This window comes from Rattus norvegicus, chromosome 15, assembly GCF_021556685.1.
Source record: "Rattus norvegicus strain SHRSP/BbbUtx chromosome 15, alternate assembly SHRSP_T2T, whole genome shotgun sequence".
NCBI lineage: Eukaryota > Metazoa > Chordata > Mammalia > Rodentia > Muridae > Rattus > Rattus norvegicus.
In genome coordinates, this window is record NC_141548.1 from 73,147,639 (window position 1) to 73,219,727 (window position 72,089).

General features: G+C 36.7%; 1 pseudogene; it reads left to right on the top strand.

The window, feature by feature from the left end:
• Positions 1–18,157: 18,157 nt before the first annotated feature.
• On the top strand, positions 18,158–36,082 carry Nono-ps9 (non-POU domain containing, octamer-binding, pseudogene 9; annotated as a pseudogene).
• The last annotated feature ends 36,007 nt before the right edge of the window (positions 36,083–72,089 follow it).

The following is a 72,089-nucleotide window of genomic DNA, read 5'->3' on the forward strand; positions in this document are numbered from 1 at the left end:
CTTGTTTATGGTATTCTTCCTGTGTAAGGTAAAGTTCCAGTTCTTGGATACTGCTACTGCCACTGTGTAGAATAATTTTTAAAATTGCAAGTTAGGAGTCAGGTAATCAAACAGTCCATGTTAGATATTAGTCTAGTTAATAATACTAAGGTGTTTTCAAAGTTAAAAAGATAGTAAAAAGTTAGAAACAACCAATGCTTGCCTATTCAGATACACTATGCAAGATCACTCTATTTTCCCATGTTACTTCAAGAAAAGCTTCTTTCTCATATAATAATAAGTTACATGCAACAATAACAGTTATAAAAACTATCAGGTAAGGTTTCTATTCCTAATATCAAACTACTAGCAAGATCAATAGATAAATGGTAGATAGGTAGATAGTAGATAGATGGATAGATAGATAGATAGATAGATAGATAGATAGATAGATAGATAGATGGATTGAGGGAGGGAGGGAGAGAAAGAGAGAGATAGATAGGTAGATAGAAAGATAGATATGTAAATACTCTTCAAAAACCTCAGATCTATATGATATGGCATTTAAAGATGTTTTATTGATAAAAGTTATATAAAAAATTGATTTGATACAGAACTCTGAACTCACCAAGATAAGATAGATAATAGAACACTTTCTCTCAGGTTGCCACATACATGTGGACTGGTTATTGGGAATATAAATGTTACAGATAGTTTTTATAATTGTTGTTATTACATATAGTTTATTATTGTAAGGGCAAGAGCCTTTTCTTGGACTAAATGGGGAAATGTAGTGTTCTCTTGTGCAATGTGTGAAAGCATCACCTGTTAATAAAATGATGTTGGCCTATTAGCTCTGGCAGAAGAAGGGTGCTGGAATTTCTGGTACAGAGGGAAGATTTCTTGGATAGAGTCAGACTCAGGAAGGTTTCACCCTGAACTCTGAGGAAAACAGTTACATGAGCCTTAGGAGAAGTAATTAAATACACAGCAGAGCTTGGTTAAGGGGAATAATTGAGTTATGATCTAGAAAAAAATGGCCCAGGCATTTATTCATACATAAGAAGTCTTGGAGTAGTTATTTCTGAAAATTGTGTATGGGTGAAAAACCATATGTTTATATCTGAAATTAATTAATTCATTTTCATCCTTAATTTTTTCATTAACAATGTCTTCCTATATAAGCTTAGCTATTGTTCATGATCTTGAATAGTCGTTATTTATTGGGATATAAGACCTCTCAGAGATTCATCGAAAGTTCATGTTAGATGTTAATTATGTCTTTGACACGATTGTCTGTTATATGGGTACAGTTTTACTTTGGGCCATGTGTACTTACATTCGTCTTCCTCCCTCTCAATTTTTCCATACCTTTTCCTAATGATTTATTCCCATCTTGGAGGTAGTCATTTTCCTAAAGAACCTGGTAGGGAAGAAAATGATATTTATAAGTTTTTATCTGGAGATAAATACTGCTAGCCTTAGTTCCTTATATCCCTCTTTTCTTCTTAATGGACATAGTCAGGAAATATGCCCTGCATAATTACACATGCACAAATATATGCACACACATATACATAAAAATTACTTTGCGTATATAGTTATAAATTTATAAAATGGCATTTATATATATATAAACTTAAAAATGTATCTATAATATCTGTAAAATTCACAACTACATATCTTACTTGAAGAACTACACTGTTTTATCTCAACTGTTTTATTGCTTTCTTTGTAGGTGATAAAACTATTTTTGTATCAGTTTGTCTGATTAAGTCATTGTCCATATAACATTCTTACTCTTATTATTACTGTTTATGCTATAGGCCAAAAGCCACCCTCAACCTATTCAAATTACCATAAATTTGATGATAATTAAAATCAAAAATAGTGAGAATAATTTCTGTATTATTAACCCATATTTCAAAATATGTTCACTTCCTTGTGCAGACTGAAAATCTGAAAGTTGTAATTCACAATTTTGGATGTTTTTATTCTTCATAGGATTTAATCACCATGAAAATGACACTGAATATTAAAAATGAAAAGGAGAAAGATAGTGTTAATTCTTAACACTTTATTTCTTCAGGAACTTATTATCATTCAATCTGTTTCCTATGTTTATTCCCTTTTGAAATAGGGTCTAACTTTAAGTTCTGTAAGGCAGTCAAAGTCATTGACAATAGTTCATATTGTTATAGGATTTTCTTTTATTCCCATGACCAACAAAACTGAACAGGATGTTCTCCATACCTAGCCCTGGGGTAATAGCATAGAGTAAAATTAAAGAATAAAACATATCTAAGACAGCTTAAAATTAAAAGTAAGTATAACTTATAAGTTGGTAGTTTTTCAGCCAAGTCGGATTATAAAGAATGAAAGATATGTTCAGGAAAGCATACCAAGAGTGTGACTGAATAAATGTTTGATAAAAGGATTAGTATGGATAGAAGGAAGTTACATTGAGTTCATGAAAGCAGTAACTTTAAAAACATTTCAGAGCTATATCAGGCTCAAAAATCACAGAATCAGAATGCTAGAGAAAGGAGAAACAGTGATTTCCAAGATGGTACATAAAGTTTCTTCAGTTTTCAGCTCTAGGATGTAGTCTGTCTTTCTTTTCTTTCTTTCTTTCTTTCTTTCTTTCTTTCTTTCTTTCTTTCTTTCTCTTCCTTCCTTTCCTTCTTTTTCTTTTTTTCTTTCTCTCTTAATTTAATTTTATATTTTTTTACTTATTCGCTTTACATCCTGCTCACTGCCCCCCTCTTGACCACCCCCTCCCATAATCCCCATTCTCTTTTCTCCTCTGAGCAATTGGGGTGGGGCGGGTATTATCCCACACTGCCATTTAAGCATCTTTGCAAGGCTAGGTGTGTCCTCTCCCACCGAGGCCAGACAAGGCAGCCCAGTTGGAAGAACATATCCCACGTACACACAACAGTTTTTGGAATACTCACTGCTCCATTTGTTCAGGACCCACATGAAAACCAAGCTGCACATCTGCTACACATCTGTGTGATGTGGCTGAGGTCCAGCCTGTGTATGCTCTTTGGTTAGTGTAAGACTCTGAGAGCCCAAAGGGTCCAAGTCAGTCGACTCTGTTGTTCTTCCTGTGAAGTTTATATTCCCTTTGGTGTCCACAATCCTTCCTCCTATTCTTCCATAAGAGTCCCCAGTCTCCATCACCATTTGGGTCTGAGTGTCTGTATGTGATAATGTTAGGTACTGGCACTTCCCTGTGTATGGGTTTCACGTTGTGTTGGTTATTGTTTGGCCATTTCCTCAGTCTCTGCTCCATCTCCTGTTTCAGTGCAGCATTTCTTGACCAACCTTGGTTGTACAACTGGGCTCTAGTGTAACAGGCTCCAAGAGGTGTAGTCAGGAGGCCTTGTATTTGTCCATGTGGTGACAACTCTATTAATAGAGTCCTAGAATTGAAAACCCGTCCAAGAATCAATTTCAGTGATGCATATTTCAAGGATGCTCTGCATAGGTCTCAGACCAAGGCAAAGCAGATAGGAAACCACAGGAAGCCTCTACTTGAGAGCTCTCCAGGAGTGTCATGGTATTGTTGGCATCTCTACTGAGTGCTCCAAGAAAGACAATGCTAAGAGTAACAAAGTGCAGGTCAGAAATGTTCACTGGCACTTGTCAAACGGGTCTATTACCAATTTGACAAACTATAGTTACCATGGAGTTCATTTAGTCTGGGCCAGGATGAGGCATAGACTACTACCTTTGAGAAATAACCCAGGTTGAAATATAATCCTTCTCAATACTGCAATAGAGCTGTGTACTTTTCTGGGAAATTCATGTAATGCCAGTCAGAGTAGCTTATTGGTAAGAAATAACATGGAGTCCACAAACACTCCCCATCTTTAAGAATGCATTTTGTTTGCCACGTTGGACTTTGGAATTTATAGCTCTCCTTTTCTTCTTTCCCTGTTTTAGAATACAAATGTAATTAAGGCTTTCCAATAATTTCCCTTAGCAAAACATCCAAAGAATAATTTCTAACAGGCTTTTCTATTAATTTTTATCTGTCTGCATTTGTCAAAATCACTTCTTTTCAACTGTTTATCTCCTTTAGCCTTTGTTCTTTCATAAATATGCTACATACGCTGAAATTCAAACAATTCCAGGTGTCTTTCATGTCATATGAAATATACATGTTAAACACTTCCGTTTATTTTTCTGTTATGAATATGAATTTGAAGCAGGTGTCTGTTTCAACTAAGAATTTAGGTTTACATTTTTTCTCAAGAATACAATGTTAGCATCTTCTATAGAAAACAGCTCTTGCACTCTGATAATAGCTCAGTTTTGTTTAACCCGTTACCAAAGAAGAAATTAATTTCTATTCTAGGAAAAGGATAGTGATATAGAAAAATCTAAAATTTCAAAATCTGAAGTAATATTAATGATCCTAAAAGACAATCATGAAACATGCTCATTGAAAAATAACTCAATTTCTTAAATATGTCTTTACAGATAGGTTAAATATTTTGATTCATAGATATTGTTGTGCTCACACTTGAAAAAGAGAAACAATATAAACCTTGCAATTACTGAGCTTTTTATTTAAGTTTTTTGCTCCTAAAATAATAGTAATAAATGTGTAATAAAATCAATTTCCCAGGAACTGGATGAGAAAAGGTTACTTTGAAGGGCAGAATTACAGCTGAGAGTGATTGTTCATTTGCTTACTGACCTGGAGAATAACTGGCACTTTCTGTAATTTCCTTTAGTAGAAGGTGTAGTAAGTGGCTGCTTCTGCCAACAAGTTTGCCTCCTGGCCAGTCAACAGGGGAATTACTTCAGTCTATTTTATAGAAGTAATTTACCCCTGGAATTAGTTAATAATGGCAATGGCTTTGTAAAGTTCAAGTCCTTTCAAACAAATCCAAACTTGATTGATCAAGGGGAAGCAGTAAGTGCAGTCTCTCTTGACATGAGTGATGGTTTTGGTGTTACCTTACAGGAAATATTTCTGGGTAAACTGAAACACATATTCTCTATGAGCCCTAATTTTCAGTTGACTGTGGTTTTTGTTTGTTTTACTGTTTTTTTAGGCTCATGTAAATGTGTGAATTTTGCATAGTAAAATTATAATAGTAAGATTAGTGATTGGGAGCTTATTGAGGAAGAGAAAGGAATTTTTATATGTGGGATAAATTCTAAATATACTTACTGGTAATAAAGGCATTGTTAATTATACTTCTTTAGATATTACATGTTGCTTTGTGGATTTTCCAAAAGGAGATCAAGTATTAATCTCATGTGAGGTAGAAAAATGATAGGATTTAGCCATAATTCCACCCAACTCTAGCATGACAAACCCATAAGCATTTTATTCTGTTACTTACTGGAAAGCCTACCTTCCAATCATGTGTGATGATTAACAGAAGCTGCGCACCTAGAGACCCCTGGACAATTTAAAAATGGTTGGACTGGGGCTCTCTACTGTTTGTTTTACAAATGTTAGAAGGGACCATTTGAACATCACAGACATTCCCAGACCTTGTAAGTGTCTTTAGTTTCCCAAGGCATTTGAACTTCTCTTGGCACTCCAGTCTGGGATCCTTCAGTTTGTAGAAAATGACTACAGCAAAAGGAAATATGCCTTGTTTTTTTGTTTGTTCAAAAAGATATCTAAAGTGTTACTATAACGAGGCTGCAAAATTCATTCTTGTTTTCCATATGTATATGTATGTGTATAACATGTATGTATATATATTTTTATAGTTTTAAAATCTGATTTTTGTTTCCTTTCACAGAAGCAACGGAATGTTACAATTTTGTTTATGTGAGAAACTAGACAAGCCCATTCCTTCTTACTGTACTTGAATTTTGCTATCTGAAATATGTTCATACATATGCACTATTTGATTACTATCAAGAAAAATCACTGAAAAGATTATAGTTCTAATACCTGACACCATTACTGAGGCTATAGGCTACTCACAAAAAGGGACCTATCATGACTGCCCTCCAAAAGACCCAACAAGCAGCTGAAAGAGTCAGATGCAGATATTTGTACCCAACCAATGAACAGAAGCTGCTGACTCCTCTGGTTGAATTAGGGAAAAACTGGAGAAAGCTAAGGAAGAGGGCAACCCTGTAGGAGGACCAGCAGTCTCACTTAACCTGGACCCCTGAGATTATTCAGACACTGAATCACCAAGCAGGCAGCATAACCAGATGAGATGAGGCCTCTGACATATATACAGCAGAGGACTGCTGGGTCTGGGTTCAGTCAGAGAAGATGCATCTAACCCTCAAGAGACTGGAGGCCCCAGGAAGTTTAGAGGTCTGGTGGAGTGGATGAGCTGGGCACATCCTCGTGGAGACAAGGGTGGGGGGCGGGAGGAGGTATGGGATGGGGAACACTCGGAGGGTGGACTAGGAGGGGAATAAAATCTGGAGTATAAAAATAAATAAATAAATAAATAAATAAAAGAACATTGCTTACTTTTCATTTCTGTGGTATAAATGTTCCTTTAACGTGCTAAGTTCAAAATCAGATATATAATTTGGCTATAGTTCAGAATAGAATTTATATTGAAGACGGTTTCGCCTAATCACATTTATAACCTCAGATTTTATTTTAGTTGTTAAGCTACATCTTTAATTAAATTCTATTAAAATTATATTTATTGAGCATTTTTGCTTTAACTAGTACTTTTTTAGGCTCCTAAATTAGAAAGATAAAGAGATATGCGTAGCTTTCAAGGCACTCAGTATTTAGCAATCTGACAGTAGCTGGTATATACATTTATATTGTGAATATATATATATATATATATATATATATATATATGAATACGCAACTCATAATGCAATAAAATGGCCTTTCTGAAAGTTTCTACAAAATATTATAAGAGTACAAGTACTAGCCTCACTAACCTTGTTTAAGGATGACATGCAAGACATTTAAGTAAAACATTAATCTTAGGTTGTAGTACATTTTGTATTTGCATATTTTAATGCCTCTGCCTTTGTTCATTTTTCTCAAGATTTCTCTGGCTTTTCTGGGTCTTAGTAACTCTTTTATGACCAGTGAAGAATGTCACTGGTTTTTGACAGCAAATCCCTTGGATCCCTTCATTTCTTTGGGTCTATTTAGAATTACAGTGAACACTTAGCACAGAAAAGATCAAGAATCATAAAATATGAACTTAGGCATATTGAAGGGATCTTAAGTTTGTTGAACAGTATTTATTTAGACAAAAAGGAGATTTTTTTCTGGCTAAAATGTTATATTACATAGGCACTAGAAGATGGATAATAAACTGAATGCTTATTTTGATTCATTGATTTTTTTTTAGTAGAATTCTGACCAGTAATGGACATCAAATCTGTGGATATACATGCATGATTTGGTCTACAGTATTGAAAATGCCATTGAAGTATACTATGTTAAATAAGTTCAAGTACTATACATTATAATTCTAAATGACACATCATGTCTTCTACATTATATGCTACCTATTTTCTAATCCATTACACTTGAAAACTGAATGCTGTTTCCAAATTTATTTTTCTTATTTTATATTTCTCAGACATATGGTTTATGTATAGATATATATATACAAAATCATAATATATAATCAAGATCAATTATACTTGAATAGATATTCAAAAAATAATTATTTCTTTAACCATTTGTGTGTAAATTTAGGTGTAGATGTAATTATCTTCAAATGAAAGAATTTAGGGCCATTATTAACTAAGTGTTGATATGCTTTTAACTATTATTATTAACTTACGATTCTAACAGTGATAAAGTTAAGTTAATCACTAACCATGCTTAACTTTTATTACTAAGTGTATTTCTCATTAATGGTGATAAATTTTATGTCTATAGAATAAATTTTATCAAGAGTTTAGATGAATCTCAGTAGAGAAATGGAAACATGGCAGTAATATTCACGAAAATACTTTGGGAACCTTGTTAATGAAGCTTTGAGAAAATACTTTTAGCTTTTCGCATTTGAAGCCTTCTTGTTTCTGAAAATTTGTGACAGCTCTAAGTATCCATATATGCAGGTACATTTGTGTGCAAGTGCATTTGTGTACACACACTTATAAATGGAGACTAGAGGAAAATACTAGGATATCAGGCAGCCTTTGTGTTTATTTACCTGATATGTCTCTTTCTAGTCCTGAGCTGTTTACTTTTCCAGACACTTGCCAGCCAATTGCAATGATTTTATTGTCTCTGTAACACACTGGCCTAAAATGACTTATTGATGTGAGCGTTGGAATCTGGTCTGAACTCCTTTCTGCCTGCTTGCATAGCGAGGGTCTTCCTTATTAACTCATTTCTCCTGTCTTTAACTGTTTGTTAATTTCTTCTAGCTTTCCATTGATTTGCCCTTTATTGATATGATTTTGTAACTTGTGGAAGTCTTACAATGGCCATTGGCATGCATATGGACATTCATTTAAACTTATAATAAAACAAAGAGCATATTTAATAATGCAATTGGTAGATAATTTAAGTAAAATGTAAAGTATGGTTATTTTCAATATCATATGTATATAAGGGAATTGTATAAATTTAAGTGCTGCATTTTGATATCTGCCAAGACTCTGGGAACTAACACTTTATGGTTCCTCAATAATGGTTTTGACTTTGTAAAAGCATTCACACATATATGCAAGTTTATAAACAATTAAGTTAAACTTAGTTCCATGTATGTAAAATACATACCTATCACTCGTGTATACCTCTTAACACAGCAACTTTAAAAGTCATATGATGAACACATTCTTCTTGAATTATATGTATAATATACAGATGCTTACCATTTTGTTCTCAGAAATATAATAAATAGATATCTAAGCCTTATTTTTAAAGTATTTCTTGGAATTTAATTTGAGCACAATGTAATTCCATATGTATTGTAAGAGCTATAAGAAAGACATGTCCACATAATATTTAAAAGGTGTGGGTAAGGTTTAAGTAAGGAAAAGATGGAGGAGAATAAAGTGAAAAGGAGGAAAAGGAAAGGATAAACTGTGAACACATTTATGCAGTAGAAACCAGAATTGATGACTGGTATACGAATATTATATCTCTTATATTTTAATCACTCTCACATAGTATGCATGAGTGTGTTGGTTTTTCTTCTTACAATATCTTCAATTATTTCAAATTATTTTTATTCCCTTACTGATCTCATTTGATATATAAATAATTCACAAGGTGAAAATGTTCATTCTATTTTATTTCATGTAATCTATTTATTTATTTATTTATTTATTTATTTATTTATATTTATTTATTTTTGGAGCTGAGGACTGAACCCAGGGCCTCAAGCTTGCTAGGCAAGCGCTCTACCACTGAGCTAAATCCCCAGCCCCTATTTCATGTAATCTAAAAGAACTGCTACATTTTTACTTCATGCCACTCTCACTTTACAATGGTGTCATGATGTTGTTTTATCCTTTTCACAATTTTTATATAACTTATTTTAATCATACACAAAATAATAAATATACAATATATATTTGGCCTAATTACATGTTATGCTAATTTGAAATATGAGATTTTATGTGATAAGTGATTCTTCTTAATGTCCATGATCTAGTGGAATTAATTGATCTTATTGGAAATTGAATGTTACTGTACATTTTCTGCAAAAGGTTTATAAAATTTTTGCATACATTAACTTTTAGAATAAATTTTACTATTATACTGCTAATTTATTATACAAATATATGATTTACCTGAATTTATATTCTTCATATCCATACATATATAGACATAATAAGGTAACACAATGGAAAGCCATGTTCTCCAATACAGTATCCTTAGTCATCAATGATAATAATACATAATAATCTTACATAATACTTCTCAGTTCTTCACTTTATTCATTTGTGGACAATCAAGAAAGCTCACCAATAGTAGTTTTTGTTGGCAAATCTAATGACCCGTGTCCAGACTAGGGAATCAGGTATTAGAAGAAGAGTTCTGGTATAACTGGGTCTTCAAGCAGAACTATTCCAGTTTTCTGAGGAACCACCAGACTTATTTCCAGAATGTTTGTACCAGCTTACAATTCCACCAGCAGTGGAGGAGTGTTCTATTTCTCCCAAAGGATACTCCAACATATAAGAAGACACATGCTATGGGTTGGGGATTTAGCTCAGTGGTAGAGCGCTTGCCTAGCAAGCGCAAGGCCCTGGGTTCGGTCCCAAACTCCGAAAAAAAAAAAAGAAAAGAAAAAAAAAGAAGAAGACACATGCTCCACTATGTTTATAGCAGCCTTATTTATAATAGCCAGAAACTGATAACATCCTAGATGTCTCTCAACAGAAGATTGGATATAGAAAACAGAGTACATTTACACAACGGAGTACTGCTCAGCTATTTAAAAAAATGGCTTCATAAAAATCACAGGCAAGTGGATGGAACTAGAAAATATCATCCTGAGTGAGGTAATCCACAAATCAATCCACATGGTATGCACTCACTGATAAGTGGGTATTAGTCCAAAACTTCACAATGCCTAGGATACAACCCACAGACCAGATGGAGCTTAAGAAGAAGGAAGACCAGGGAATGTGTGGATGCTTCAGTCCGCATTGAGGGGAGAACAGGATGATAGCAAGAGATGGAGGGAGGGGTGACCTAGGAGAGAGAGAGAGAGGAGGGGGAGGAAATAAAGGGGCCAATATCAGGTACTGGAATGGACAGGAGAGAGGCACAGAGGGTCAGGAAATCAAATAAAAATATGTAGCAGGGTGGGATGAAGAAATGGGGCTAGCCATTGGAGAGCCCCCGATACCAGTGAAAGGAGAGGATCCAAGGACATAACGGGGAGATTTTAGCACAGAAGGGAAGATAGAACTTATAGAGGTCACCTCCAGTAGAGAGGCACAGCCCAGGGTCAAGGGATGGGGCCACACACCCATCTCAAAAGTTTTCAACTCAAAAATGTTCCTGTACAAAAGAAAAACAGGCAAAAAATGGATCAGAGACTGAAGGAAGGGCCATCCAGGGACTGCCTCACCTGTGCACTCATCCTGTCTTAAGACAACACACCCTAGACACTGTTGCCATTGACAAGAAGCAGTTACCGGCAAGAACCTCGTGTGGCTGCTCCTTGGGAAGTTCAGCCAGTAGGTGACCAATAATGATGTAGATGTTTGTAGCCGTAAATCAGACTGGGCTCAATGACCCTTGTGAGGGAGATGATAGAAAAACTGGAGAAGCTGAAGAGGACTGAAACCCCACTGGAAGAACAACATCATCTGGCTGGACCAACCAGTCCTCTCAGTGCCTAGACCACCAACCAAGGAGTATAAATGTAGGGATCCATGGCTCCAGATACATATGCAGCAGAGGATGGCCTTGCCTGATATTAATGATAGGGAAGGCCCTTGGTCCCATGAAAGTTTGATGCCCCAGTGTAGGGAAATGCTGAAGGGTGGAGAAAAAAAGTGTGAGTGTGGGAGCACCCTCATAGAGGCAAAGTAGAGGAAGGAGAGGGAGGTTGTGGGATGGGGGAGGAACTTGTTGAGGGCTAACCGGGAAGTGGAATATCATTTGAGAAGTAAATGAATAGAATGATTAATAAAAAAGGGAGATGTAAATGAATGGGATGATTAAGAGGGAGAGAGAGAGAGGGGGAGAGAGAGAGAGAGAGAGAGAGAGAGAGAGAGAGAGAGAGAACGGATTCCCCGGTTTTCCTCTGACAATTCACATAAACTCATATACAAAATAAAAACATAATAAACAGTGACTTACATGGAATGATTAGCCAATTCTATAATTTATTGTTTAACATAACACAGCCTTAAGTTTTGCCGAAAGTTCAATATCAAAGTGATTTTTAAAGAAAAGATTAAATGATAACTTTGCTCAAAAATTGCTTACCAAACCTCTACATTTATATTACATCTGAAAATGACGAAATTATATTGTATCATAGGAGCTGAAAAAACCCTCACATTTGAATTATTTTAATATGTAATTAATGATATAATATTTGTAATGGAATAACCATATATTGAATTCAGCTACCCCATTCAAATTTAAGAAGACTTTTTTGAGTCTATTGATATAGAGGTTAGGTAACTCAACAGAGAATAAGCACAAGTGTTGTTCAGGGACTGCTTTCTATACATGGTTTCCCTTTGAAACACCTTTTAAATTGAGGCAATTCTCCACATTTTTCAGAACTATCATTTTAGAAATGTCTGTAGAGAAAATAGGCTTTGAATATACAGTAAATGTCTATCCACTTGAAGTAAATAATAGGCTTGGGTTTGGACATAGAATATAGAGATAGCAAATTCCTCTGAAGCAGAGGGCATGGGCATTTACTGTCTAGTGCAATAAAGTATCCTTTCAAAGCAAAGACGTGGCATGATAAGTCATTCCATAAGATTTGACTTTCCAAATAAGCTATGTTGTCACATACTATACTATACAATTTGTCTAAAAGTGATATGTTAATATTCATCATAATTGCTATGCTGCAATACAATGATCTTAACAGGGATTGCAGAACCTCAGGTCTTTTACCTGGGTCTATAAACTTATGGCTGATTGAGTTTTTGGCTAAGAGGCATGATAAAATGTCAAATGCTTCTAATTTCCTAAGAGCTTCATTATAAAGAGATTCATGATTACTTATGCTTTTTTTGAAGAAGAAGGATAATGATTTGGGGAACAGTTCATGAGATGACTGAATAAATTTAGTAATGATTATGTAGATCAACTATCTAGATCAATTAAAATGTGTTCAGTGTTCATATAAATGAATCATATGACCAAATGACAATACATGTTCTGGGTTTTGTTGACTTTCAGTGAAGAATTGAAGTACTTCTTGGTTTCAGACTAGAAAATGGCTGAGAAATCAATGTTCTGGATGGAGTGTAAGTTGTTATTAACTCTTTTCTCAACACAGGTACTTCGTTGCCACCTGAATTTCAGCTCTTTTCTTCTTCAGTGTAATAGCTAGTCTTGTGATTTATCCTGAACGTGCACAAGTGTTTGATCTACTCTGGTCCCATCATTTTATTGTGCTGACAGAGATGTCTTATATTCATTGAACAGTAAAAGAAGAAAATTTATAATCTCTGTAGGCCAAAACACAAAAACATTCTAAGCTTTTGGGACATATGGACCAGAGCAGGTATAGGTCAAAAAGAATGGCAACGTCTGGGATATTTCAAAGCTTATATCCTTCTATACTTTATCACAACAATTTTATATTATCTCAAAAAAAAGTCTTAGCATTTTAAAAAGTGCTACTAATCCTTAAATTTTGCAGTACCAGAAAAATTTACCTAAGAACAAAACTTACAAAAAAATACTATTATTTTTATTATATTATCTCCAGTCCAGATATGGTTTAAGTATCAATCAAATTATGGTAAAAGGGAATAAATTGTAATTTTAAAATATAATCTCGATAATTTGTTTTTAATATAGTCCGTCTAAGATGATGCTCACCTGTCTTTACTAAAAATATCTAGAAATCTAAAGTATATGACCATTACAAGGGAATGCAACACAGGCATGGAAGAAAATCAACTTGTTTCAGTGAACACAATTTTATTCATGAAGTTACAGGAAAATGAAGACCATGTGCTCTATGGCTGCAGTGGGAAAGGAAGATGATGTAGTTTGGCAAGAAATACAGAATATACACAGTTGTTTATGGAGTTAATAAGAACTCAATGGTCAATTTTTCTTTGGAGTGAGGAATAATAACAGAAGTGTATGAGCACCAAACAAATACAAGGCTGTTTGAAGCCAAACATGAATGTCTGTCATCCGCTAGCTGTTCTGAGCACTTATCTACTTTTTATTATCTTTATCTTCTTTGATAACTTTTATGGAGAATATCATGTCTAGTACATTTTTCTAGCTCCAATCGATCCTCCTACATAGGTAGCACTAACTAGACTTATTAGGTTTATAAAATAGAACAAAAAGTCATTAATTTGGAAGGAGTTTGGCTTGGGTGCTACATAAGGTAAACATATTCATGCTTATAATTCTCAAAACAGAATTGTAAATATATATTAAGATATTCTGTTTTGCTTGCAGACAGAAGCATGGTGTTCTCTGAGACGCTCCATCCACCCAGTAGCTGACTCAGATACAGACACCCACAGCCAAACAGTGGATGGAGCTTGGGGACTCTTATGAAAGAATAGCAGGAATGATGTTAAGGCTAAGAGGGATAGTAACTCCACAGGAAGACCAACAGAGTTAATTAATCTAGATCCTTGGGCTTCTCAAGAGACTGAACAACCAAACAAAGAACATTGAGAGGCTGGACCTAGTGCTCCCTACTCATATGCAGCAGATGTGCAGCTTGACATCCATGTGGGTCCTGAGAAACTGGAGTGAGAGCTAGCTCAAAAGCAGTTGCCTGAAAGTGGGTGGGATATGTTCCACTAGCTGGGCTGCCTAGTCTGGTCTCATGGGGAGAGGAAACATCTAGCCTCACAGAGACTTGGAATGCTAGTTTTGGGGAGGGGATATTCAGGAATGTCCCAACCTACCCAGAATAGAAAAGGGAGGGAGGGTGAGGGGGGAAGGACTGTGGGGGTGGTGAACAGGACTGGGGCAGTGAGCAGGAGGTAAAGTGAATAAACTAAAAAAAATCAATTAAAAGAGAAAGGAAGATCAAGTGTAGATATGTATTCTTATCGTCAAGAACAACCGATGGCTATTTTTACCCTGTAATATTCACGCATATATATAAAGGATTATAAATATATATTCTTCCAATATCATCGTACATCCCAGGATGCAATTCATTGTTAATCCAAGGCATCCCTAATTTCTTTAATTAATAATGGCATCTTAAACAAAAATGTTGCTACAAAAAAATCTTCAACTGGAGGTTTGAGCATGGCACAGCAGTTATGAGCATTTGTACTCTTAGAAGTATGGCCCTTGTTTGGCCTCAATGGTATAAGAGGTCCTTGGTCTTCTAAAGGCTCAATGCCCCAGTATAGGGAAATGCTAGGGCCAGGAGGTGGGAGGAAGTTGATGTAAACAGGGGATGGGAATATATCATGGGGGGGTTTACAGAGGGCAAAACGGAAAGGGGAATAATATTTGAAATGTAGATAAATAAAATTTGCAATTAAACAATGAAAAAAATATTTGGGGAAGCTAAAGAAAGTGGTCAAAATATATTTAAGTTTAAAAGTAGTTTTAAATGACAAAAAATAAAATAAAAAGACAAGAAAATAACTTGACTGACAGACAGTTGTAAACTGCCATGTTGGTACTAGAAACTAAATCAGCTCTTCTAAGAGTACAAGTGCTCATAACTGCTGTGCCATACTCAAGTCGCCAGTTGAAGAACCAGGATCTTCTAACACCATAGTTTCTTTCAAGAAGTTTGGTGTAATTCTGATAGGTCTACCTTTAAAATGTTACTTGCCTGTTTTCCCTTACTGCTTTTAATATTCTTTCTCTGTTTTGTGCATTTGGTGTTTTAATTATTCTGTGACAAGAGGAGGTTCTTTTCTGATCCAGTTTTTTTTGGATTTCTATAGGTTTCTTGAAGTTTCATGAACATCTCTTTCTTAAGGTTAGGGAAGTTTTCTTCTATAATTTTGTCGAAGATATTTACTGGCCCTGTAAGTTGAAAGTCTTTGCTTTCTTCTGTGCCTAATTATCCTTAGGTTTATTCTTCTCATTGTGTCCTGGATGTTCTTGATGTTTTGGGTTAAGATTTTTTTGTATTTTGCATTTTCTTTGACTGTTGTGCTAATGGTTTCTATTTTATTTTCTACATCTGAAATTCTCTCTTCTATGTCTTGTATTCTGCTGGTGATGCTTGCATCTCTGACTCTTGATCTCTTCTTCTTTTGTGTTTCCTTTTTGTGTTTTGTGTTTAAGTGCTTCTGCCTATTTACCTTTGTTCTCCTGTATTTCATTAAGGGGATTATTTATCCTTCCTAAGTCCTCTACGATCATCATGAGATGTGATTTTTTTTCTTTATTAACTTGAGCATTTCTTATTCACATTTCGATTGTTATTTCCTTTCCCAGTTTCCGGGCCAACATCCCCCTAACCCCTCCCCCTCCCCTTCTATATGGATGTTCCCCTCCCCATCCTCCCCCCATTACCACCCTCCCCCAAACAATCACGTTCACTGGGTATTCAGTCTTGGCAGGACCAAGGGCTTCCACTTCCACTGGTGCTCTTACTAGGCTGTTCATTGCTACCTATGCAGTTGTAGCCCAGGGTCAATCCATGTATAATTTTTGAGTAGTGGCTTAGTCCCTAGAATCTCTGGTTGGTTGGCATTGTTGTACATATGGAGTCTCAAGCCTCTTTAAGCTCTTCCAGTCCTTTCTCTGATTCCTTCAACGGGGGTCCCGGTCTCAGTTCAGTGGTTTGCTGCTGGCATTCGCCTATGTATTTGCTGTATTCTGGCTGTGTCTCTCAGGAGAGATCTACATCCCGTTCTTGTCGGCCTGCACTTCTTTGCTTCATCCATCTTATCTAATTGGGTGGCTATATATGTATGGGCCACATATGGGGCAGGCTCTGAATGGGTGTTCCTTCTGCCTCTGTCCTAAACTTTGCCTCCCTATTCCTCCCAAGGGTATTCTTGTTCCCCTTTTAAAGAAGGAGTGAAGCATTCCCATTTTGGTCATCCTTCTTGAGTTTCATGTGTTCTGTGCATCTAGGGTAATTCAAGCATTTGGGCTAATAGCCACTTATCAATGAGTGTGATCTTAAGTGTGTCAGAAGTCCAATGCTCCTGGTTGTGTCAGATCTCACGGGAGTGGAACTTCCTCTGTGATCCTGTGATCCTAAGCCTTTGAGAGTACTTCTGATCCTGACTGTGTTAGAGCACCTGGGAGTTGGGTTTCCTCTGAGTGTTGTGGTACTTGGTGCAGAGCCATTGCCCGAAATCTGCTCAGAGCACTGACTCAGACTGGAAGAAACCTGGCTGGGCCAGAGTTCCCGCGTCCTGAATCCAGGGGGACCCAGTTACTCCAGATGTTGGGGCAGATGTTGGGGCCTCTTCCTGTGATCCTGGGTGTTTCAGAGCACCTGGGAGTAGGACTCCCTCTGGGTGCTGCAGGAGTGTGTGCCTATGGTCTGCTCAGTGCACTCAACCAGAAGTGAAGGATGGGCTGGGCAGGGATACCTGTGTCCCTGGATCCTGGGGGTCCCAGTTACTCACAATGTTGCATTTGTTGTGCCCCCTCACCTCTGATTGTGGGAGTTTTAGGACAACTGGGAGTCGGGCTTCCTCTGGGTGTTACCCTCCAAATCCTTTCACTAATCTTCCCCTTTCTTATGTAACCAACTTTTCTTTTTTTTTCTTTTTTTTTTTTTTTGGTCTTTCGTCCTTCCTTTCTCTCTTTCTTTCTTTCTTTCTTTCTTTCTTTCTTTCTTTCTTTCTTTCTTTCTTTCTTTCTTTCTATTTATTTATTTGTTTGTTTCATCCCAATCACCGTTTCTCTCACCCAAACACCACACCTCCTCCCTTTTCTCCTGAGCGGGTAGGGCCCTCCGGGTATCCCCTTATTCTGGCACATCAAGTCTGCCTGGTTAGACACATCCTTTCCCACTGCAGTCACACGAGGTAGCCCTATGTGTCTGGGGCCTCGGTCTAGTCCATGTATGCTCTTTGGTTGATAGCTCAGTCTCTGAAGGAAGGATTGAAAATATCATTCTTTAGTCTTAAATGACCTTAATGTCCATCGCTAACTTTGGCTATGAGGTCCAGCAAAAATTCCAATTTCTTAGAATATAAGAGATGTTCTCATTATATTGCATCACTGATTGTAATTTTAACCAAGACACTAGCTATATCAGTACTGGGTATATACACAATAGATTTTATATCCTATCATATAATAGTTGTACAACCATGTTTATTGCTGATATATATATATATATGTATATATATATATGCATATTGTATATGTAATTGTACACATGTATTCATACATATGTATATCATTTTAATACACACGAACATATATATACATATATATATAACATACATATATATATATATGGATATGAATGTGGGTACAAATCATGAAGCTACAGAGTGGATCCTGAGGAGTAAGAGTTTTGAGGAAAGGAGTAGAGAGGTTAACAGAATCCATATTACATGAAAGTGTTAAGAGAACAAATGGGAGCAGAAAGATTTGAGCATGGCACAGAGTGAATTACAGAGAGTGACGGAGGACAAAGTTCACTCAAAGTAATATACAAAAATGCCACAATGAAATCTATTAATTTGCATGCTAATTCAAAGACAAGGAAATGAATATTTAGATTTTAATATTAGTATACATTAAACTTCTTTCCAAAATTTATTAAAAATCAGTATCAAAGAGAACAATTTTAGTGAATGCTTATATGTGTGGAAAAATGCAGAGAAAGATTTACTTGGTATACCCAGCTCCAGTTGATAATTCTACAACATAAGAAAACATTGCAAAGAAGAGGGCAGAACAATTGTAGAGTCAGAGGACCATGAAGTCTATAGCAAGATTATGTCTTCTTGATATGATAATAATGTTATACTCCTGAAATTTCAACAATAGTGCTACCAAAAAAGACCTGAACAATCAATACCAATTGAATTTCTGAGCTAGACGGGGGAAATCTCGTGGAGACTGTTTTAGTCTTTTCTATTTCTGTGATATGACATCATGACCAAGGAAATGTAAAAAAGGAAGTGTTTATTTACAGTTCACAGTTTCAGAATAATGCAAAAGCAAAATACCCAAACCAGAAAAATAAAATAAAACAACACCCTCCACGTGTTAGTTTGTTATACACTTGTTAATTTTTCCTGAACATGGGACCTTCCCAGAGTAGCTGCTGTATCAGAGTCAATTCGCTAGAGAAATCTGATTTCCACTCTCTCAGCTGTTAGAAGTAAAAGTTCAGTTATCACCTTTACTCTAGGGGCTAACTTTTCATTCACTCATTTTTTTAATATAAAAAATAAAATATAGTAAGATGAATTGAGAACTATTATATCCAAATTGGACAGTACAAATGAACCGAAAAAAATAACTCAAGAGAACAGACACGAATCAAAGACTTATTCAATTTTACCTGCAGGAATACTATAAAAACACTAAACTAGAAACAATCATATGTATGCACAGGACCTGATGTAGACATATTATGGGCCTGTGCATGCTGCTTAATCTCTTTGAATTAATGTAAGCTTTGCTTATATTGATTTAGAGGGCCTTGTCCTCTTGGGATCCTCCATCCTCTTTTGCTTATACATTCTTTCCACTTCCTCTTCCAGGAGATTCCCTGAACGCTAAGGGGAAAAAATTGAAATAAGCATGTAATATAGTCCTGAGTGTCCCAAGGTTTCTCTCTGTCACTCTCTCTCCATAATGTCTGCAATAGATCTCAGTATTTGTTCTACTTCTTCTATAGGAAGCTTCTCTGATGATTGCTGAACAAGGGACTGAGTGTAGCAGAACATCATTAGGAAATAGGTTATCACAATATTTTGTTTGTTTATTTGTGTTTTGTTTTGTAATATTTTGTTTTAAGCTAGGTCCCAGGGCTATCTAATCTTTGGATCTTGGTCACAAAAATGTCAAATATGAATCCTATCTCCTGTAATTAGCTTTATATCAAGTCAGTTATTAGATTCTCACTCCAATAATATTTGTAAAACCATTTTCTTGGCATACCTTTCAGGCAATAAGCATTTGTAGGTCAAAGGTTTTGTGGCTGGGTTCATGCTTATGTTTCTCCTTTGGTAGCATGTAGAGTATAGGGTCAAGGCTCTTTGTGGGCTTGTCTTTTCCACATTCAATGAATTGTGCAGGTGTTTTATTCAGCAATGGGGTTTTGATGTCAGTTTGGACAAGCAACCTACAGTCTTCAGAACAGCCTGTGTTTTGTTGTGAGATTATAGCGGGGGTTATTTTTGGTTAATAATTCAATTAAATGTATCTCAATTACAGTATGGAAATCTATGTTTGGTGACAAGAAATGAGCAACTGTGACTCAGTTTTCCCATTATTTAGCAATGTAACTTACATTTCCTTCATGAATATGTATATTTTAGGATGCTTATACTGTATTATTTTACATACTACCTCTCAAATGTCCCTTCGTTTTAGTTGTCTTTATTCTATTTCACCCCATACTCTCTTCTTTCTTCATTTCTGCTTGGTGCTCTCTTTCCATCTCCCCTCCACTATCTATTCATAAATATGAATTTCCCCTTTCTAGAGAGATCTATCTGTTCCCATTCCACATGTCCCTTTTTCTACTTTCCCTGTAGTTTTGTTGATTGATGATTGCTTGTCATTGACATCAGATGTAATATCCATGAGCCATAATTGCCTTTGTGGGAATGGGATGCTCAAGATAATATTTTCTACTCCAAATCATTTGCTTAAAAATTTCATGGTGTCATTGTTGATGTTGTATTTGAAAGAATGAGTAAAGCCATGTAGTGTAAATATACCATATTTTTGCTAACCATTTTTCATGAAGGATCATCTAGTTTGTTTCCAATTTATGGCTATTATGAACAGAGCTATAATTCAAGCTGTACGGGATCCAATTCCTTCTTCTGAACAATGTGGATATCATGTACATATTGTATGCATACTAAGAAACCAGCCAGGCACATATAAATAAATAATACTTAAAAACAGTAAAATCTCAACTATTTACAGAAATATGTGCCCTCGGAAGATCATAGCTTTTCCCTTTAAGTGAATATCTTACTGGACGTTTATAGAAGCTATGTGATTAGACAAATGAGTAAGATTTTTTTCTATTTATATGTTATCTCTGTATTGAAAGTCTTTCAATTAAGCTGAAATAAAAGAAAGTAAATTAATTTTTAATTACTTCACATAAGTTTTTTTTAACTGTCCAGTATGAAGCTGTAAATAATTAACTATTGATAAGGAAGTGAAAATAGTGTTAAGACCTGTGTTAGAGAGCTTGCATTCTCCTTGTAGAAGCTTACGTAATAGCTGTGCTTTCATTATCAGCCCATGAAGCTTGGAAGGCAGAACCAACACAACTTGGGCAAAGGTTCATGAAGTTTACTGGTCTAAGTAACAAAATTGTTGTTGCTGGTCTAGGAGTCGCATGTATTTTTTAGCACAATGTGAAAAATTATGATAGGAAAAGAATGAGATACAGGTAGTATAAAATCTCAGTCTGCCCACATTATGCATTTGCAACAGTATTTATTGACTATCAAGTACAGATACTGTTTTTAAAAGAAAGTTTTTAATGAACTCTCTAATGTATAGAAGTTCATTTTTCATTATTTTTAATTTACCTTTTATTAATACTAAAAGTCAATGCATTTTCTTAAGACAGTTAAACTCTTGATTCATTTTCTGAATACAAAATATGTACTTATGAATATTTGAAGTGATATATATAACATTATAAATTCTAAAAAATAATAGTAGTAAGAAATACAGACACTAGAATGATTTGAATGTTTACTCTTGAATGTTTTAATGAGAATATTTACATATTCATTTGTACTCTTTATAAATTTTGCAGACATAACCTTTCTGTGCTTATGTTTTTAAACTTATTTTACATTATTTAATATACATTCACACAATGTAGCATCTAAACATAAATATGAATTTGATACATGTCTATGCTGTGTAATTAATGATTTCTAACCTTTTTTAGTTTTAGGAAATTAATAATATAATTTTATTTTATTATAGCAAGACACTCATTTCTTTCTGTTTCATAGTCTTAGGGAACATTTGATTAAATGTGACAACAACAGTTGTATCATCATGCATCAGGGATATAACTTGCAATCTTTCAAGGCTTTTTCCAAACTCAATAGCAATCTCATACTGGAGATTAGTCCATGGAGTATAATCTGGTGAAGCTGGTGGAAATAAATCTAAAATAAATAATTGGTTATCTACAAGTTGAAAATCTGAGCATGTATATTTTATTATTACAAATATTTCAGAATAGTGATTAAAACACAATTTTGGGATCTTCTATCCTCAATAAATCTTTTACCTTCAGTTGAATTAATTGCTTCAATGAAATGGCCACTTTTATTTGGTAGGCAAAATTGATTCATTCCTAAAGAAAATTCATAAGTCAGACCAGAGTACACTGTGAATATTTTATAAGACCTGATAGAAAAGATAAACTATGACATAATAGCAGATTTAAACAGGGTAAACAACCCTATTTGGGAAGATTGTAATGTTTATTTTATTATGCATGATATTTTTTTGTATTTTTTTTTATTATTAACTTGAGTATTTCTTATATACATTTCGAGTGTTATTCCCTTTACCAGTTTCCGGGCAAACATCCCCCTCCCCCCTCCCCTTTCTTATCGGTGTTCCCCTCCCCACCCTCCCCCCATTGTCCCCCTCCCCCCAACAGTCTAGTTCACTGGGGGTTCAGTCTTAGCAGGACCCAGGGCTTCCCCTTCCACTGGTGCTCTTACTAGGATATTCATTGCTACCTATGGGGTCAGAGTCCAGGGTCAGTCCATGTATAGTCTTTAGGTAGTGGCTTAGTCCCTGGAAGCTCTGGTTGCTTGGCATTGTTGTACATATGGGGTCTCGAGCCCCTTCAAGCTCTTCCAGTTCTTTCTCTGATTCCTTCAACGGGGGTCCTATTCTCAGTTCAGTGGTTTGCTGCTGGTATTCGCCTCTGTATTTGCTGTATTCTGGCTGTGTCTCTCAGGAGCGATCTGCATCCGGCTCCTGTCGGTCTGCACTTCTTTGCTTCATCCATCTTGTCTAATTGGATGGTTGTATATGCATGGGACACATGTGGGGCACACTCTGAATGGGTGTTCCTTCTGTGTCTGTTTTAATCTTTGCCTCTCTCTTCCCTGCCAAGGGTATTCTTGTTCCCCTTTTAAAGAAGGAGTGAACCATTCACATTTTGATCATCTGTCTTGAGTTTCATTTGTTCTAGGCATTTTGGGTAATTCAAGCATTTGGGCTAATAGCCACTTATCAGTGAGTGCATACCATGTATGTCTTTCTGTGTTTGGGTTAGCTCACTCAGGATGATATTTTCCAGTTCCAGCAATTTGCCTACGAATTTCATAAAGACGTTGTTTTTGATAGCTGAGTAATATTCCATTGTGTAGATGTACCACATTTTCTGTATCCATTCCTCTGTTGAAGGGCTTCTGGGTTCTTTCCAGCTTCTGCCTATTATAAATAAGGCTGCAATGAACATAGTGGAGCACGTGTCTTATTTATATGTTGGGGCATCTTTTGGGTATATGCCCAAGAGAGGTATAGCTGGATCCTCAGGCAGTTCAATGTCCAATTTTCTGAGGATCCTCCAGACTGATTTCCAGAATGGTTGTACCAGTTTGCAATCCCACCAACAATGGAGGAGTTTTCCTCTTTCTCCACATCCTCGCCAGCATCTGTTGTCCCCTGAGTTTTTGATCTTAGCCATTCTCACTGGTTGTGAGGTGAAATCTCAGGGTTGTTTTGATTTGCATTTCCCTTATGACTAAAGATGTTGAACATTTCTTTAGGTGTTTCTCCGCCATTCGGCATTCCTCAGCTGTGAATTCTTTGTTTAGCTCTGAGCCCCATTTTTTAATAGGGTTATTTGTTTCCCTGTGGTCTAACTTCTTGAATTCTTTGTATATTTTGGATATAAGGCCTCTATCTGTTGTAGGATTGGTAAAGATTTTTCCCAATCTGTTGGTTGCCGTTTTGTCCTAACCACAGTGTCCTTTGCCTTACAGAAGCTTTGCAGTTTTATGAGATCCCATTTGTCAATTCTTGATCTTAGAGCGTAAGCCATTGGTGTTTTGTTCAGGAAATTTTTTCCAGTGCCCATGTGTTCCACATGCTTCCCTAGTTTTTCTTCTATTAGTTTGAGTGTGTCTGCTTTGATGTGGAGGTCCTTGATCCACTTGGACTTAAGCTTTGTACAGGGTGATAAGCATGGATCGATCTGCATTCTTCTACATGTTGCCCTCCAGTTGAACCAGCACCATTTGCTGAAAATGCTATCTTTTTTCCATTGGATGGTTTTGGCTCCTTTGTCAAAAATCAAGTGACCATATGTGTGTGGGTTCATTTCTGGGTCTTCAATTCTATTCCATTGGTCTATCTGTCTGTCTCTGTACCAATACCATGCAGTTTTTATCACTATTGCTCTGTAATACTGCTTGAGTTCAGGGATAGTGATTCCCCCTGAAGTCCTTTCATTGTTGAGGATAGCTTTAGCTATCCTGGGTTTTTTGTTATTCCAAATGAATTTGCAAATTGTTCTGTCTAACTCTTTGAAGAATTGGATTGGTATTTTGATGGGGATTGCATTGAATCTGTAGATTGCTTTTGGTAAAATGGCCATTTTTACTATATTAATCCTGCCAATCCATGAGCATGGGAGATCTTTCCATCTTCTGAGGTCTTCTTCAATTTCCTTCTTCAGTGTCTTGAAGTTCTTATTGTACAGATCTTTTACTTGCTTTGTTAAAGTCACTCCGAGGTACTTTATATTATTTGGGTCTATTATGAAGGGTGTCGTTTCCCTAATTTCTTTCTCGGCTTGGTTCTCTTTTGTATGGAGGAAGGCAACTGATTTATTTGAGTTAATTTTATACCCAGCCACTTTGCTGAAGTTGTTTATCAGCTTTAGTAGTTCTCTGGTGGAACTTTTGGGATCACTTAAATATACTATCATATCATCTGCAAATAGTGATATTTTGACTTCTTCTTTTCCGATCTGTATCCCCTTGATCTCCTTTTGTTGTCTGATTGCTCTGGCTAGAACTTCAAGAACTATATTGAATAAGTAGGGAGAGAGTGGGCAGCCTTGTCTAGTCCCTGATTTTAGTGGGATTGCTTCAAGTTTCTCTCCATTTAGTTTAATGTTAGCAACTGGTTTGCTGTATATGGCTTTTACCATGTTCAGGTATGGGCATTGAATTCCTATTCTTTCCAGGACTTTTATCATGAAGGGGTGTTGAATTTTGTCAAATGCTTTCTCAGCATCTAATGAAATGATCATGTGGTTTTGTTCTTTCAGTTTGTTTATATAATGGATCACGTTGATGGTTTTCCGTATATTAAACCATCCCTGCATGCCTGGGATGAAGCCTACTTGATCATGGTGGATGATTGTTTTGATGTGCTCTTGTATTCGGTTTGCCAGAATTTTGTTGAGTATTTTTGCGTCGATATTCATAAGGGAAATTGGTCTGAAGTTCTCTTTCTTTGTTGTGTCTTTGTGTGGTTTAGGTATAAGAGTAATTGTGGCTTCATAGAAGGTATTCGGTAGTGATCCATCTGTTTCAATTTTGTGGAATAGTTTGGATAATATTGGTATGAGGTCTTCTATGAAGGTTTGATAGAATTCTGCACTAAACCCGTCTGGACCTGGGCTCTTTTTGGTTGGGAGACCTTTAATGACTGCTTCTATTTCCTTAGGAGTTATGGGGTTGTTTAACTGGTTTATCTGTTCCTGATTTAACTTCAGTACCTGGTATCTGTCTAGGAAATTGTCCATTTCCTGAAGATTTTCAAGTTTTGTTGAATATAGGTTTTTATAGTAAGATCTGATGATTTTTTGAATTTCCTCTGAATCTGTTGTTATGTCTCCCTTTTCATTTCTGATTTTGTTAATTTGGACGCACTCTCTGTGTCCTCTCGTTAGTCTGGCTAAGGGTTTATCTATCTTGTTGATTTTCTCAAAGAACCAACTTTTGGTTCTGTTAATTCTTTCTATGGTCCTTTTTGTTTCTACTTGGTTGATTTCAGCTCTGAGTTTGATTATTTCCTGCCTTCTACTCCTCCTGGGTGTATTTGCTTCTTTTTGTTCTAGAGCTTTTAGGTGTGCTGTCAAGCTGCTGACATATGCTCTTTCCTGTTTCTTTCTGCAGGCACTCAGCGCTATGAGTTTTCCTCTTAGCACAGCTTTCATTGTGTCCCATATGTTTGGGTATGTTGTACGTTCATTTTCATTAAAATCTAAAAAGTTTTTAATTTCTTTCTTTATTTCTTCCTTGACCAGGTTATCATTGAGTAGAGCATTGTTCAATTTCCAAGTATATGTGGACATTCTTCCTTGATTGTTATTGAAGACCAGTTTTAGGCCGTGGTGGTCCGATAGCACGCATGGGATTATTTCTATCTTTCTGTACCTGTTGAGGCCCATTTTTTGACCAATTATATGGTCAATTTTGGAGAAAGTACCATGAGGAGCTGAGAAGAAGGTATATCCTTTTGCTTTAGGATAGAATGTTCTATAAATATCCGTTAGGTCCATTTGGCTCATGACTTCTCTTAGTCTGTCGATATCACTGTTTAATTTCTGTTTCCATGATCTGTCCATTGATGAGAGTGGGGTGTTGAAATCTCCCACTATTATTGTGTGAGGTCCAATGTGTGTTTTGAGCTTCAGTAAGGTTTCTTTTACATATGTAGGTGCCCTTGTATTTGGGGCATAGATATTTAGGATTGAGAGTTCATCTTGGTGGATTTTTCCTTTGATGAATATGAAGTGTCCTTCCTTATCTTTTTTGATGACTTTTAGTTGAAAATTGATTTTATTTGATATTAGAATGGCTACTCCAGCTTGCTTCTTCTGACCATTTGCTTGGAAAGTTGTTTTCCAGCCTTTCACTCTGAGGTAGTGTCTGTCTTTCTCTCTGAGGTGTGTTTCCTGTAGGCAGCAGAATGCAGGGTCCTCGTTGTGTATCCAGTTTGTTAATCTATTTCTTTTTATTGGGGAGTTGAGGCCATTGATGTTGAGAGATATTAAGGAATAGTGGTTATTGCTTCCCGTTATATTCATATTTGGATGTGAGGTTATGTTTGTGTGCTTTCATTCTCTTTGTTTTGTTGCCAAGACGATTAGTTTTTTGCTTCTTCTAGGGTATAGCTTGCCTCCTTATGTTGGGCTTTACCATTTATTATCCTTTGTAGTGCTGGATTTGTAGAAAGATATTGTGTAAATTTGGTTTTGTCATGGAATATCTTGGTTTCTCCATCTATGTTAATTGAGAGTTTTGCAGGATACAGTAACCTGGGCTGGCATTTGTGTTCTCTTAGGGTCTGTATGACATCAGTCCAGGATCTTCTGGCCTTCATAGTTTCTGGCGAAAAGTCTGGTGTGATTCTGATAGGTCTGCCTTTATATGTTACTTGACCTTTTTCCCTTACTGCTTTTAATAATCTTTCTTTATTTTGTGCATTTGGTGTTTTGACTATTATGTGACGGGAGGTGTTTCTTTTCTGGTCCAATCTATTTGGAGTTCTGTAGGCATCTTGTATGCCTATGGGTATCTCTTTTTTTAGGTTAGGGAAGTTTTCTTCTATGATTTTGTTGAAGATATTTAGTGGTCCTTTGAGCTGGGAGTCTTCACTCTTCTATACCTATTATCCTTAGGTTTGATCTTCTCATTGAGTCCTGGATTTCCTGTATGTTTTGGACCAGTAGCTTTTTCCGCTTTACATTATCTTTGACAGTTGAGTCAATGATTTCTATGGAATCTTCTGCTCCTGAGATTCTCTCTTCCATCTCTTGAATTCTGTTGGTGAAGCTTGTATCTACAGCTCCTTGTCTCTTCTTTTGGTTTTCTATATTCAGGGTTGTTTCCATGTGTTCTTTCTTGATTGCTTCTATTTCCATTTTTAATTCCTTCAACTGTTTGATTGTGTTTTCCTGGAATTCTTTCAGGGATTTTTGCGATTCCTCTCTGTAGGCTTCTACTTGTTTATTAATGTTTTCCTGTGTTTCCCTAAGTGTGTTCATGTCTTTCTTGAAGTCCTCCAGCATCATGATCAAATATGATTTTGAAACTAGATCTTGCTTTTCTGGTGTGTTTGGATATTCCATGTTTGTTTTGTTGGGGAATTGGGCTCCGATGATGGCATGTAGTCTTGGTTTCTGTTCCTTGGGTTCCTGCGCTTGCCTCTCGCCATCAGATTATCTCTAGTGTTACTTTGTTCTGCTATTTCTGACAGTGGCTAGACTGTCCTATAAGCCTGTGTGTCAGGAGTGCTGTAGACCTGTTTTACTCTCTTTCAGTCAGTTATGGGGACAGAGTGTTCTGCTTTCGGGCGTGTAGTTTTTCCTCTCTACAGGTCTTCAACTGTTCCTGTGGCCCTGTGTCTTGAGTTCACCAGGCAGCTTTCTTGCAGCAGACAAGTTGGTCTTACCTGTGGTCCCGAGGCTCAAGTTTGCTCGCAGGGTGCTGCCCAAGGGCTCTCTGTGGCGGCAGCAACCAGGAAGACCTGTGCCGCCCCTTCCGGGAGCTTCAGTGCACCAGGGTTCCATATGGCCTTTGGTGTTTTCCTCTGGCGTCTGAGATGTATGTACAGAGAGCAGTCTCTTCTGGTTTCCCAGGCTTGTCTGCCTCTCTGAAGGTTCAGCTCTCCCTCCCACGGGATTTGGGTGCAGAGAACTGTTTATCCGGTCTGTTTCCCTCAGGTTCCAGAGGTGTCTCAGGCAGGGGTCCTGCTGCTCCTGGGCCCTCCCCCACAGGAGCCCAGAGGCCTTATACAGTTTCCTCTTGGGCCAGGGATGTGGGCAGGGGTGGGCAGTGTTGGTGGTCTCTTCCGCTCTGCAGCCTCAGGAGTGCCCACCTGACCAGGTGGTTGGGTCTCTTTCCCACAGGGTCTGGGAGCAGAGAGCTGCTGCAGGCCGGGATCCGCGGGCTTGGGACCTCCGGCAAACACAGGACTTGCCCGGTCCTAGATGAACTCTGCCTCTGTGTGTCCCGATCTCACCAGGCAGCTCTCTTGCAGCAGTCAAGTTGGTCTTACCTGTGGTCCCGAGGCTCAAGTTTGCTCGCGGGGTGCTGCCCAAGGGCTCTCTGCGGCGGCAGCAACCAGGAAGACCTGTGCCGCCCCTTCCGGGAGCTTCAGTGCACCAGGGTTCCAGATGGCCTTTCATGCATGATATTTTTATGCATAGTTTAATCACACTGTTATTCTAACATCAATTGGGGGTCCTTGGAAGAACTATAAGATTATTTACTAGATAAACAATGGTATTTTATTAATATTTTTAAATAAATGTCTATATATTATTTGTATAATCACATCCATTCTTTGGTTAATTTGAGAGTTAAACCCAGATATAATAGTTTTCTATAATAGTTTTACATTCCGATTGACCCCTCCCCCTCCCCTTCTATATTGGTGTTCCCCTCCCAATCCTCCACCCATTACCGCTCTCCTCCCAACCATCCAGTTCACTGGGGGTTCAGTCTTGGCAAAGGGCAAAGACAAAGGACTTCCCATTCCTCTGGTGCTCTTACTAGTGGCTTAGTCCCTGGAAGCTCTGGTTGGTTGGCATTGTTGTTCATATGGAGTCTCAAGACCCTTAAACCTCTTTCAGTCCTTTGTAAGATTCCTTCAACTGGGGTCCCGTTCTCAGTTCAGTGGTTTGCTGCTGGCATTCGCATCTGTATTTGCTGTATTCTGGCTGTGTCTCTCAGGAGAGATCTACATCCGGTGGCTGTCAGCCTGCAATTCTTTGCGTCATCCATCTTATCTAGTTTGGTGGCTGTATATGTATGGACCACATGTGGGGTAGGCGCTGAATGGGTTTTCCTTCTCTTCTAAATTTTCCCTCCCTATTCCCTCCCAAAGGTATTCTTATTCCCCTTTTAAAGAAGGAATGAAGCATTCACATTTTGGTCATCCTTCTTGAGTTTCATGTATTCTGTGCATCTAGGGTAATTTGAGCATTTGGCCTAATATCCACTTATAAATGAGTGCATACCATATGTGTTTTTCTGTGATTGGGTTACCTCACTCAGGATGACATTTTCCAGTTCCATCCATTTGCCTATGAATTTCATAAAGTCATTGTTTTTAATAGCTGAGTAATATTCCATTGTGTAGATGTACCACATTTCTGTATCCATTCCTCTGTTGAAGGGCATCTGGGTTCTTTCCAGCTTCTGGCTATTATAAATAAGGCTGCTATGAACATAGTGGAGCACGTGTCTTTTTTATATGTTGGGGCATCTTTTGGGTATATGCCCAAGAGTGGTATAGCTGGGTCCTCAGTTAGTTCAATGTCCAATTTTCTGAGGAACCTCCAGACTGACTTCCAGAATGGTTGTACCCATCTGAAATCCTACCAACAATGGAGGAGTGTTCCTCTTTCTCCGCATCCTTGCCAGCATTTGCTGTCACCTGAGTTTTGATCTTAGCCATTCTCACTGGTGTGAGGTGAAATCTCAGGGTTGTTTTGATTTGTATTTCCCTTATGATTAAAGATGTTGAACATTTCTTTAGGTGTTTCTCAGGAATTCAGTATTCCTCAGCTGTGAATTCTTTGTTTAGCTCTGAACCCCATTTTTAATAGGGTTATTTGTCTCCGTGCAGTCTAACTTGAGTTCTTTGTATATTTTGGATATAAGTCCTCTATCAGTTGTAGGATTGGTAAAGATCTTTTCCCAATCTGTTGGTTGCTGTTTTGTCCTAACAACAGTGTCTTGCCTTACACAAGCTTTGCAGTTTTATGAGATCCAATTTGTTGAATCTTGATGTTAGAGCATAAGCCTTTGGCGTTTTGTTCAGGAACTTTTCTCCAGTGCCCATGTGTTCGACATTCTTCTCCAATTTTTCTTCTATTAGTTTGAGTGTATCTGGTTTGATGTGGAGGTCCTTGGCCACTTAGACTTAAGCTTTGTACAGGGTGATAAGCATGGATCGATCTGCATTCTTCTACATGCTGACCTCCAGTTAAACCAGCACCATTTCCTGAAAATGCTATTTTTTTTTCATTGGATGGTTTTGGCTTCTTTGTAAAAAATTAAGTGACCATAGGTGTGTGGGTTGATTTCTGGGTCTTCAATTCTATTCCACTGATCTATCTGTCTGTCTCTGTACCAATACCATGCAGGTTTTATCACTGATGCTCTGTAATACTGCTTGAGTTTAGGGATAGTGATTCCCCCAGAAGTCCTTTTATTGTTGAGGATAGCTTTAGCTATCCTGGGTTTTTTGTTATTCCAGATGAATTTGCAAATTGTTCTGTCTAACTCTTTGAAGAATTGGATTGGTATTTTGATGGGGATTGCATTGAATCTGTAGAGTGCTTTTGGGTAAAATTGCCATTTTTACTATATTAATCCTGATAATCCATGAGCATGTGAGATCTTTCCATATTCTGAGATCTTCTTCAATTTCTTTCTTCAGAGGCTTGAAGTTCTTATCATACAGATCTTTCACTTGCTTGGTTAAAGTCACACCAAGGTATTTTATATTATTTGGGAGTATTATGAAGGGTGTTGTTTTTCTAATTTCTTTCTTGGTTTGTTTCTCTTCTATGTAGGGGAAGACTACTGATTTATTTGAGTTAATTTTATACCCAGCCACTTTGCTAAATGTGTTTATCAGGTTTAGTAGTTCTCTGGTGGAACTTTTAAGATCACTTAAGTATACTATCATATCATCTACCAATAGTGATATTTTGACTTCTTCTTTTCCAATCTGTATCTCTTTGAGCTCCTTTTGTTGTCTGATTGCTCTGGCTAGAACTTCAACAACTATCTTGAATAAGTAGGGAGAGAGTGGGCAGCCTCGTCTAGTTCCTCATTTTAGTGGAATCGCTTCAAGTTTCTCTCCATTTAGTTTAATATTAGCTACCAGTTTGCTGTATATGGCTTTTACTATGTTTATGTATGGGCCTTGAATTCCTATTCTTTCCAGGACTTTTATCATGAAGAGCTGTTGAATTTTGACAAATGTTTTCACCAAATGAAATCTAATGAAATGTTCATGTGGTTTTTATCTTTCAGTTTGTTTATATAGTGGATTACGTTGATGGTTTTCTGTATATTAAAACATCCCTGCATGCCTAGGATGAAGCCTACTTGATCATGATGGTTGATTGTTTTGATGTGCTCTTGGATTCAATGTGAAAGGTTTTATTGAGTATTTTTGTGTCGATATTCATAAGAGAAATTGGTCTGAAGTTTTCTTTCTTTGTTGGGTCTTTGTGTGGTTTAGGTTTAAGAGTAATTGTGGCTTCATAGAAATTCTTCAAAAAGTTGCTTTTGAATGTTATTTATTTTCACAAAATAAATTTTATACTTTAGTTGTGATATATAGGATATGCTAGATAAATCATTTGCATATATTTATTCAAATATTTAAAATTTTATGTGTTTGCATATATGTGTGTGTGTTGTGTTTATGTATAAATATGTTTGCATGAGTCTTTTGGTGTATCTGTGTGTCGATGCATATTTGTTGTCAAGAGGTTACACTGAGTGTCTTCTGTCAACTTTTAGTTATTTGTTAGTGTTTCAATGAACCACTAACCTATATATTATCAATTCTACATGGTATTACATGCTAATAAATCCATTTAATAATTTTAATATATTTTATGTTTCAGTTAATATTACTTTATTTTATATTATTAATATTAATAATATATTAAAAGATGTAAGTTTTTTACATTATATATACGTATATATATGTATATCACATAATAACATATATAAAATAAAATATCCAGAATGGTTAAAATAAACTACTGGATAGTCTAACGTTAATGAATCACAAGAAAATAACTTTAAATCCAACCTAAAGTTAATGATAGAAGCATTTAAAGAGGAAATGAATAAATCCCTTGATGCAATATAGAAAAATATATTCAAATATAAGGTAAAAATGAATTAAAGTGTTCAGGACATGAAAATGTTAATAGAATCAATAAGGAAAATACACTGTCAGTAAATCCTACACATGTAAATCTTGGAAACTACAGATGTAGCCATGACCAACAGAGTATAAAACATGCAAGAAATAATATGAGGCATAGAAGATATGACAGAAGAAATTGATACACACTTAAAAAGAAAATGTTAAATAGGAACATTTCTGACAATAAAATCCTAGAAACCCGGAACATTTTTGAAAATACCATATCAAAGAATAAAAGAGATAAAAGAAGGAGAATATTCCAAGTCCAAATCCCCCAAAAATATTTGCAACAAATTGTAGAAGAAAGCTTTTCAACATTTTGAAAGAGATATCTATAAACTTACGAGAAGCTTTCAGAACACCAAATTGAACCAGAAAAAATCATTCTACATAATAAAACACTAAATGTACAGAACAAAGATAGAATAATAGAAGCATCAAGGAATAAACAGCAAGTAAAACAGAAATAGAGAACTATTATAAGCATACATGACTTCTCGATAAGACTCTAAAATCCAGAATTGCCTGTGTTTGCAGTATTTAAGAGATCACAGATCCAAGGCCTAGTTTTATCATTAGCAAAACTTTCAAATAAGATAAAAAGAGAAGACAAGACATTCTATTACTGATCCAAAATTTCCAAAGAACCTATCCACAAGTACAGCCATTCAGAAGATATTAGAAGGAAGATACCAACCCAGGCAGATTAATTACAGACAAGAAAATACAGGAAATAGATTATTCCACACCAGCCAAATTGTAAAATGTAACACATACACACACACACACACACACACACACACACATATACACACTCTACTACTACTACTACCACTACCACCAATATAAAAATAACAGGAATTAAAAATCATTGTTCATTAATATCTTTCAATATCAATGGACACAGTTATGCAATAAAATCACAGATGGATGCAAAATTAGTATCCACTATTCTTCTTCATACAGAAAACACACCTCAGCATCAAAGACAGATATTGTCTCAGAGTAAAGGTCTTGGGGAAAATTTTCCAAACAAATGGACATAAAAAGCAAGCTGGAGTAGTTATTCTAAAGTCTAAAAAAATATAGTAAACAAAAATTAATAATCAAAAGATACGAGGAAGGACACTCATATTCATCAAAGAAAAATTCCAAGAATATCGATTTGGAATATCTATGCCCCTAATGCAAGTGTATATATACTTGTCAAATGTACTTATGATGCTTAAATCAAACATTTAACTCCATATACTATAGTAGGACTTTAACAAACCAATCTTGCCAATATAGAGGTCATCCACACAGAAACCAGATAAGGAAACTAGCATGTTATGAATCAAATGAACCTAACATATATACAGAACATTTCACCCATACACTAGAGACTATAACTTCTCAGCACCTCACAAAATCTTCTCTAAAATTGAACATGTATTCTTTTTCAAAGAAAGTCCCAAAAAGATAACAAGAATATTGAAATAATCCCATGTATGTTATCAGAACAATATGGATTAAATGGACTTCAACAAAGCCAGAGACAACAGAAAGCCTACAAACCCATGGAAACGAAACAACTCTTTATTCAATAGCCAATGGTTCCATAAAGAAATTAAAGACTTTCTAGAATTCAGTGAAAATGAAAGCTCAACATAGACAAAATTAAGGGACATAATGAGACCAATGCTGAGGAAAGTTCATATTACTAAGGACATTCATAAAGAAGTCATGAGATCTCTTACAAGCAACTTAACAACACACTTGAAATCCCTAGAACTAAAACAAGCAAACACACGCAATAATAGTTGAATGCAGAAAATAGACTTACGGGGTCACATGCTCTTTTCTTCGGACTGAGGAAATCAGGCAGCATCGCCCTTACTCTGAGCAAAGAACTGTGGGCAGAGGCAGTCTGGGTTAGGACTGGGAGGCAGATATTTTGCTGTGTTCAATTCGAAGTCAAGGGTGCAAAAATGCAGAGCAATTAAAAACTTTAACTTGGAGAAGCAGAATGATACTCCAAGGAAACACCATCAACATCACCAGCAGCAGCAACAGCAGCAGCAGCAGCAGCAGCAGCAGCAGCAGCAGCAGCAGCAGCAGCAGCAGCAGCAGCAGCAGCAACCACCCTCACCAATACCCTCACCACCACACAGCAGGCCAGCAGCCAGAATGAAGGCTTGACTATTGACCTGAAGAATTTAGGAAGCCAGGAGAGTAGACCTTTACCCAACTTAGGCATCTCTATGTGGGCAATCTTCCCCCTTACATGAATGAGGAGGACATGAGGAAACTCTTTGAGAATATGGAAAAGCAGGAAAAAATTTCATGCCTTGGAAACACTAACCCTAGCAGAAATTGCAGCAGTGGAGCTGGACAATATGCCACTCCATGGAAAGCAGCTGCGACTGTGCTTTGCTTGTCATTGTACATCCCTTATGGTTCGCAACCTTACTCAGTATATGTCCAACAAACTGCTGGAAAAACCTTTTTTGTGTTTGATCAGGTGGAGAGGGCTGTAGTCATTGTAGATCAAGGACAAATGCCCTCCGGGAAAGGCACTGTTGAGTTTTCAGGAAAGTGAGCTTCTTGGAAAGCTCTGGACAGATGAAGTAAAGGTTCCTTCTTACTAACCACATTTCCTTTGCCTGTGACTGTGGAGCCTATGGACCAATTAGATTATGAAGAAGGATTTCCGCATATATATATACATACATACATATATATATATATATACATATACATATATACAATTTCACAAGGAAAGAGAAAAGCCACCCAGAATTGCAAAGTCTGCATCCTTTGAATATGAGTATGCCATGCACTGGAAGGCACTCACTGAAATGGAGAATCAACAGCAGGACCAGAACAACATGGAGGCTCGTGCGAAGCTGGAGATGGAGATGGAGGCAGCACGACATGCGCACCAGGTTATGCTATAGAGGCAGCATTTGATGAGACATCAAGAAGAGCTTTGAAGAACGGAGGTGCTGCAGAACCAAGAGGTTCAGAAATGAAAGCAGTTAGAACTCAGGCAAGAAGAGGAATGCAGGCACCAAGAGGAAGAGATGTGGCAACAACAAGAAGAAATGATGCGACGGCAGGAAGAATTGAAGGGAACCTTCCTTGATGTGAGAGAATAAGAGATATGGAATTGCCAAATGGCTGTGGGAGGTGCTACGGGCATAAACAATAGACGCCATGCCCCCTGTTCCTGTGCCACCTATTACTCCAGCTTCTCCAGGACCTGCTGCTATGATTCCAGACGGAACCCTTGGATTGACCCCACCAACAACTGAACGTTTTGGCCAAGCTGCTACAATGGAAGCAATTAGAGTAATTGGTGGAACTCCTGCATTCAACTGTCAAGGTCTGGGAGCTGAATTTGCTCCAAATAAACGCCACCAATATTAGATAAAGCTGCATTGTCTAGTTTGTTGCAGCCCTTAAAAGAAAGGCCCTTTTTGGACTAGCCAGAATTCTACCCTGGAAAAATGTTAGGGGTTCTTCCCAATAGATAAGTCTATCCTGATTGTTCATACCAGGGAGTATGCTTGAAGGCAGATGGGAAAGAGAGGTGTGGTATTTAACAAATCAAGTTGGCGGTATAATGCATGATCAAGTCTGTCTGGTGCATTCCTGACATATGTGGGTTGTTGAGGATCTGGAGATCCATAGGAAAACGGACTCAGAGTTCCATTAATCTTGATTACTCCTCCTCCTCCTCCTCCTCCTCCTCCTCCTCCTCCCCCTCCTCCTCCTCCTTCTCTCTCTCTCTCTCTCTCTCTCTCTCTCTCTCTCTCTCTCTCTCTCTCTTTAACTTTTCATCTTTATTCCTCTCAACCCCAGAGACACTGCCATGTATACCACAACATCCTCCAATGACCCAGCCCAAGTCCTCCATTCACTCCCAGGTGAGAATTCAGACAAATGTCCACAGAGGTTACAGCATACATACAGCATATATGACCCCTTAATGTCCTAAGGAAGACATTTTCTCTTAGAGGTTTTCATTTTCGTATATCTTAAAAGAAATCTTGTGTAAACTTGCTTCCATCTTCTTTTTGGGTAAGGACTACAGTTTCTTTTGTCTGCTGTTGCTCTCCACAGCTTTTCTTGATAGGCCTAGTACAATCTTAGGAACAGGGCTTCTGTGTGTTGAAGGTCTGACAGTAGCTCTTAGTCTTGCCTATCTTAGGCAGTGATACTAACAGACAGTATGAACCAAATAGATTTAACATACATCTATAGAACATTTCATCCTAAAACAAATGAATATACTTTTTTCTCAACACCTCATGGTACCTTCTCTGAAATTGACCATATAATCAGTCACAAAAGATGCCTCAACAGATACAAGAAAATTTTAATAATCCCACACATCATATCAGATCCCCATAACTAAGACTGGTCTTCAATAACAGAAAAACAAAATCCCAGAGTAATCCCACTTATCCATGGAAGCTGAATATTCTATTCAATGAGAACTTGGTCAAGAAAAAAATAAAATATGAAATTAAAGACTTTTTAGAATTTAATGAAAATTAAGGCACAACATGCCATGCCAAAACTTAATGGACACAATGAAAGCAGTGCTAAGGGGAAAACTCATAGCTCTGAGTGCCTACAAAATAAAAACTGGAGAGAACATATACTCACAACTTCACAGAACACCTGACAGTTCTAGAACAAAACGAAGCAGGTGCACCTAAGAAGAGTATATGACAGGAAATAATCAACCTCAGAACTGAAATTCAACCAAGTAGAAACAAAAAGAACCATACAAAGAATCAATGAAATCAGGATTTGGATCTTTGAGAAAATCAGCAAGATAGATATCCCTTATCCAGATTAACCAGAGGGCACGGAGACATTATCCAAATTAAAAACATCAGACATGAAAGGGGAGACCTATAGACAGAAACTGAGGAAATTCAAAAATTATTAGATCCTACTGCAAAAGTCTAGACTCAACAACCTGGAAAATGTGGATGAAATGAACAGTATTCTAGACAGATACCAGGTACCAAAGTTAAACCAGGATCAGATAAATCATCTAAACAATTCTATAACCCCTAAAGGAATAAAAGCAGTCATTAAAAGTCAGTCAACCAAAACAGCCCAGAACCGGGATGAGTTTAGTGTGGAATTCTATCAGACCATCAAAGTAGACAGAATACTATTACTCTTCAAACTATTCCACATAATAGAAACAAAAGGAACACTACCCAATTCATTCTCTGAAGCCACAGTTATGCTTATGCCTAAACCACATGAAGATACTTTAAAGAAAGCGTTCAGACCAATTTCCCTTATGAATATTGATGCAAAAATACTCAATAAAATTCTCACAATCAAAATCCAAAAATAGATCATAATGATCGTTCAACATGATCAAGAAGTCCTCATCCCAGGGATGTAGGGATGGTTCAATATATGGAAATCCCTAGACATAATCCACTATATAAACAGACTCAAAGAAAACAAAACCCACATGATCATCTCATTAGCTGCTGAGTAAGCATTTGACAAAATTCAACACCCCTTTATAATAACGTAACAGTCTTGGAAGATCAGGAATTCAGGGCTCATAGCAAAACATAGGTTGAGACCAAGCAACTGCTAAAGCAAAGGGGAAAACAAAGGAAGACAAGACCAAAAATAAGCAGTCATTAACTCTTGAGTGGCCCGATAATATGAACTTAGGAATAACCATGAGATTTTGGGATATAGCAGTCTTTTCAGTAAGTACATTAAGTGGAATTATGAAACAGAAGCCCAATTCAAATGTCAAATTAGTCATGAAAAATAAGGAAAAAAGAATTGCTGAGTCTGTGATTTTGCAGGTCACCAAATATTTTCAACATTTTTCAGAATTAGTCAGTAGCTTGATTTTATAATGTTCCATGCTGATTATATTATGTTACATTATTTCATAGAAGAATATTTAGAGTCCTACAGAAATTAAAGAAATTCCTTCCTTCTGCAAAGCCAGGTTTCATTTTAATTATTCTTTAAAATACTTAAGTCAAATACACACACACACACACACACACACACACACACACACACACACACACACACACACACCCCGCACAAAACCAAAGTTTAAAACCAAACTTTAAAACGTAATTCAATAAAACAAAATGTAATAGAAGGCTTATATTATGGTTGTAGAGAGAAGCAAGGGTAGAAAATTAAATACATGGTGGGATAAGTATCTCAAAACGTTTCTAAAATTTCATGTGAAAATTAACTATAATAAAAGCTTCCACAGGATAGCAAACAGAAAAATTATAGCAAAGAATGAAGTGTGTGTGTGTGTGTGTGTGTGTGTGTGTGTGTGTGTGTGTGCTGCTAGTTCTACTGACTTCAAAACATTGCAGACTACTACCATTGTCGTTTGTTATGAAAAAAACTGATGAAGATACTGTATGAGTCCTGGAACTTGAAGGGGTCTTCCTGGTACTTACCTGAATTCTTCACTCATAATGTATAGTGTCACAGTGCAGGAAGGTTTATACATTTGCTTCTGCAGGAGAAATAATCATCAATCATATGAAACAGTGATCCCTATGAGCTAAAATCATGATTATTAAGCAAGATATGCCCAGGCATTGTGAGATTAACCATTTTCTTGATTGATTTGCAATGCATCTCATAAACTGAAATCAAATCATGATATCATTACTGGGTCAAGATCATTTGACTAGGTATTCCCTAGAGAAGGACCATTCTGCTGGGAAATAAATACAGTTTAAACAACTTCTAATCGTTTTTTGGTTGATTGGTTGGTGGTTGTTGTTGTTGTTACTGTAGTTGTTGTTTTGCTTTGTTTCCCAGATAGGGTTTCTCTGGGTAGCCTTGGCTGTCCTAAAATCACTTTGTAGAGAGGTTGTCCTCAAACTCAGGTATCTGCCTGTCTCCAAAGTGCTGGTATTAAAGGTGTGTGCCACCTGGCTGCCTTTCTATCATATTAATAGATCAACATGTCTCTCAACCTGCTTCAGATAAGCTTCTTTATTCAGTGTATAGTGATTAACTAAGAGATCCATTAAGACCAAAGTGAATAGAATAAATAATTATGGAATGTTCAGCCCATATTGAAACATAAATACTATAATCATTCCTTTAAAATTCAGGCGTTCTTAAGGATATGAGGGACTTGAGAGAATGAAAGACCCAGAAGTAGTAGGGGACTATAAAGAAACTATATCATATGAATAAAATAAGGCAAATGTACATGTGAATTTTAAAAAAGTTTGGACAAAATGTGGAAGATCTGTTCAAATCAGGCCAGACTAACTCCCATGATGCAGAAGAGATTTGAGCACAATGCCCCACCCCTATTCAAGCATGTAATACCACGTACTATTGATAAAATATAGGCTAGTGGTTCATTGGAACACTAATAAAAAACTAAAAGTTGACAGAAGACACTCAATATCACTTCTTGACAACAAATATGCATCAACACACAGATACACCAAAAGACTAATGCAAACATATGTATACATAAACACAACACACACATAAATGTGCACATATAAAATTTTAAGTATTTGATTAAATATATACAAATGATTTATCTAGCATATCCTATATATCCCAACTAAAGTGTAAAATTTATTCAAAAAGGAACTTTTTGAAGAATTTATTAATAAATCAAAAATCGTATCAGTCTTGTTTGATAAAAAATAGCTTAAGGAATATACAGAAACAACTTTTTTATTCTTAGATATATGCACGTTTCATTTTAAATGAGTGCAATATTTAGTTGTTGTTAGAGTGCTTTAAGAAAATTTGTCCATGCTATTGAATAGCACAAATAATTTTTTGTAACGCACTGAGCCATTCCTGATTATGTGACAGTAAGGATGTAGTTTCATTTATGCCTATGAACATATTGCCCCAACATACAATCAACAGAAATATTCTATAATTATACTTATTAATATTGTATATATTGTATATTTTATATAACTGTAGCAAAATTATCATCGTAATATGTGATTATAAAGTTTTTCTAAAAATTCCAACTTTTAATAAACCAGGATTCACTAAGAGAAATATCATAAGACAATATATTTTAAAATGGGGTTACAATGGAAGAGAAACAAAAAATAGAACACCATTTAATTTAGTTTATTTTAATTATCACTTAAAATCAATGTAGTTATTTTCCCCTTTTTACATATAATAACTGCAGGGTTGGGGATTTAGCTCAGTGGTAGAGTGCTTGCCTAGCAAGCACAAGGCCCTGGGTTCGGTCCCCAGCTCCGGGAAAAAAAAATACATATAATAACTGAAACCTTATCACATACAGATTTTATTTGTCTATAATTGTATACATAGTACTATTTTCCTAGGCAAACCAGAATGTACTACTTGAATTTGAAGAAAAAAATTTTAAATTCATTAGCTTCTTGGTAAATAATCTCCATAAATTACATTAAATTCCAATATGAGATATATATATATATATACACATACATATATATGTATAAAATTTTCAAAAGAAATTTCCATTTAACTGAATTTCAGGTATTATTTTCCTAGTTCAAAACAAAACCATCCTATTTAGGGCTAATACCCATTATATTCAAAGAACTCAGGAAGTTAGTCTCCAGACAATTTGGTAACCCTATGAAAAATGGGGTGCAGTGATGAACAAGAATTCTCAATCAAGAAATATCAAAATGGCTGTGAATCAAATAAATAAATGTATAACAACCTTAGTCATCAGGGAAATGCAAATCAAACCAACCCTGAGATTCTACCTCACAGCATATTCAATATATAAAAAGCAATCAAGAACCTAGACTCCAGAGAATCACCTAGACCTCCGGGCCTTTTTACTTGAGTGCTCTGGGTTTCTGGTGACTACCGAGACTTCTCATCCATTATGTTTTTTTTTTTCTGATAGTTTTTGTTGCCTTTGTGGTATCTGAAATTTGCTGTGTTAAATTTCCCCAGGGGGGGGTCATATTACCAGCATGTTCTTCTGTGCCTATTGCCTATATGGTTTTGAGGAAAGTGGGCAGGGCTGTGGGACCGAAAATAAAGCACAAAGTGTAGGGTGCTGTTATTGTCATTGGGTGTATTTTCAGGAGAATTTGTGAGGAAGGACTTGGGAAGAGGGGATAGTTTATCTGGTGTCCCTGATGTTGGCATGTCTCCAGGAAAGCAGCCAGAATTGTGGGGCAGGAAATGGATCACAGGGTATGTGTAACAGTTACAGCTCTAAGGTGTGCATTTGGAGTACTTTGTGGGCCAGATATAAGAGAATGGGACTATCTGGTGTCCCTGCTGCTGACAGACCTCTAGAAAAGAAGGCCAAATTCAAATTTTAATTTTAATTTTAGAGGTATAGTAAAATCATGTTTGTATCTCATCAGTGTGCAAATTTGTTTGTCTGTAATATATTTAAAATTATTAAATTATTTTGATTGATAGTTAGGATTGTTTATCAGAAAGTAATAGATTTGTATACCTGTTACCTATTTCTGTACATTTTAATGGGTGAGTGCCATTACATTACACTTTAAAGAGGAGGCCAGAAATTTTAGTGAAAACATGGGGAGATGCAGGCAAGAAAGGAAAGATAAGAACAAAATTATGTAATTATATTTTCATTATAAATATTATAAAAAACCATCAGGTGAAAAGTCTTTGCTATTGTAAAATAATTTAAGAAGAGCTGCTCTAATAATAGTAAAATCAGAAAAAAATATTTTGTACTAAACTTTCAGGAAGCAATGTTTTCCTGACTATTCCTTATATTTTTCTTTAGAAACCGTGTAGAACTTTTGATCCATATATCAGTACTGTAACACTTGTCTTAGGTTGTTTCATGCTCAGTTTGGGAAATGTGGCACAAATGTACATTCCTCTCTGGGTAAATCAGAGCATACCAATACTACCAAGATATATTATTTTTGATGATGGAATTTCAGCACTTGGTAAAGATGGTGTCCATTTAATACACAAAGCTAAACAACCAAACAAACAAAATAAAATCACTATTTAGTAGTTTTCTTTTAATACAGGTAAGGTTCATCTTGCTTTTAACTTTCTATTTTCCAGTGGTTTTCAACGTCCCTAATGAAATAGCCACTTAACAATTTAGTACAATTCTTTAGCTTGTGGTCACCACCAAATATAAAATTATCTTTGTTCTTACTTCATTACTGTAATTTTGCTACTGTTTTGATTTATATTGTAAATATCTGTGTTTTCTGATGCTCTTAGTTGTCTCCTTTGAAAAGGTCATTTAACTAAAAAGGAGTTGAGACCCACAGGTTGAGCAACACTGCTCAATCATTAAATATTATATTTATCATTAAATACTTTAACTACAAACATCCTTTAAAAGTTCATAACTCCTTCTTTCCTTCTTCATCTAATTTTTCCTCAATGGTGTGAATTTTCATGTCTTTTTTATTATTACATTTTCTAACACCTGCAGTTAATATTGCTTATATTGTTATGTTATATATCAAATTATGTTTATATCAATGTATTTCAATATTTTTAAGAATGCCCATTCTGGCTAAGGTACTAATGATATTTTGGTGTATCTTATTCTTTTTCCCCCTCTTTCTTCAGTATTTGAATTAATGAATTCTATAGTAAACTCTGGCTACCCTTTCCTTGAAATAATAAAAATTGAGATGCATACCTGTAAATAAGGAACATTGAGACACATACTGTGTTACTTCATGCTTGGTTGGTAACCATAGCTTGACAACTATAGAAAAGAAAGGTATTCTTCATTGATTTTATATGATCGAAATTCAGAATGTGTTTCAGGTAGAGAAGCAATTTACTCAGCAGAAATATTTCAGATCCTGTTCAGGTTTTATTCATCTTTTTAAAATTTTAATCACCTTGAAAATTTAATCTGAAGCCATTGCCTTTATATTATATTAATCGTCATTGTGGAAAATGAGCAGTGTCATAAAACGAATATTCGAGAAAAAACACTCTTGTTTTTGAGCACTATTGATGATGACAAGCTCGATAAAACATATGATGATAGAGATATAAAGTGGATTGAGTGCATATGTAAGGAAGGACATGGGCACAGTGACGCTGGTCAGAATACAAGATATGCAAGCATTTGATTTTCAGTAAAATGTTTAAAAAGACAATATGCATTCAAAGAGTGCCATGAAGTACCAGAAATAGTACCAAATAACTGTGACAGGATCTTGCTCTTTTGGAACTTATGTCCTGGGAGACTCCTTTCACTTCTAGTTCTCAACACTGCTGAGGACAGCTTTGTAGCTGATTCTAGCACTGAATGTGCCATGAATAAGTATAACTTTTAACCTTTAGTCAAAAGGAGTGCCAGTAGTAGCTTAATGCATTACAACTTACCTCAGGCTCAAAATTGAAAACCAGGACTTGAATCCTTGCAAAGGTTATTAAGGGACAACACGGTCTTAAAAGTTGTACCAACCTGTGTAAGAATTTCAGTAAAATAATTATGCAAGGATCAATTTTGAAATGATGACCTTATATCACTACATTTTAATCTATTACAATTCTTTTTTCTTTTATTAATTATATCTAAGATATTATCCAGACTGAAGAACGCTGCATGCGGGAAGACTGTGTAGTGTCCAGTGATTCTTGAAAATATGAATTTCAGAAAACATAAAATCGAATGATCCTTATGGTAATGTAATTATCTTTTACATTTTTTCTGTTTTTACTTTTGATTTGCTTCTTGTTAGATTTCCAACAAAGTTGTGCCATGGCTTATCCAAGGACAACATTTTGGCATCTAAGATCAGGCTGATTGTAAGACAGAAGCTGGACAAAAATTGCTCTTTATCTGGTTCTCTCTCGTTTTAGTGATTAGTGCACAGTGCTGAAGGACTTACATATTTCTCATATATTTATTCAACATGTAAATCATGTTCGTATCATAGAATTAGATTGTGTGAGGAATTCGATACTCAGCAACTAAGTGCAAATTTCTCTGTTTTCTGGTTTAACAGATTCTATTTATAACTAGATTCTAATCCTTACAAGTCTCCACTTAGTTTTCCTTCTGATTTCAGGGGAAAAAATACATTACCATAAAAAAGAAAGCATCTTAGAGGAAAAAAGAACTTATTTATTTGAGCTTGGAATTGCAGATTACAGTCAGTAGGGAAGTCAAGGTAGCCAGACTTGCTAGAGAAGTGGCTCTGTTTTCAAATACCAAGTAGTTAGCCCTGAAATTATTTACACACAATTAAAGAAGACTGGGGCAATGAATGAGAGAGAGAGGGAGAGACAGAGAGAGAGAGAGAGAGAGAGAGGGAGGGAGGGAGGGAGGGAGGGAGGGAGGGAGGGAGAGAGAGAGAGAGAGAGAGAGAGAGAGAGAGAGAGAGAGAGAGAGGGAGGATGGGAAAGTTTAGAGGGAGTAAAAGGAATGGGGAAAATGTAGTGATATTTTAATGAAAAATACTAGTCACACTACATCAAAGATAAATGGCAAATGGCAGAGAGAACGGAATGCACAGGTATACACATGCATATTTGCTTGCTTACCTGAACTCAGTTTGGTTACACGATTCTTTTTTCTTTTATTTTTGTAATCCTTTTTTACAGTCCAGTCTTCATCCCTCTCCTGCTCTGCCCCGCTATTGCTCCCAGCTCCCCATCCCATACCTACCCCTTGTGTCCAAGAGGATGTCCCCACAGCTCACCCTCATCTTGCCAGACCACCCCACACCCTGGAGCCTCAAGTCTCTCCAGGGTTAGGTGAATCTAGATCACCAGCCTAGAAAGTATAGATAGTTCTTCAAAATATGTTCTTAGATGATTCTAGATTATTTCAAGCTGACAATTAAAGCTAACCGTCTCATTCCACCCCTTGACAACTTGACATACAAATCCATCATTTGAAATATAATCTTTCATTGCTTGACACCAAAATCCGTTTTATAACAGCAGTATAAAACAGTTCTGTTTTCAAAGTTCATATTTCCTTAAATATTAACATCAGTTAAATAAAAATCATTTAAATAAGACCTGTATATGATTCCACAGAGTAACATTCTGATTCCTGGACTAAGGAATTGAGACATAAAATACAATACTCTAATCTCCCATTTTACAACATCTGTAGCTCATAAAGTAATCTTAATACCAATTTGCTTGGGGTGCCACACCCTCCTGTTTTGTCACCTGAAATATAAAAAGCTTAACTTTGTCTTACGGAAGTTCCACTCTCTTCGTTCAGTTCTCCTTGGTTGGTAGCCCCATAGTCTCTAATATGTTAGGCTGTGTGGAATCCATTCGAAGGCTTCACCTGTGCTAATGGTCTCTCCACAGGTGCTCCAAGCCTGCCATATAGTGCAGAAGTCCTCAGCTATTCCCCATGGCCCCTCCTAACGTTGGATTTTTCATGTCTTCAAAACGAGTACTTTGTTGACAATGCTATTTGCCAAGTTCTGCTGCCAGTTTGAAATACAGCCAGACTCCTTTCACCATAGCTATATCAGTTTCTAAGTGCTGACCCTGACAAAACACACTCCTATTGCCTCAATAAAGCAGCAGAAATTTCACTCCAGTGGTGCTAATCTTTTTTAACAATCATTCTGCTTCTTCAACCTCAATATAAGCAGCAGACACAGATGCTGAGTCAAATATCTTATGAATGTGACTCTATTCATTTTCAACCTAGACTTCGTGTTGCTCTAAACTTCCACAAGCCAGCCCTTAACTAGCCATATTTTCAAATCATTCTTAATCTTCAAAGAGACTACTTGAACAAGTCCATTATGCTCCACTTTCAAAGTTCAAGAGCATTTGGAGCCTATCATAGTCATTCTTCATTATTTTTATTTGAAGTGGCCCAGTTCATAAAAACCTCCATATTCATATCAATCCACATGTCAGAACTGCCACTTTGTTAATAAGACTTTTCTTTCCAGTTGCTTGTCTGTTGTTAAAGTAAAGTACCTTGAATTATAAAAACGTCTTTGGGGTGTGATATATTTATTTTGGTTCAGAAACCTTGTAGTGGGTCAAACAAATAAAAACAAAATCCAAAGAGAAAATTAATATTACTAAACTAAATAACCAAATAACACTATTAAAAATGGGGTACCCTTCTGCCTGGTCCTTTCTGCTGCAACAGATTGCTAGCTATTATGCTCCCCGAAAGGCTATATCCAGAGACATACCAGAGGGTCCGCTGCACTCAGAACATTTGGCACCATATCCTGAAATATACCAGAAGAACTACCACACTCAAAATATTCAGTAGGACATCTTGAGGCATCCCAGCAAATGTGCTACACCCACAGTGTCTGACACCACAACTAGAGACATCCAAGAAAATCCACTGCACCCAGGACACCACAGCTCGAAGGCATTCGAGGAGTTCTTCTGTGTACAGGACAACTGGACAATTGATACCACAGTCTGAAGACCTCCCACAGGGCTCTGTGGCATACAGGACAACTGACCCAGTAGATTGAAAGCCTCCCTGGAATTCTGCTGCACACAAGGAAACAGAAACCACAGTCTATTGACCTCCCAGAGAACAGCTTCCCACAGGACATATTTGTGACTGCTCCTCCTCTGAAGACCCAACGGTCTGAAGGCCTCCTGGGAGATCTACTGCAGCCAGGGCAACAAATCAGCAGCTTCTCTGCTCCTCTGAATACCCTCCAGTTGGAAGGCCTCACAGGAGGTCTGCTACAGCCAGGGTAAACAGGTAGAAACTCTTAAAGAGGAAACAAATAAATCCCTTAAAGAAATAAAAAAAAAACACAATCAGTCAGGTTAAGGAATTGCATAAAACAATCCAAGACCTTAAAGTGGAAATAGAAACAATAAAGAACACACAAATGGAGGTGAACCTTAAAATGGAAAACCTAGGAAAGCGGTCAGGAATAACAGATGTAAGTATCACCAACAGAATGCAAGAGATAAAAGAGAGAATCTCATGTATAGAAGATACTGTAGAAGAGATTGACACAATGGTCAAAGAAAATTCAAAACGTAAAAAACTCTTAACCCAAAACATCCAGGAAAATCAGGATACAATGAAATGACCAAATCTAAGAATAATTGGAATAGGAGAGAATGAAGATTCCTAGCTCCAAGAACCTGAAAATGTCTTCAATAAAACCATAGAAGAAAACTTCCCCAACCTAAAGAAAGAGATGGCCATTAAGGTAAAAGAATCCTACAGAACCCAAACAAATGGGACCAGAAAAGAAAATTTTCTTGTCACATAATAGTCAAAACACTAAATTCACAGAAAAAAAAAGAATATTAAAAGCTGCAAGGGAAAAGGGCCAAGTAACATACAAAGGCAGATCTATCAGAATTAAACCAGACTTCTCAATAGAGACTATGAAAGCCAGAAGAGCCTGGTCAGAGGTCATGCAGACTCTAAGAGAACACAAATTCCATCCAAGGCTACTATACCCAGCAAAACTCTCAATCAAAATAGATGGAAAAACCAAAATATTGCAGGATAAATCCAAATTCAGACAGTCTCTATCTACCAATTCAGACCTACAGAGGATCCTAGAAGGAAAACTCCAATACAACAAAGATACCTCTACCAAAGGAAAGACAAGATATTAAGCATCTCACAACAAACCCAAAAGGAGAAAACCACAAGCACATAAATCTACCTACAAAAACAAATATTATAGGAACCAACAGTCATCTGTGTTTATTATCTCTCAATTTTAACGGACTCAACTCACCTATAAAAAGATATAAGCAAAGAGTTTTGATACGCAAACAAGATCTAGCATTTTGCTGCATAAAAGAAACATACTTCAATAACAAATACAGAGACTATCTCAGAGAAAAGGTATGGTAAAAAGATCTTCCAAGCAAGTGGTCGCAAGAAACAATCTGCAGTTAGTTGCCATTCTAATATCCAATAAAAAAGACTTTCAAGCAAAAGTTATAAAGCACGCTGAAGAAGGACACTTCATATTCATCGAAGGGAAAATACACCAAGACAGAGTCTCTATTCTGAACATCTAGGCCCAAAATGCAAAGGCATCCACATTCATAAAAGAAACTTTACTAAAGCTCAAAACACACATTGAACCCCACACAATAATTGTGGGAGACTTCAACACCCCACTCTCATCAATGGACAGGTCATTGAAACAGAAGATAAACAGAGACCCAGTGAAACTAATAGAGGCTATGAACCAAATGAATTTAACAGATATCTACAGATAATTTCACTGTAATACATCTTCTTTTTAGCACCTTATGATACCTGCTCCAAAATCGATCACATAATTGGTCACAAAACAACCCTCAACTGATACAAGAAGATTGAAATAATCACATGCATCCTTTCAGACCACCATGGCCTAAAGCTGGTCTTCAATAACAGCAAATGCAACAGAAAACTCAACATACATGAGGAAACTGAAGAACTCTCTACTCAATGATAACTTGATCAGAGAGGAAAGACAGATAGAAATTAAAGACTTACTGGAATTTAATGAAAATGTTGATACATCATACCCAAACTTATGGGACACAATGAAAGCAGTACTAAGAGGAAAATTCATAGCACTAAGTGCACTGGTAAAGAAACTTGAGAGATCTTACACTAGCAACTTAACAAAACACATGAAAGCTCTAGAACAAAAAGAAGCAAACTCACCCAAGAGGAGTAAACAGCAGGAAACAGCCAACACAGGCTGAAATTAACCAAATAGAAAAAAAGAGAACAATACAAAGAATCAGCAAAGCCAAAAGCTATTTCTTTGAAATTGTGTACATTTTAATCCAACATATTAATTTTAGTCATGTTCTTAAGAATTTATTTAGAAATTAATAAAATGTATAATTTATAGATATATTATTTTTCTAATTTTCTTTGTAACATATATTTATAGATATTTATAGCACAAAAAGTTATATCAAACAAATTTACATATTATATCATAATATTTATATCAATGTACATATGTATATTTACACATATATATGTATATATACATATATATACATATACATACATATATATGTATATATTTCTATATGATAAGTAATCTAAGGTCATATGGAAACTTTTGGCCAACCTAAAGTGAGAAAACAGTAGAAAGTAGTTGTGGGGTTTTGTTTGTTTGTTTGTTTTTTTATTTTACTTTTATTTATTTATTTATTTATTTATTTATTTACTTATTTATTATATTAACTTGAGTATTTCTTATATACATTTTGAGTGTTATTCCCTTTCCCGGTTTCCGGGCAAACATCCCCCTAATCCCTCCCCCTCCCCTTCTTATGGGTGTTCCCCTCCCCATCCTCCCCCCATTGCCGCCCTCCCCCCAACAATCTAGTTCACTGGGGGTTCAGTCTTAGCAGGACCCAGGGCTGCCCCTTCCACTGGTGCTCTTACTAGGATATTCTTTGCTACCTATGGGGTCAGAGTCAAGGGTCAGTCCGTGTATAGTCTTTAGGTAGGGGCTTAGTCCCTGGAAGCTCTGGTTGCTTGGCATTGTTGTACATATGGGGTCTCGAGCCCCTTAAAGCTCTTCCAGTTCTTTCTCTGATTCCTTCAACGGGGGTCCTATTCTCAGTTCAGTGGTTTGCTGCTGGCATTCGCCTATGTATTTGCTGAATTCTGGCTGTGTCTCTCAGGAGCGATCTACATCTGGCTCCTGTCGGCCTGCACTTCTTTGCTTCATCCTACTTGTCTAATTGGATGGCTGTATATGTATGGGCCACATGTGAGGGAGGCTCTGAATGGGTGTTCGTTCTGTCTCTGTTTTAATCTTTGCCTTTCTATTCCCTGACAAGGGTATTCTTATTCCCCTTTTAAAGAAAGAGTGAAGCATTCACATTTTGATCATCCTTCTTGAGTTTCATTTATTCTAGGCATCTAGGGTAATTCAAGCATTTGGGCTAATAGCCACTTATCAATGAGTGCATACCATGTGTGCTTTTCTGTGATTGGGTTAGCTCACTCAGGATGATATTTTCCAGTTTCAACCATTTGCCTACGAATTTCATAAAGTCGTTGTTTTTGATAGCTGAGTAATATTCCATTGTGTAGATGTACCACATTTTCTGTATCAATTCCTCTTTTGAAGGGCATCTGGGTTCTTTCCAGCTTCTGGCTATTATAAATAAGGATGCAATGAACATAGTGGAGCACGAGTCTTTTATATGTTGGGGCATCTTTTGGGTATATGCCCAAGAGAGGTAGGTATAGCTGGATCCTCAGGCAGTTCAATGTCCAATTTTTTGAGGAACCTCCAGACTGATTTCCAGAATGGTTGTACCAGTCTGCAATCCCACCAACAATGGAGGAGTGTTCCTCTTTCTCCACATCCTCGCCAGCATCTGGTGTCACCTGAGTTTTTGATCTTAGCCATTCTCACTGGTGTGAGGTGAAATCTCAGGGTTGTTTTGATTTGCATTTCCCTTATGACTAAAGATGTTGAACATTTCTTTAGCTGTTTCTCAGCCATTCGGCATTCCTCAGCTGTGAATTCTTTGTTTAGCTCTGAACCCCATTTTTAATAGGGTTATTTGTCTCCCTGCGGTCTAACTTCTTGAACTCCTTGTATAATTTGGATATAAGGCCTCTATCTGTTGTAGGATTGGTAAAGATCTTTTCCCAATCTGTTGGTTGCCGTTTTGTCCTAACCACATTGTCCTTTGCCTTACAGAAGCTTTGCAGTTTTATGAGATCCCATTTGTCGATTCTTGATCTTAGAGCATAAGCCATTGGTGTTTTGTTCAGGAAATTTTTTCCAGTGCCCATGTGTTTGAGGTGCTGCCCTAGTTTTTCTTCTATTAGTTTGAGTGTATCTGGTTTGATGTGGAGGTCCTTGATCCACTTGGACTTAAGCTTTGTACAGGGTGATAAGCATGGATCGATCTGCATTTTTCTACATGTTGACCTCCAGTTGAACCAGCACCATTTGCTGAAAATGCTATCTTTTTTCCATTTGATGGTTTTGGCTCCTTTGTCAAAAATCAAGTGCCCATAGGTGTGTGGGTTCATTTCTGGGTCTTCAATTCTGTTCCATTGTTCTATCTGTCTGTCTCTGTACCAATACCATGCAGTTTTTATCACTATTGCTCTGTAATACTGCTTGAGTTCAGGGATAGTGATTCCCCCTGAAGTCCTTTTATTGTTGAGGATAGTTTTAGCTATCCTGGGTTTTTTGTTATTCCAGATGAATTTGCAAATTGTTCTGTCTAACTCTTTGAAGAAATGGATTGGTATTTTGATGGGGATTGCATTGAATCTGTAGATCGCTTTTGGTAAAATGGCCATTTTTACTATATTAATTCTGCATATCCATGAGCATGGGAGAACTTTCCAACTTCTGAGGTCTTCTTCAATTTCTTTCTTCAGAGTCTTGAAGTTCTTATTGTACAAATCTTTTACTTGCTTTGTTAAAGTCACACCGAGGTACTTTATATTATTTAGGTCTATTATGAAGGGTGTCGTTTCCCTAATTTCTTTCTTGGCTTGTTTCTCTTTTGTGTAGAGGAAGGGTACTGATTTATTTGAGTTAATTTTATACCAAGCCACTTTGCTGAAGTTGTTTATCAGCTTTAGTAGTTCTCTGGTGGAACTTTTGGGATCACTTAAATATATTATCATATCATCTGCAAATAGTGATATTTTGACTTCTTCTTGTCCGATCTGTATCCCCTTGACCTCCTTTGGTTGTCTGATTGCTCTGGCTAGAACTTCAAGAACTATATTGAATTAGTAGGGAGAGAGTGGGCAGCCTTGTCTAGTCCCAGATTTTAGTGGGATTGCTTCAAGTTTCTCTCCATTTAGTTTAATGTTAGCAACTGGTTTGCTGTAAATGGCTTTTACTATGTTTACGTATGAATTCCAATTCTTTCCAGGACTTTTATCATGAAGGGATGTTGAATTTTGTCAAATGCTTTCTCAGCGTCTAATGAAATAATCATGTGGTTTTGTTCTTTCATTTTCTTTATATAATGGATCACGTTGATGGTTTTCCGTATATTAAAACATCCCTGCATGCCTGGGATGAAGCCTACTTGATCATGTTGGATGATTGTTTTGATGTGCTCTTGGATTCGGTTTGCCAGAATTTTGTTGAGTATTTTTGCGTCGATATTCATAAGGGAAATTGGTCTGAAGTTCTCTTTCTTTGTTGGGTCTTTGTGTGGTTTAGGTATAAGAGTAATTGTGGCTTCATAGAAGGAATTCATTAGTGCTCCATCTGTTTCAATTTTGTGGAATAGTTTGGATAATATTGGTATGAGGTATTCTGTGAAGGTCTGATAGAATTCTGCACTAAACCCGTCTGGACCTGGGCTCTTTTTGGTTGGGAGACCTTTAATTACTGCTTCTATTTCCTTAGGAGTTATGGGGTTGTTTAACTGGTTTATCTGTTCCTGATTTAACTTCGGTACCTGGTATCTGTCTAGGAAATTGTCCATTTCCTGCAGATTTTCAACTTTTGTTGAATATAGCCTTTTTTAGTAAGATCTGATGATTTTTTAATTTCCTCTGAATCTGTAGTTATGTCTCCCTTTTCATTTCTGATTTTGTTAATTTGGACACACTCTCTGTGTCCTCTTGTTAGTCTGGCTAAGGGTTTATCTATCTTGTTGATTTTCTCAAAGAACCAACTTTTGGTTCTGTTGATTCTTTCTATGGTCCTTTTTGTTTCGACTTGGTTGATTTCAGCTCTGAGTTTGATTATTTCCTGCCTTCTACTCCTCCTGGGTGTATTTGCTTCTTTTTATTCTAGAGCTTTTAGGTGTGCTTTCAAGCTGCTGACATATGCCCTTTCCTGTTTCTTTCTGCAGGCAATCAGCGCTATGAGTTTTCCTCTTAGCACTGCTTTCATTGTGTCCCATAAGTTTGGGTATGTTGTACCTTCATTTTCATTAAATTCTAAAAAGTCTTTAATTTCTTTCTTTATTTCTTCCTTGACCAGGTTATCATTGAGTAGAGCATTGTTCAATTTCCATGTATATGTGGGCATTCTTCCCTTATTTTTATTGAAGACCAGTTTTAGGCCGTTATGGTCTGATACCACGCATGGGATTATTTCTATCTTTCTGTACCTGTTGAGGCCCGTTTTTTGACAATTATATGGTCAGTTTTGGAGAAAGTACCATGAGGAGCTGAGAAGAAGGTATATCCTTTTGCTTTAGGATAGAATATTCTTTAAATATCCATCAAGTCCATTTGGCTCATGACTTCTCTTAGTCTGTCTACGTCTCTGTTTAACTTTTGTTTCCATGATCTGTCCATTGATGAGAGTGGGGTGTTGTAATCTCCTACTATTATTTTGTGAGGTGCAATGTGTGTTTTGAGCTTTAGTAAGGTTTCTTTTACGTATGTAGGTGCCCTTGTATTTGGGGCATAGATATTTAGGATTGAGAGTTCATCTTGGTGGATTTTTCCTTTGATGTATATGAAGTGTTCTTCCTTATCTTTTTTGATGACTTTTAGTTGAAAATTGATTTTATTTGACATTAGAATGGCTCCTCCAGCTTGCTTCTTCCGACCATTGCTTAGAAAGTTGTTTTCCAGACTTTCACTCTGAGGTAGTGTCTGTCTTTGTCTCTGAGGTGTGTTTCCTATAGGCAGCAGAATGCAGGGTCCTCGTTGTGTATCCAGTTTGCTAATCTATGTCTTTTTATTGGGGAGTTGAGGCCATTGATGTTGAGAGATATTAAGGAATAGTGATTATTACTTCCTGTTATATTCATATTTGGATATGAGGTTATGTTTGTGTGCTTTTCTTCTCTTTGTTTTGTTCCCAAGACGATTAGTTTCTTGCTCCTTCTAGGGTATAGCTTGCCTCCTTATGTTGGGCTTTACCATTTATTATCCTTTGTAGTGCTAGATTTGTAGAAAAATATTGTGTAAATTTGGTTTTGTCATGGAATATCTTGGTTTCTCCATCTATGTTAATTGAGAGTTTTGCAGGATACGGTAACCTGGGCTGGCATTTGTGTTCTCTTAGGGTCTGTATGACTTCTCTCCAGGATCTTCTGGCTTTCATAGTTTCTGGAGAAATATCTGGTGTGATTCTGATAGGTCTGCCTTTATATGTTACTTGACCTTTTTCCCTTACTGCTTTTAATATTCTTTCTTTATTTTGTGCATTTGCTGTTTTGACTATTATGTGACAGGAGGAGTTTCTTTTCTGGTCGAATCTATTTGTAGTTCTGTAGGCTTCTTGTATGCCTATGGGTATCTCTTTTTTTAGGTAAGGGAAGTTTTCTTCTATGATTTTGTTGAAGATATTTACTGGTCCTTTGAGCTGGGAATCTTCACTCTCTTATATACCTATTATCCTTAGGTTTGATCTTCTCATTGGATCCTGGATTTCCTGTATGTTTTGGATGAGTAGCTTTTTCTGCTTTACATTATCTTTGACAGTTGAGTCAATGATTTCTATGGAATCTTCTGCTCCTGAGATTCTCTCTTCCATCTCTTGTATTCTGTTGGTGATGCTCGAATCTACAGCTCCTTGTCTCTTCTTTTGGTTTTCTATATCCAGGGTTGTTTCCATGTGTTCTTTCTTGATTGTTTCTATTTCCATTTTTAATTCCTTCAACTGTTTGACTGTGTTTTCCTGGAATTCTTGCAGGGATTTTTTGACTCCTCTCTATGGGCTTCTACTTGTTTATTTATGTTTTCCTGGAATTCTTTCAGGGATTTTTGCGATTCCTCTCTGTAGGCTTCTACTTGTTCTCTAAGGGAGTTCTTCACGTCTTTCTTGAAGTCCTCCAGCATCATGATCAAATATGATTTTGAAACTAAATCTTGCTTTTCTGGTGTGTTTGGATCTTCCGTGTTTGCTTTGGTGGGAGAATTGGGCTTCGAAGATGCCATGTAGTTTTGCTTTCTGTTGCTTGTGTTCCTGCGCTTGCCTCTCGCCATCAGATTATCTCTAGTGTTACTTTGTTCTGCTATTTCTGACAGTGGCTAGACTGTCCTATAAGCCTGTGTGTCAGGAGTGCTGTAGACCTGTTTTCCTGTTTTCTTTCAGCCAGTTATGGTGACAGAGTGTTCTGCTTTCGGGCGTGTAGTTTTTCCTCTCTACAGGTCTTCAGCTGTTCCTGTGGGCCTGTGTCTTGAGTTTACCAGGCAGGTCACTTGCAGCAGAAAAGTTGGTCTTACCTGTGGCTCCAAGGCTCAAGTTTGCTCACGGGGTGCTGCCCACGGGCTCTCTGCAGCGGCAGCAACCAGGAAGACCTGTGCCGCCCTTTCTGGGAGCTCTCATGCACCAGGGTTCCAGATCTCCAGGTCTCTTCTGGTTTCTCAGGCGTGTCTGCCTCTCTGAAGGTTTAGCTCTCCCTTCCACGGGATTTGGGTGCAGAGAACTGTTTATCAGGTCGGTCCCTTCAGGTTCTGGCGGTATCTCAGATGCAGCAGACCTGCTGTTCCTGGGCCCTCCTCTATGGGTACCCAGAGGTCGTATACAGTTTCGTGTTTTTTTTTTAAATATCAATAATGATAGAAATTTTCAAAGTGATAGAATTTTCTTAACTGTTAATGTAGAAAATTCAAAATAATTAAAAACACAAATAATTTTGTTATCTAGTTAGCTTAAATAAATTAATGTTTCAGGATGAATACATGATAAATATGGCAAAATTAATCCCTAATAACTTTCTCACCTCAGAACTAAGAAGTGAATTTTTTTGGAATGAATGCATCAAATCCTTCCCCTCAGACCTCAGGGAAATTTTTGAAATAAGAGTCAGAATGAATGAATAGAGTAGCCTGAAACAGAAAACATCAGGAAAACAAGACCTCTAAAACAACTGAGTAAAGCTCATATTAATCATAGAATCTGAAGAAATAAGCACTGTGATTATGTTGACTTTCATAAATTTTCTTGGAATATATACTTTCAGTTGAGTACTTTCATGGTATTCCCGAATGTGTAAGTGAGTCACTATGATTCTTCTTTCTTTGCATGGGTCTCCTTTAGTTCTCTCTTGCCTTTTTCTGTCCATTTATCTTGTCCAACTTTGAAATGATGATTTTATTTTATATGATTATATCTTATTTTGTTATGCTTAGTTGTTACCTCAGAGAACCTCTTCATTTCTAATGAAATGAAGAAAGGAAATGGGTTCAGCTGAGAGAAGATAGGGAAGACCTGGAAATAATAAATAGAGGGGAGAGAGCATTCAAATCATTCAAATTAAATTGCAAAAGAAAATAATTATACCTAATAACGGGGAAAAAGAAATGTGTTTACTGATATTTTAATAGTGCTTCACATGTCACCTCTGTTTCCTATGCATTTGTAATATGATAATACCTTAACAAGCGTAAATTGTGTAAGCTTAATAGACCTTCTTAGCTACTCAGTTAAATTTCTACAATAGTTATGTGTTCTAGATGATTTCAATTACCTTGTATTTTTTCATACAGAAGGATTTAGTGAGCTCTAATTTAGAAATTTTAATTATACAATAAGTTTCTGAAATGAGAAATATTTATTACAGTATCTTGTGGATATGTTATCTTAAGAAATATAATGGAACACTCTGCCTCATTCATTAATCTATAACACGGAGATGTGGATTGCATTGGGGCAGTGTGTCCTTGGGATAAAAATGTTAATTGAGGGAGGGCGGCAATGGGGGGAGGATTGGGAGGGGAACAACCATATAAAGGGGAGGGGGAAGGGCTAGGGGATGTTGGCATGGAAACCGGGAAAGGGAATAACATTTGAAATGTAAATAAGAAATACCCAATTTAGTAAAGATGGTAAAAAAAAAAATAGGTTCTTGCAGATACAGAAAAAATGTTAATTGAGATTAAATACTCAAAACAATGCTGCTGTGAACTGGCCATGTGGATCTACAGGCAAAAGCATTTGTCATGAGACCCTGAGAATGTGGGCTTAAGCTCTAGGAACCACATGGTAATAGAGAGAATGGACTCATAATATGTGAATCTGCCTTGGAACACAACAAGGTTATTGAGAGAAGTACACTATGACATATGTAAGCTGGCAATCTTATGTAAACACACACCTGTAATACATATATATATGTATATATGTATATGTGTATATATATACACATACAAACATACATTCATACATACACCCATAATTCATACATTCATCCATAATACCTATATACATACATACATATATTCATAATACAGTCACACACATAAATATACACACTTAGATAAATATACATACACACGCACATATATTTATACACAAACAAATACAAATGATAAATGGAATATATGCACTCTTTTTTTTTCCCTTTCTTTCAAGTTTGATGAAGGGTGTACCTTTTCCTTTATTTTTAGTGCACCACTTCATTAGATGTATTTTGGGGCAAATGAGGTTAGGCTACAGAGACATTAACATGTGAGTTTTATTTAATATTTTTCTTATTTAAATGCTTTCATTTTCTGAACTATGCCTGTCTCACAGTTAGAACAATAGTACTTTCTCTTTCTGCATTGCCACACACATGAAATTGTCGGAGGAAGTGGTCTACATGTCCTGCCGAGGTGCTTAAGTCAGCTCTGACTCTAACAATGTCTTCCACACAGTGTTTCTGCAGCAAATGTGCATTTTGCTAGTGAAAAACTGTTTTATGTTGTCGTTTAGCAATGCTAACTCTCAGTAATGCTAATTTACCTCTTTATGTAAGAAAGCAGTATTTTCTGTAAGCTATTAGCACTAATTTCTTAACACAGCGGAGAAGCCATAACCATTACACATTTTATAGTTATTATTTTTCTACGGGTTTTATCATATGTGGTTTAGTTGAGCAGTGAACCTCGGTCTACAGAAACTGGGAAGCACAACGAGAAAACAATGAATAGCAGAATCTGTGATGCCATATAATATATGTTTTCCTAAATCTGTTATTGTATTCCTCCAAGTGACTACCTATACTTCTAAAGCTCTAACCTATTTACAGGTTTTGGCTAAACTAGAAATTCTTTTCACTGCATCCGTTCAACCACGTGTCTATAAAGCACATTTGTTTTCATCTGATGGAACCTCAGAGCTGGGTAACTTTACGTCGTAGTGAAAAAGGAAATGAGCATCAAGTTCTTTTTGTTCAAGAATGAGACAGAGTCACACAGTCTTTGCAGGTAGAAAAATATTGAAAAAGTAAAACAATTACTAAAAATAAGATTGGTTAATTAAATGACAGTGTGAGAACAAAAGTAGATGTGATGTATGAATTAAAATATGTAGGCAAAAGACCTAGGAAATGGTTGTGGGAATAGGAGTGCTTCTGTGCCCAAGTAAACTGTTAGACATTACAGGGTGAATACCTGTAATGGGAGCGCCGACAGGAGCAGGGACAGTAGGAACAGTGTAGCTTTGGGGTCCAACAGTTAACTTCTAGGTTCTACACAGCAATAGAACAGGACACTTATAGTCTTTTCTTTGGCCTTAAATCAGCACAGTAAGTTTTGCCTACATTACCTCACATATGTATACACAAAGAGACACATATTAAATGAAGTGAACGAGCACATATAAACGCAGATTCAAATTAGTCTGGACATAATTATGTATTATGATGAATTCAGATTTGCATCCACTTAGGTTTTCTTTATGTATATTTCCTAGGATGACTTCATCATCATATCAGGAAAGCATTACTCCTATAGTAAACTTTCAGGAAATTCCTATTGGAACCCAGAGCAACAGTGTTTTTATTCCCTTTAAAATGACAATGAGTCAAGAAGTGCCAATGTGAACATTCTACAGACCTGACCCTGAAGACCACACCTGACACATCAAAACACTATGCTTCCATAATTATTAGAAAATTTGATCATTTTCATGTCAGTTTAAAGTAATTTATATCAAGAAATGCATACACTGTGAAACTGTTGTGTTGAGAAGAGAACTTGAATGAAATTTAGGTTATCTTATATTCATGGTTTTTGTTGATATGTAAAATGTGAAAATATACCCTGCATAGAAAATGTTCAGTCAATGCTTCCAAACCTACACCACTATTATCATGATCTATAACAGTTCGATCAAGGAAATTTTTCATTAGTTTAATCTAATTAATGAAAGTTTCTTTTATTGTTGGAAATTATATCCACACACTGATAAATATATATGATATAATGCATTTTTATAGTATGTGTTCCATGAAAATTGCTTGACTCCTTGTATTTACAAGTCAACTTTCTAAAGTTTTTGAACCCCCTTTTCTCTCTTTGCTATTATCCTCGCTTCTGGGTGTTAATTCATCATTCTTTTTCTGTCAGCTGTCTGCACAGTTAGCTCAGACTTTCCAAAATGCCTGAAGGGTACACTGTCAGCTGTAGATACTCAAGTCAACATGGTAATATCAGCTGATTTCTCCCAACACAATGCACACACACACACACACACACACACACACACACACACACGCACACACACATGCACGCACACACACGCACACACACATTTGCACACAGTGTACCTTGTAGAAATTTTTGGCACCTTTCAAAACATAACCTTTTGTTACTGTCTTAGGTGTCAGAAGCAGCATAAAATTTCTACCACATTTATTCTTGTAAATTATTTTTAAGCTATGAAAGTTAAGAATAGGTATTTGTATAAAAGCATGCTAAATCACCTAATTATAATGTAAAGATTTGAAATCAGTATTACTCAACATTTTAAGTATAGGTGAATGAAGTTGATTAGTATTTTGTAAAATCATGTCCCAAGCGAAGGCATGACATCTTAACATATTAATTTTATTATCTTGAAGTTGTGGTGCAGCAGTAAGATGTAATTTCTTAAAGGCATAAACACAAAGAAAGATGAAGTAGAAACCAACACTGTGAAAATTGAGTGTTAAATTGAGGTTAAAATTTTAATGTCTTCTCACAAATACTGTGAAGTGTTTTCTCTTGGACTCTTATCTTCCATCGCTTTTGTCAGAGATATATTCAAAATTTGATGTATATACAATTTTAAATGGTAGTCTAGTTTGTGATTCTATGTCTTAAATGTGTGTGATATGTCTGTATATCAAAATACTATGCTGTTTAAAGAAAGCCAGTACCTGCTTCCCTTATAAAGTCATACCTCTCTATATAGTTTTCACTACATATGCATATATAACATACTTATATGTGATTATATAGATATATACAAGTGTATAATATTGTGACCAAATATTGGTCCAAAGTATTATATATACTATATATATATATACATATATATATATATATGCTTCCATTGTATACTAAAACACTGAGGACACAATTGCTTTAGACTGCACATGTAGAATTTACTCCCTGATAGACCCACTCTCATCAAAAAATATAATAAAAGCTTATTCAACAGTGATAAATAACTATTAATAACTATTAATGAAAGCGACAGAAGGTCAGTTCAGGTTTTAAGTCTCCAGGAACAAACAGCTGGATTTGAAGCAGGGTGTAATCTTAGAAAGCACATAGACATGAGTGGTTTATGAGAAACATAGAAGAGCACAAATGGGAAAGAAGTAAAAAATCTCAGAAACATGACCTGATAACTTTCTCAAAATCATGTCAAGGAAATAATTAAAGGGGTGTACTTGTTCCCATAATCTATGTGGATCTCATGATGATGACCCAAAGGGGTGCAGCACTGGAGCTTTTTAATTTATTTAGTTAGCGTTCTTCTACTTTATGTATTGTAGGCATATCTCTAAAGAGACCACTTGTCAAGCCCTAATGTATGTTTTTGTATATGTATTGCGTGTGTGTGTGTGTGTGTCTGTGCACGTGTGTGTGTGTGTTTATGTATGTATATATATACTATATATATTTACAATAATATAGATGATGTAATCTTTTTCTCTAAATAATTTGACAAATCCCTAGGGATCTTCCTTAACAGGTAGAAATCCTTGGGTAAGTTGAATCATGGGCTGAGCATATTGACAGACTGTAGGAGGAAGTACCATTTCTGCATTCATGTCTGAGATCCAGTCTCACTCCACCCTACACACAAGTAATATTACATAAAATGCCCTGACACATGAGTAAGTATGCTTTATATGGATCTAATCTTACACAAACACCAGAGACATTTGATAATATTCATATTTCCTTATATAATCACAAAACCAAGTAATTTTTGCTGAAAAAACTACCATTGTAAGCTATGAAAGTAACAGTTTTTAAAACAAATCCCCGCTGTTCATGTCCATTTGGTCACAACACACAGAAATAGTGTTTAAATTTATCTTTAAAATGTATCCCTTTTAAGCAAATAGCATAGAGGTTTTCATAATATTCTAATTTTAAAAGTTTCATTCTTAACTCTTACAAAGTATAGTCTTTATTTTCTCTTATTTTTTTTCTTCTTCACAAACTTCTGTAGTTTTTTTTTTCTTTCAAGGTCATATACCCTGTGTCAGACAGCAGCAGAGCTTCCGTAATAACACCAGCTGCCATCTTTGATTAATGTAAGTGAATGCCGTTTTACAATTTTCATAGCTTCTCTCCTTTGCACCCATTTTGACAAGGAACAATGTTGGGTTCAATACTGGATGCCCTAGAGGTGCCCTAGAGTTATTTTAACGGATTCAATTTGCACTGCTTTTCATGTAAGTACAGTTTTCCTTCTCATATATTTCTGAGAGGCAGGAGAAACTATTTCTTACATAAAATATTTTTTAAACTTTACTCTTTAAATAAGTCTTCATTATATAGACAATAGATCGTGTACTCCAGTAGTTTTCAAGGCTAATACACACAGAAAAAAAATCTGTTTATCATTCAAGCCTGTTACTGTGTTCCTTCATGAATACATGCATTCTCTCCTGTTCCTCTCATGCCTTCTATAGGTCAACAGGAAAAAAAAAGATAGTTTATTTTTCCCTTATACTATGAAATATGGACGCAAGAGTAGTTCAATCTCTCACTTCATAGATAAAAGCCAAAGCTGCAGAAAAGTTTGACTAATTTCCTGGGAGCCCACAGGCACGTACAAGCAGAGGACTGTCTTAAAAGTTGGGGTGGCTCAAAATAAATGAGGAATGAGTTTACCCATTGAACTCTAGCTCAGATTCTCACTTTTTATTAATCTCCTACCCCTTTTATCATTTCATAACTGAAGGGCTTTGACTTATTTGTTTTTATTTCCCTGGGTGCCAGATCTTTTTATCCTATCTCCCGGGCCTCCTTTTCAGTTTCTTGGCCTCTACCAGGAGTCACTCATAAACACACATATGTAAAAGTTCAAAGCTAGGATCTGGTTCAATAACAGACAGCACACAGTATGTATCTTGCCAAGCCTGGGTTACCATATTTACAGCAGTTTTAGAACCATTTGTTTTTCTGCAAATGTCAAAATGTTTATACTTCTGTTGTTGAATAGAGTTCCATTGCACATACATAACACACTTCTATTATCCCTTCTTTGTTGATGGAGGTATAAGCTAATTCCATTAACTTGCTTTTGTAAAAACAGCAACAATTAGCACAGACATGTAACTGTTTCAGTTGGACATGTCATTTGTATATGTAAACAGGTGAATGTAGCAGAGTCATCTAACAGTTTCATCAGGTTTGGAAAAGTCTCTAAGTGTTTTCTACAGTGCCTGCATCCATATTTTTCATCATTTAGAAAAATAATCACTGTAAAGTAAATGAAAAAAACATCAATTTTGGGGCTAGAGAGATGGTTCAGTGACTAAGAGCACTGGCTGCTCTTCCAGAGGTCATGAATTCAATTCCTAGAAACCACCATGTAGCTCACATCCATCCAATGCCCTTTTCTGGTGTGTCTGAAGACACTGGCAGTGTATACACATACATAATACAAGTCAATCTGAAGAAAAACTGAATTTAATGCCTAAAATGCAGAATCTTTGGTAAGAACTAATTAAATAGAATCCTAAAAACATGGTACAGCTTCTAGAATTAACAGGTACGACTATATGTGAAAATATGATTTTTAGAAAGCAAACTTTATAGTGAGAAAACCATTGCAGACTGAAAAATTGAATAAATAACTGAAAACTACCAAATAGGAAAAAATTTTTTACCAACTATATTTTATCCAAAAGGTAAAATCCTAGAATAGGGGAAGAACTAGAAAATTAAACACACAGAAAGAAACCAGTTGATCTTTGAAAGGACAGTGAACTTAACAGGCAGTTCTTAGAAAAATAAAGGGGAGAGGGATAGAAGGACCCTGAAAACAGGGTACCAGGAATGGACAGCATTTGGCATGCAAGTAAATGTGTATATGTATATATTTTCAGGAACCTTGATACAATCTTCTACCCCGGGGAACGCCCTACATCAGCTTAAGTACTCAACGCCAACCAACCCCAACATGCCACGTGGGTCATGCAGACAGGCTGTCACTATGCGGAACCTAGCAGGCCAGGCAGGCATAGCCAAATCAGGACTTGTTTACTACAAGGAGCGCTCACCTTTGGGAGGGTGGAAGGCACAAACCAGCGCCATCTTTGAGGCGTGGCATGTCGCAGCTTCCAACACATGTGTACTCTTTGATCGGTGGTTTAGTCCCTGGAAGTTCTGGGGGATCTGACTGGTTGATTTTGTTGCTCTATCAATGGAGTTACAAACCCCTTCAGCTCCTTCGGTCCTTTCTCTAACTCCTCTGTTGGGGGCCCAGTGCTCAGTCCAACTTTGTATTTGTCAGACTCTGGCAGAGTATCTCAGGAGTCAGCTATATCAGGCTCCTGACAGCATGCACCTCTTGTGACCCCCATTATTTGTGGAAACAAAGTTTTTAAGAATATAAAAACAAGGTTCTGAAAATGTAAAAACAAATTTAAGTGGTCAGAATAACCAGGCTATTCTAACCAAGGCCAAGCTAAGTTAAGACAAAACAAAAATAACTGCTCTCAGAATAATTCTCCAACCCCTCCCTGTATTGAATTCTGAGAAAAACCAGAAACTGTCAACAATCTTACCACCAAAATTCCCTGCCTCCTTTGACCAAAAGAGTTAAAAATTATATACTGCTGCTTTGCTGACCAGTCATAGTATAGTAGTTCACCCCCATACAAGGAGGGTATAAAAGATGTGTGCTTTCTGAGTTCGGGGTTGACTCTTCCTGCAAGGCTGAGCAACCCCACTCACATCGGATCAATAAACCTCTTGCCATTCCATTGATCTGTTGTCAAGTTGTGTGTTCTGTGGGGTCATACACCTAGGTTAAGACCTTGGAGGTCTTACATATTGACTGTGTTTGGTGACTGTAAGTGGGATGGATCCCCATGTGTGTCGGTCTCTGAATGGCCTTTCCTTTAGTCTCTTCTCCACCCTTTGTCTCATTATTTCCTCCTGAGAATATTTTTGTTCCTCCTTCTAAACCTGAAGCACCTACACATTAGTCTTCTTTCTTCTTGAGGTTCAAGAGGTCTCTGCACTGTATTTTGGGTATTCAGAGCTTTGGGGCTAATATCGACTTATCAGTGAGTGCATACCATATTTTTTGTGTGATTTGTTATCTCACTCAGGCTGATATTTCCTAGTTCCATTCATTTGCCTATGAATTTCATGAAGTCATCTTTTTTAATAGCTGTGTAGTACTCTTTGGGTAGATGTACCACATTTCTGTATCAATTCCTATGTTGAATTAAATCTGGATTCTTTCCAGCTTCTGACTATGAATTTATTGGAGCATGTGTCCTTGTTATATGTTGGAGCTATATGCCCAGGAGTGGTCTAACTGGGCCCTCAGGTAGCACTGTGTCCAATTTTCTGAGTTATCTCCAGACTGATTTCCAGAGTTTTTGAACCAGCTTGCAATCCCACCAACGATTGAGGAATGTTGTTCTTTCTTCACATCCTTGCCAGCATCTACTGTCACCTGAGTTTTCGTTCTTATTCATTCTAATTGGTGTGATGTGGAATCTCAGATTTATTTTGATTTTGATTTTCCTGATGACTAATGATGTTGAGTAATTCTTTAGGTGCTTCTCAGCCATTTGATATTCCTCAGCTGAGAATTCTTTGTTTAGCTCTGTACACCATTTTTAATAGGGTTATTTGGCTCTCTGGAGTCTATCTTCGTGCCTTCTTTGTATATTTTGGATATTAGCCCTCTATTGGATGTAGGATTGGTAAAGATCTTTTCCCAATCTGCTGATTGCTATTTTGTCCTAATGTCAGTGTCCTTTGCCTTCCTGAAGCTTTGTAATTTTATGAAGTCACATTTATCGATTCTTGATCTTAGAGCATAAGCCATTGGTGTTTTCTTCAGGAAATTTTCTTCAGTGCCCATGTGATCAAGACTCTTCCCTACTTTTCCCCCTATTAGTCTGAGTGCACCTGGTTTGATGTGGAAGTCTTGGGTGCACTTGGACTTAAGTTTTGTCCAGGGTGATAAGAATGGATTGATTTGCATCTTTCTACATGCTGACTTTCAGTTGAACCAGCTCCATTTGTTGAAAATGCTATCTTTTTTCCATTGGATGGTTTTGGCTCCTTTGTCAATTATCAAGTGACCATGGTTGTGTGGGTTCATTTCTGGGTCTTCAATTCTATTCCATTGATGATATTGTCCAGGATCATGCCTGAGAATTTCATGAAGTCATTGTTTTTAAGTTTTTGTTTTGAGTAGTATCCATTTTCGGTGTCCATTTCTCTGTTGAAGGGTATCTGGGTTCTTTACAGCTTCTGGGTGTTATACATAAGACTGCTATGACCATATTGGAGCATATGTTCTTGTTATATATTGGAGCATCTTTTGGGTATACGCACAAGAATGGTATAGCTAGGTCCTGAAACAGAACGATTTCCTTATTTGAGTTTAATCTCAGCAAGAACAATTTGTGCTTCCCATATGCTCATATAGGTACCACCATCCACTATGGGTGACAGTCATAAAGATCACTGACACTCCCTTTCCCAGTAATTGTCAATGACCATTCCTCCTTAGCTAAGATTAATAATTCATGGTCTTGCAAGGGTATTTTGCATACTGTCACATCTGCTAGGACTTCCAGTGTGCAACTATCCTTTGGAAACTATAAAATACTGTTTTACTATAGTGATCCAGTGATTCTGGCCCATGCAATCTTTTGGTTATTTAACCCACTGGAGATTGGAAGGAGAGGTATGATGTAAATGCCTCACTTAACTAGGTTTTAGCATTCCACAATCTTTTTTTTCTATATCTTGTCCTATTGTGTGTTCATATTTTATTTATCACCTATTTCAAAAAGAAGCTGTTTTGATGAAGACTAAGTGATACATTAATCCATGGCTATAATGCTAAGAAAATCTTCAGTGCTATGAACTTTGAACACAGGCATAACATTAGGTTCTCTCATAGGGTCTATGATCCGACTAGCACCAGATTTTTGCCCCAGATAGTAGTGATACAGCAGGATCACACATGAGAGAAAATAGGTGACCTTTTTCTTGATGAATCTTTATTGTCTCAATCAGAATAAGTTCAGTCCTGTATATTTCTGAAGATTTCATAATTTCATTTATAACAAACTTGTAATTTTAAAGTGTAAAGATTCCAACATCCATTATCCACTCATCATTTCATAGGCATTCAGAATGTTTCAGTTTTCTTGCCAGTGGAAACAAAGCAACAATAAAAGTGGAAGAGAAAATATGACAGTAGTAGAGTGCAGATTTCTTTAATTATATGCCCCAGAATGGTGAGGCTGGATCATGTGGTAGAATTATTTATAGGATTTTTAGGAACATTCACGTCAGTGTGTATTTCATGATCTCTTTAGATATATGTTCAAGTAACATGCTAAACACCATAAGTCCACACAAAATTCTACTGTCACGTGAATGCAGTAAATTTGACTTTAATAGTTTTCTCATTGTTTCAAGAATGTATTTCAAAGTTCATTACTTTATTTCTTCTACTCTTTCAAGCAGAATGGCTAAATATGTGTTTATTTAGAATGTTGTTTTCATTTACATGTGTGCTTTTGTGTGCTGGAAAGTATGCTCTATGTAAGAAAATGTCAGGAGGCCAGAAGAGAACATTTTATCTCCCAGAGCTGCAGCTACAGTTATCTATAAGGTACTCGTTGTGAGTGCTCCGAACCAAGCTCGAAACATCCTGAAGAACAGTTTGAAGGCCTAGGTGCTGAACTATCTTTCCATCCTCCTTGTAATGAATACTTTACATTTTTCTATTATCAAAGTATGTTTATCTCATATGTTTTTAATATCTGGATCTCTAATTTAATCTTTCATTGTGAGGAATACCTAAGTCACTTAGAAAGTAAATTACGTGTTGCTGCTTTAATTTAAACTAAAAATTTAAAATGAATAGACACTGCTTAAATCATAATTATGGGCATCATTAAAGAATTCTAATTACATCTATAGATGAAGAACTGTACCAATGTACTATTTCACATCATATTTATTATCATTATGATTATTGATACTGCTATTACTATTTAAATAGCCTCATCCATTTTGTATTGTCTTTCTGCAAGACTGTAAATGAAAATAAATTACATTGTGGTGAAAGTACCAAGACTATTTTCTTTGGATTCCATAATTTCTTGAACAGGAGTCTTCATTTGACACTAACATTTCATCACTGTTAAACATATGCTTTATTATGTTTTAATGGGTCATTCACCCATTCATTTGAGCCTGTCTTTTAATATGTTTCATTTGGAAAACAAAGATAATGTCTAATTCATGGATATTGAAGTAGATTAACTGAGTAAGTACAGATAATGGTTTAGCTAAAGTTATTGTTTAGTCACATGGTAGCAAAGGGTATTGTTTTTTAACTTCAAAATGTGCTACTTCTCTAGCCATTCAATCATTTGTTCACTTGTTTCTGATCCAGAGAATTTTAATTTTACGTTTTGAATATAATATATTCCTAAAAGGGCTTATGGAGAGTTTTGTTCCGTCATGCCTTTGATCCAGTTATTGAGAAATTTCTGAATTCCAAGGGATCTAATTTAATCAACGTACTTCTTCCTTTGGAGATTATATTATATAACTATAAACTATAATGGCATTGTTGGGACATAGATTTATTTGAATACATAGGTCACCTGCTGCATGTCCCAGAAGATATTCTTTTTTTTATAAAGGAAAACATTTAATTAGGGCTGGCTTACAGTTCAGAGATTTAGTCCATTATCACCATGGCGGGAGCATGGTGGGGCTCAGGTAGACGTGGTGCTAGGAATGGAGTCACTAGTTACCAGTCCGGATCCGCAGGCAGAGGGTAAAGAGGGGCATTGGACCTGGTTTGAGCATTTGAAACTCAGAAGTCCACTCCATGACACCCACTTCTTCCAACAGGTCACATCTACTCCAACAAGGCCTCAGGTCCTAATCCTTTCAAAACTGCCACACTCTGAGCCATGGGGGCCATTGTCACTCGGACCAAAAGCATCATCATGTATATGTAGTACGCTTTTATTCTAGTCGTCTGCAGTGGCCATTTCGATGGATTTCCTGATCTTGTTTTTAAGATGAGATTGAGATTTTTGAAGGAAGTGCAGATTCTATGGGTTAGTTTAGTTTGGTTAGTTTAGTTTGGTTAGTTTAGTTAGTCTTCCAGGCAACTGAACAGGATTTATTATTCCCTTTATTTCTTCCTAGTTTTTGTGTATGAATCTTTTATCTCACATGTGAATTATTCTAAACTGACTTTAGATGGACTGTTTTAGTGGATGTATATGTTGTATATTTATGCTTTTAATTTTTTAAAAGAAATTGTGTAGCTGGATTCTTAGAGTGAAATCCCTACTCCCTCCCCTCCCCCCTTAATTTTGTGTTTTGCTTTGCTTTTGGAGACAGGGCCTCATCCATGCAGTTTTGACAGTTCTTAAGCTCACAGAGATCTGCCTGTCTCTGCCTCCCAAGTGCAGGAAAAAAGGCCTGGGCCATTTTGCCCAGCTTCAAAAAGTCTTTTGTAATGCTCTCTCCTAACACTTGTTCCCTGGTGTTTCTGATGCCACAGCTTTGGTTGTATTAGTGTTAGCAGTTTCCTTATATGGAAGAGTTTCTTTTTTTTCCCCATTTTTTCTTTTTATTAACTTGAGTATTTCTTATTTACATTTCGAATGTTATTCCCTTTCCCGGTTTCCGGGAAAACATCTCCCTAATCCCTCCCCTCCCCTTCTTTATGGGTGTTCCCCTCCCCATCCTCCTCTCATTGCCGCCCTCCCCCCAACAATCACATTCACTGGGGGTTCAGTCTTAGCAGGACCAAGGGCTTCCCCTTCCACTGGTGCTCTTACTAGGCTATTCATTGCTACCTATGAGGTTGGAGCCCAGGGTCAGTCCATGTATAGTCTTTAGGTATTGGCTTAGTCCCTGGAAGCTCTGGTTGCTTGGCATTGTTGTTCATATGGGATCTCAAGCCCCTTCAGCTCTTCCAGTCCTTTCTCTGATTCCTTCAACGGGTATCCCGTTCTCAGTTCAGTGGTTTGCTGCTGGCATTCACCTCTGTATTTGCTGTATTCTGGCTCTGTCTCTCAGGAGAGATTTACATCCAGTTCCTGTCAGCCTGTACTTCTTTGCTTCATCCATCTTGTCTAATTGGGTGGCTGTATATGTATGGGCCACATGTGGGGCAGGCTCTGAATGGGTGTTCCTTCTGCCTCTGTTTTAATCTTTGCCTCCCTATTCCCGGCCAAGGGTATTCTTGTTCCCCTTTTAAAGAAGGAGTGAAGCATTTGCATTTTGGTCATCCATCTTGAGTTTCATTTGTTCTAGGCATCTAGGGTAATTCAAGCATTTGGGCTAATAGACACTTATCAATGAGTGCATACCATGTGTGTTTTTCTGTGGTTGGGTTACCTCACTCAGGATGATATTATCCAGTTCCCTCCATTTGCCTATGAATTTCATAAAGTCATTGTTTTTGATAGCTGAGTAATATTCCATTGTGTAGATGTACCACATTTTCTGGATTCATTCCTCTGTTGAAGGGCATCTGGGTTCTTTCCAGCTTCTGGCTATTATAAATAAGGCTGCTGTGAACATAGTGGAGCATGTGTCTTTTTTATATTTTGGGGCATCTTTTGGGTATATACCCAAGAGAGGTATAGCTGAGTCCTCAGAAAGTTCAATGTCCAATTTTCTGAGGAACCTCCAGACTGATTTCCAGAATGGTTGTACCAGTCTGCAACCCCACCAACAATGGGGGAGTGTTCCTCTTTTTCTGCGTCCTTGCCAGCATTTGCTGTCACCTGAGTTTTTGATCTTAGCCATTCTCAATGGTGTGAGGTGAAATCTCAGGGTTGTTTTTATTTACATTTCCCTTATGACTAAAGATGTTAAACATTTCTTTAGGTGTTTCTCAGCCATTCGGCATTCCTCAGCTGTAAATTCTTTGTTTAGCTCTGAACCCCATTTTTAATAGGGTTATTTGTCTCCCTGCAGTCTAACTTCTTGAGTTCTTTGTGTATTTTGGATATAAGCCCTCTATCTGTTGTAGGATTGGTAAAGATCTTTTCCCCATCTGTTGGTTGCCGTTTTGTACTAACCACAGTGTTCTTTGCAGTTTTATGAGATCCCATTTGTCGATTCTTGATCTTAGAGCATAAGCCATTGGGGTTTTGTTCAGGAAATTTTCTCCAGTGCTCATGTGTTCGAGATGCTTCCCCACTTTTTCTTCTATCAGTTTGAGTGTATCTGGTTTGATGTGGAGGTCCTTGATCCCCTTGGACTTAAGCTTTGTGCAGGGTGATAAGCATGGATCGATCTGCATTCTTCTACATGTTGACCTCCAGTTGAACCAGCACCATTTGCTGAAAATGCTCTTTTTTCCATTGGATGGTTTTGGCTCCTTTGTCAAAAATCAAGTGACCATAGGTGTGTGGGTTCATTTCTGGGTCTTCAATTCTATTCCATTGGTCTATCTGTCTGTCTCTGTACCAAGACCATGCAGTTTTTATCACTATTGCTCTGTAATACTGCTTGAGTTCAGGGATAGTGATTCCCCCTGAAGTCCTTTTATTGTTGAGGATAGTTTTAGCTATCCTGGGTTTTTTGTTATTCCAGATGAATTTGCAAATTGTTCTGTCTAACTCTTTGAAGAATTGGATTGGTATTTTGATGGGGATTGTATTGAATCTGTAGATTGCTTTTGGTAAAATGGCCATTTTTACTATATTAATCCTGCCAATCCATGAGCATGGGAGATCTTTCCATCTTCTGAGGTCTTCTTCAATTTCTTTCTTGAGTGTCTTGAAGTTCTTATTGTACAAATCTTTTACTTGCTTGGTTAAAGTCACACCGAGGTACTTTATATTATTTGGGAGTATTATGAAGAGTGTCGTTTCCCTAATTTCTTTCTCGGCTTGTTTCTCTTTTGTGTAGAGGAAGGCTACTGAGTTATTTGAGTTAATTTTACACCCAGCCACTTTGCTGAAGTTGTTTATCAGCTTTAGTAGTTCTCTGGTGGAACTTTTGGGATCACTTAAATATACTATCATATCATTT